This window comes from Beta vulgaris, chromosome 2 (genome assembly GCF_026745355.1).
Source record: "Beta vulgaris subsp. vulgaris cultivar EL10 chromosome 2, EL10.2, whole genome shotgun sequence".
NCBI classification, from domain to species: Eukaryota; Viridiplantae; Streptophyta; class Magnoliopsida; order Caryophyllales; family Amaranthaceae; genus Beta; species Beta vulgaris.
In genome coordinates, this window is record NC_079203.1 from 48,661,372 (window position 1) to 48,730,877 (window position 69,506).

The following is a 69,506-nucleotide window of genomic DNA, read 5'->3' on the forward strand; positions in this document are numbered from 1 at the left end:
GGAATATTATCTTCTGATGTAATTGTATTTTTTAGGAATTGTTCGATGTTGTTTGGTGTTTTAAGGGAAATGAAAATTTTCACTTACCTAGGTCGTTCTAGGTAAATAACTTCCTCCATTTTGTGGAAAGTGGAATTTCTTAACAATTACTTCTTCTATTGATTTGTCAACCAAACAACACCAAAAAATTTCAATTCCTATAAATTCTAACTTCCTATATTAAATAATGTTAACTAAACAAAGAGTTTATCTCAAATTTACACTTCTTGTATTTTTTATGGATAGTGATTGACTCGTTGCGTTATTATGTGATGTAATCTCTACTACTAATTCCTTCCAACTTATAACTCTACTAATATTACAGACTCTTGTAATTATTTTTTTGAGGGGATGGACTCTTGTAAATCGCGTTTCGTTTTTCATACAATGTGAATTGTGAAACCATTAATAATTCTCTTTTGATCAAATTTTGTTATAATTATTTCTATACCCTTTGTCAAAATGCTTACACTCCCCTATTAAAAAGTTCTAAAAATATATGTCTAAATATAACAAGAATTTTTATTTGAGTATGGATCTGGGTAATGTGGGTATTTGTATAGAAACAGTCCAGTAGTGTCATTGTTCACTACTAGAAGGAAGTTGCTGGAGTAACAAACAACATAACGAAAAGCTACCAAGGATTATGATGAAACAAAGGAAATAATTCAATTGCATCAATCTCAAGTTTCTCCTTCAATTTTGTAGAATGGTAACGACTAACGAGAGTAATCATAATAATTCTTGATTTACAATTTATTTCGGTGACCTATAAATTGGATTGGTCATTGATGAGCAACTTTCACCTATCTTGGTCAATCAATTAAGTACAAACTAACAAGTCACATTGACTTTTATCTTTGTCGTTAGGAATGTTATTTAAATGCCAAATTGTATTTGCATTCTACATGGCACTATCTTTTAATCATGTAAACTAGTATTTGGGCTCGGGTGTTGCTTCGGGTTGGTACCGTTTTTCAAACTTGGTATGCATTTTTTCCATTCCCGTTAAATATTAAGAAAAACTCAACATTTAAAATGTATAAATATAATAATATGGACACTCAAAGAATGGTTAAAAATTGGTTGAGATGGTAATTGTGTCATGTATATCAAAAGCCCATGAGTTCAAATCTTGTTGCAAGCTAATTTTACTTTTGTTAATTGACATGACAATTCTAATGGAGTAACAGAGGTGTCACGTGACGTGTATACATTGTCACGCACGCCTTTTAATATATTTGTATAGATTTTATATAAATTGATTTTATTTCATGCAAAAATTTCGAACACTATAAGTTATAATAAAGCAATTTACACCAAAAACCCGCCTATTCTCCTCATGTTTGTCCAAAACACCTTGTTATAACTTGTAATAGTTATAAATATGCAACACCTCGTAGTTCGTGCACGTTTGTCAAAATGCATGTTTTTTACGCAAAGAGCATTGTTACAATCACAATTATACGTTATAACCCTTTTTACTTTTATCTAAAGACACTTTCGCATCCTAAGCATACTTCCTGACATAGTCTCTCTCTTTGATATTCTGTTATTTTTAAAAAAAAAAAATAGTAACACTTTTATATTCATAAATCCATGATAGGAGAAAAATTGGTGGGGAACATTAGATTAAGAAAAAGAAACAATTATAAAGAAAAAGACGTGAGTAAATGAGTTATAGCAGGTTTCATATTCTAAAATAAAAAAAAAGATACAAGTAAATTTTAGCTTATATGTGCATCGTTTTGAAAAATCAATCAACTCTTTAAGGCATAACTTGCTTCTACTCATTTCAATCTTGAATCAAACCCTAATTCTACTGAAAAGGACTCCTTTGAAACCTAATCCTTCTTGCTTTATGAAGGCTATCTGTTGGTCTTTTCCTAGTCAATTTGAAATAAATTTTGATGGCTTCAAACTCCAAAATAGTAACCTTGCATTTAGATTCATAATCAGATTTCACCTTGTGAAGTTTTACCCTCGGGTGTTAATTCAGTTAATTCTTCCTCAATTCTAGTTAAGGATTGGGGCCTTAGAGAAAGTATTAAGGCAACCTTCTTCCTTAACTTGGATAGTTGGATAATATCATTGTTAAAGAAGATAATATCACAACAATATAAGCCATGAATAAAATTTGGAAACCCCTTGGATCATTAATTCTTTGATTTGTGATGCAGGTCTGAACGCGGTTAAATATCAACGAATTCACTTGTTGCATTGTTTCAGGAGATCAAATCAAGTGGTTGATCTCATGACATATCAACGTAGCGACACTACTTCTCTTTAGCTACCGTTTTCCTCTTTATTATGTTTTTATCTACAAAAATATTTTAGGGACCTCCTGATTACCGCTAATCTAAGTTTTCTCCCTTTTTTTTTTTTTTTTTTGAAAAAAGTAGAAAAAAGAAAGAAGATTTACTAATTACTATATTGGGGATATTCTCGCCAATTAATCACACTTTACAAACACAAACACAAACACAAAACCCTAAAAACAAAATCACAATCAACAAAACCCCAAAAAACCAAACACAACACCATGGAAACCGACGAATCCTCCCAAACTGAAAACCCCCAAATCATAATCTGGAGAAAACCCATCATCAATGGCCGCTTACCACCAGACTCCTACCTCCAAATCTGGGCACATCTCCCAATAAAATCCCTCTACAAATTCAGATCCGTTTGCAAACTCTGGAACACTTTAATTTCATCCGACCCACTTCTCTCAGATCTCCGCCACAATCTCTCTCATCAAAACCCCCCAAATCTCCTCCTTTGTCTCCGCCACCTCTCCTCCGAACCCATCAAAGTTCCGGACCGTCCAGTTCTCCTCTCAACCCGACCCATCGAAGATCTTATAAAGTTCGAAAAAGACCCGAATACCCACTCCATCAAAAACGGGTTCACACCTTACGTTGATTTCTCTATCAATTTTCTCCCTTCAAAAGGTCCGTTAATTTGTGTTGCTTCTGATCGTTTTTTTTACCTTTGTAACCCTAGTACTCAGGAATTCCTCCGTTTATCTCCGGGGCAAAATGGTAATTGTGTTACCTCTAATGGTGGGTTTGGGTTTTTGTGTGAGGAGAATAAGTATGTTCTTGTTGGGTTAAATAATGAAAAAAAGTGTGAGTTTTTGGAGTTTAAACCGGGTCAAGCCGGGTTGACTTTTTGGCGGGAAATTAAACAAATTTGCCCGGTTAGTGTTAAAGAGTTCGGGTTGATGGTTAATAGGAAATTTTACTGGACCGTGTCGAACGGGCCGGGTTTTGTTGTGTGTTTGGATGTTAGAACAGAGGAGTTTAGGTTGATATCAGCACCTCAAGGGAATGAAAATGAGGTTATATTATATGATATGTTATATTTGGTTGAATTTAAAGGGTGTTTGTGTGCTGTTGATAATTTTTCAAGGCCACCTAGGATGGAAATTTGGGTGTTGAATGAGAATGAGGGTGATTTTAGTTGGGTTAGGAAGTATAATATATTTATTTCTGGGATGGATAGGGATATGGTGTACCCATTTTGTGATTATGAGGGTGAAAATGGGGAAGATATGGTGTTGTGTAATGAGACAAGAAGCAGGCTTTATTGTTATAATGTGAAGAATAGAAGAATTAAGCAGGTTTATAGGCCTAAACATCGGACGAGTGATCGCCTTATGTTGTATACTCCTGGCCTTTTTCCTCTTTCCATTGCTAGTTAAGATTTCTATGTTGAATTTTTAGTTCAGGATTCATGTTTTTCAGTTGAATACTGTGTTAGCATGAAACTGATATTCAATGAACTTGTATTATAAGTAGTTATTTAGTTATACACAGAAATGTTTGGTATTTTGTTCAACTATTTCAATTGCTAGAGATATCTTATTTGTTATGAATGTTGCTTTGGTTGTTGTATAAGTTATATGATAATGCCTTTGAGGTTTGAGCAATGTTACTCGAACTGTTGAGGTATATTGTGAGATATGTTGCTTTAATGGTGGTTGCTCTGGTTTTTGCACAAGTTATGATATTGCCTTTGAGGTTTGAGGAATTAGGCGTGTCAGATCCCCGGCCATTGGTCACTTGTATGACACTTGACATTTCAACATGGACCGAAGAACCTGAAAACTCATAAAACAGCCGAGTCTAAGGGGTCGTTTGGTTTAAGAAGTAGACTTCTTCATTCGGATGATTGCATAATCAATACATTCTGAGGGGATGTTTTGCTGTATGTTTTGTGAATGGCGATCTTCTTGTTGGGTTATTATGGTGAAGTTGTGTTCTTCGGCTCATTTTAATTTGCTTACAGACTAACCTCAACTTTGCACATCTGTGTTCTGATGTTATCAATTATGGCTATGATTGCCGAGTCATATCTTTCAGGTTCAGTTAGAGATAAATTATATTCTGCAAAAGCTTTTGCAAACATAATGCGTTCCCTTCATAGAGACATGAAGATTGTGTTCTTGATGTTAATATCAGGACAGCACTAGAAACTTGTAGAGTGTTTAAAACCACTAAAACTCTTTGTCTTTTGCTCTATTCACATGGAAACCCTTCGCCTTTATCTGCATTCATGCATAAGATCATTGTAGCATGTTCCTTGAAATGCTTTGGCTACAGAAGCTGCGTTATCTTAGAAGTTTAGAACTAAGTGTTTTTATGGTTGGAAACTTAACGAAGTCAGCTTCAGTGATCCTGCTGCTGTGAATTAATATGCTAGACATGATCAGTTGGGTGAAATTTTCGAATTAGACTATGTGAGTCTGGAATATGATGGTACTTGTAGTAGTAGTTCAAGGGGTAAATTGCTCTTTGAGTAATTAACAGTTACCCTGTTGTTCAGCTCAAAACTGGTTATTTTCTCACAGGGTAATTCACATCACTCATTCATTATATCTTCTCAGCCCAGGTACATATATTCCTTTTCATTCTTTATCACCAACGAGAATATGTTTACAAATTTCGGCATTGCTAATTTTTAAAATTGCATCAAACTATAGCCAAGTTGAAAGTGATGTATGGAGAACTAGCAGACTTTTCTTTGCCTGCTCGACAGATCATAGTGACGACATTTTTACAAAAGATGTTGTTTAGTTCAATTGTTAAATCCTTCTCCTACTTCCTCTATGATTCACCAGTTTCAGAGAAACATGCCTAACAACAGTATTCCAACAATGACAACATTCTTAGAGCGTCCGGGATTAGCTTCATCAGGGGCTGAATCAATCGCTGGACATGCGCACCTCTCGATAGAAATCCTTATCCGACTGCCTGCAAAATCCCTGGTGAAATTCAAATTCGTCTCAAAACCCCGGAGTATCCTCATATGCTCCCCAAATTTCTCACTTCACTCAGCTCCATAATCCATCCGATTCCATTCCCATATCTAGCATTTTCTTTAGCAAGAGATGTGTTCCCTCACCCCTGGCATATCAGTTCCTTTCTGTCAGTCTTCCAACAATGTCCTCAATATCAACTTTCAGAATCCCTGGCTCTGTTGTTTTGATCTTGCAGTCTAGCAATGGACTACTGCTCTATTACAGCATCAACTCGAGTGATCTTAAGGTTCTTAACCTCCATGTTTACAATCCCACAACTGGTAATCTGAGAACAATCCCAAGTATTCAGAGATCATTTATATCGGCTGCTTTGGCTTTCGACCCTCACATCTCAAGTAAAGGTTATAAGGTAATTTCTATACACACGATGGTGTCAGCTGATCACTACACCCTGAAAATTTATTCATCTGAGACAGTGTTGGAAAGATCTGGACTTCCCCTTGATATGGAAGTTAGGAACAGCGTGTTTTGGAGAGGGGCGATCCTTTGGGTTTGTGAGAGCGAATACTCGTTCTGCTTAGAAGTTGATAAAGAGCGGGTTATGAAATGCCTTCTCCGCCTGTTTCCAGTTGGGAAGAGGGCACATGAAGTGTTAAGTGTTTGGAGTGCAAGGGGAAGTTGTGGTGTCTGTGGCTTGGATATAGTGACCTGATCTTGAAAGTTTAAATGATGGGAAGTTATGAGGAAGGTTGGTTCCTCAAGTTCACCTTGTATCTTGGAGTTATAACAAGTGAATTTGCCATACTTAGTCTAATAAATAGCAGAAGATGTAATGGAGGAGAGGTTTACATGATGGTGATTCATGTCCCTGGTAAAATCTTGGGGTATGAGACATGAGTTTGAGGGTGGCAAAAGCAAGGAGATCTGTTAGGTTCCATTGATTGAAGGAGAAGCTTTTGGGAAACAACAATCTTAGGGTCCATTCGCTATCGTTTTTTGTTTTCAATTCTTTTGAAAACCAAAAACCATAAATAGTAAATCAGATCAAGTGGTTTTCACTTTTTAATTGTCGGTTTTTAAAATCATCATGTTCGCAAAATTTGACTGAAGGAGAAGCTCTTGGGAAATGATAATTTTAGAGTCTGTTTGTTATCGTTTTTTGTTTTCAGTTCTTTTGAAAACTAAAAACCATAAATAGTAAACCAGAAAAAGTGGTTTTCACTTTTTAGTTGTCAGTTTTCAAAATCATCATGTTCGCAAAATTTGACTATATTCATTATAGGACATATATCATATGACTTTGAAAATAAAAAACAGAAAAACAGAAACCATAGTAATACCGAACAGACCTTTACTGGTTTGATGCGCATCCATATACTTACAGTTTGGCATGTGTGCATTTTTTTGCAGTGATTTGATTATAATTCGTATTTAAGTGGGAATTTTGGTGAGAAGCTACAATGCTGATTGTTTCGTTGGTATGATCCGAAGCTAGGGTGTTTATTGGTCGAGCTGAGCCCAAACTCTTGTTAGCTTGGCTCGTGTTTATTTAATTTTATTTGAACTCAAACCGAGCTCGAAACTTGACTAACCAAGCCGTGACCAGCCGAGCTAGAACTAACGTTAACCTAGCCGTCATCGAACTGTTCACGAACAAGTTTGACTTAGTATTATCTTTAGTTTACTCGTCTTCTTTATATTTCTTTTTTGAATTTTTTTTGTGAGTTCAATCTTTGACAAAAAAAACTATTAACTTATTGTTGTGTAACATCTCGAATAAATATGTTTATGTATACATATATAATAACTTTATTTCATAGATAGAAAAAAAGTAATTAAACCTATTCATGAGCTTTTTAAGCCGAGCTTATCATCACTCAACTCGATTTGTTAAGGTCTCGAGCTGCACTCGAATTGAGCCACAAAGAGTCGAGTTTTGATCGAACTTTGATTGAGCCGAGTTTGAACTGTTGACGAATAGGTTAGGCTCGTTATTACTCCTGATCTCATCTGAAGTATTAAGCTACTACATGTTAGAGCTATATCTATTAGGATATTGCCATGGATTTATTTAAGAAATTTAAAAAATAGGATTCAATCTCAATTCTCAGGTTTCAGTATCAACAATTTTTTTCACCTTTTTTAGACGGGTTGTATGAATCTCACCATTATTTGTGAAGACTATCCTCAAATTAATACTTGGTTAAAAAAAATTCACCATAGAATGAAGACATTTTACGTTCTTTTTTCGAGTGACATTTTCTATCTCTCACACACACATATATATATATAATACTCCCTATGTTTCAAATTATAAGGTATTTTAGCTAAAAAATTTTGTTTCAAAATATAAGGCATTATATAATACCAATGTAAGATTAAATACAATTTTATACTATCAAGATAAGTTTATAAGTTATTTTGTAGTTTAATATAATATTTAATGTCAATTCTTGTTACCCATGCAAATTCAAATAAAATTATCTGAATTCTTAATCTTTATGCAAAAACCTTAAACAACTTATATTTTCAAACGGAGGGAGTACTTTCATAATATAACCTAAGCCTCATGCCATGGCCTAATTAATTAAGTTATATATCATTGTGTAATAAATTAGTTTTTAGTTGAAAATCATTCAATAATCAATCATAGCTTAACTCATTTAATTAAAAATCTTAATTGTATCAATATATAATTAAATAGTTGAAAATGTGAGCCAAAGGGATCTATAATACACCTTATACACTAATCACCCAATAAAAAGATGGGAAATGTGGATTCCGTTGGATAATCGGAGGGTACAAAAATAAAAGTGGTAAAAATAAAACTTAAAATTTAATCATACTCAATAGTCAGTAAATATAGAATGAGTGACACAAATAATAATAAATGAGTAAAACATAATATTTTTTCCCCTTACACTCAGAATTATAACACACATGTTTAGCCGAGCATTTATACGTACGATCAAGATTGATAAACATTTAGACGTACAATCGGAAGCACTATCCATGAAAAAATTCATCTTCATAATTGTTGTAACTTGTTGGCATTTCATCTTTGCAAATTTGACTTGTTTGGCATTGCATAAGGAGATATAATTATATAAAAAAAAAATTGGTGTAAAAGAGGGTAATCACCAAATATTATTATTACTTATAATATGATTACAAAGTTGACTTTCAAATAATCACATCAAAAACATTTATAAATGACCACCTCATTCTCATAATAATGTATTTTTTAGATTACCACCAATTGACATATTCCTTGAGAAAAAACTGAATATTCCACGGGAAAGTAATTTCTTCAATAAAAAAAGCTTGTTTGGTTAACCTTCATATACATGGGAAGTTAGAATTCCTAGGAAGTAGATTATGTTGTTGTTTGGTTGGCAAAAACATGGGAAGTAGAACTTCCTAGAAAGTTCTATTTCCTACAAAAGGAAGGAAATAACTTACCTAGCCCCCCCCAGGTAAGTGGAAATTCCCATAGAAAATAGAATTTCCCATGTTCAACCAAACAAGAAAAAGTTATACTTCCCAACTTCAACCAAACGACCCCAAATTCTATCAATTGATGACAATTAGAATAAAAGAAAATCATATAAGGTAGTTATTTAAAAATAAAAAGTGTATAAACTAGTTTTGAAATGTTTTTTCATTTGGAATTGTAACTAATTTCGACTATGGACACTTCATTTTCTTCATAAGTTACCAAGGGAGGATCCACCCGTTCATGGGAACACCAAATAATTGAGAACTTTTTGATGGGTTAAAAGTTAAAACCTAAACAGTAACACATTATTAAGTGTTCGTAACATCGACAAAAAATCAACAATATGTCAATTACAAGAAACCCTGGAATCCCAACCATCAAGCACAGCTAGTAGCACAAGTGACCCAAATGCTACAAGTGAAAAAAATCATAATGATTGGGTTTTTTCTTTTCCCAAAAACATGTAAGTAGTAATTTTAACTTCAACACTCACAAGATGGTCAGAAGATACCATTGCTTTCATGATTTACAATACAGCAACGTAAGTCTGAGAAAGAACAGTATATCCTTAGTGTTCAGAATTCTGTTGGTGGCTTCAACCTTACAAGTCTTTTGATTCTCTCTTTGTCGGTGTTCTCGAGAACTCCCTGGAGACAAAATGTTTGTTTTGAGAATAAATTTACTAAGAAAATGTGTCTCGATTATTCTCAAACACCCATTTGAGCAGCGTATAAGTAGTGATTAATACATGCAACAAAGAAAAAGTCCCTACATACCGTCCAAACAATTTCATCGAGGCATAAGCAAATCCTTCCATATTTGTCCAAGAACAAGCGCTCATTAGGAGGTTTTCCGCATACATCCTTCAGTGTTGAAGTGATTATGAAAATAGCTTCTGACACTTGAAAAGAAGCAATCACCAATATGAGTACTAGCATTCTCAATCAAATGACAAGGAAAATGGAAGCAAAAAGACGATTAACCAAAACAAAACGACAATTTGATACACCCTCTATTCTACAATAGTTGTCATTTTTTGTCCTTTTCTAGTATTCGTCAAACAATTGCCATATTTCAAATAGTACCTAGAAGAAACGTTTAATATGCCACTCACTATATTGGTTAAAAGATAAAAATTCGTGGAAACATCAAAATAAATGATGATTCCCTCATTATATTTCGTTTCCGAAAGACGAGATGACAACTATGGTCGGATGGAGGGAGTCCAATGCAAAATGAAAGTAATAGTTATATTCTAATTCTTTTTAAAAAATTATTTTTCACTAGTTTATTACATTTGGAACAACTTCTTGCCTTCTGCAATTTGTTAGCAGGAAGAGCAGCTCCAGCTGTTGTGATTGTTCACTGGTGCCTAATTATGACACAAACAGAGAAAAGTGCTGCATACTTACAAGCAAGTTCATCATACTCATCCTTGCCAACGAGATAGATGTGAATATCTCCAAGCACGGTATATACAACATAAACCGATCTGTTTGAAAGTGCGGAAAATATTAAAAAGTGAAATGGGTTAAATAGAATTTACAAGCATAATGAAACAACCACTATCAGACTGATAACACATAAACACGACAACACTGACTTCCTTGGTATTCGCTAGAAATCAAATCTTTAAGTACGCCATCATGATATATGAATATGGCTAAGATGGTGAAAAATGATGATGGGACTAGTAATATCACAAAAGACCTATGATATCATCACTAATGAGTATGAGTAAACCAAAATCTTACTTACCAGAAATGATGTTGCCAAATCCATAACAAAACTAAGCCTATATTGTTCAGATTAGAGTCAGAAGTTATACAGGTAAAGTCGCAGCAGGAATCCGATTTACGTTATTGACAAGGCCATTAATACTTCTTCCATAAGCTTTTAACTAATAAGCATCTCGCTGCAATTTACCACAGCCATATAAAGCGCAAATCATAATCTTTAACATCTCTTAAGTGGTAAAGAGCTGGACTACAAGAAGCTCTTAGAAAGACATGCAAGGAATCAATTACTCACCTACTAAATTTTTACATATATAACGTACTAATAGTATAAGGAAAAAAATGCTACTTTTTTATCTGTCACAACATATCCCTATATTGGAGGTTTCTCAATTAGTTGCAAACATACCTTTTTTATGGCTAGTGGTTTCTTTCTTTTACTCGCCTCATGACATAGGCCTCTTTGCCTTCTTTCTCTATCACTCTCCTCATGACATAGGTCTCCAAGAAAACCATGCTCCCCACCTCCATATTCCAACTAATAGAAAACTGAGGAAAATTTTGAATTTGAAATATCTCTAGTATGTCAAGTGGACTTTCTTTTTTTTCTTCCTAAGATAATTGTTCACGGTTTCATCACCACTAAAATTAAAGAATTCACCTTGAGGTGATTCAAAAGCACAACGACCCCCCCTACTAGTGTACTACCTTCGTTTCTTAATACTTGCACCATATTCTCTTTTGGGATGTTTATTGTTTCACACTTTCAAATAAAGCTTATTTTATCGTTAATAAAATGAGCCATGTTTCAATCTCTCTCACTCTCCTTGGTTCATGTGCCATCTCCATGTGTTGAAAGTATTAAGAAACATAGTATATACTATTGCATATGCTATTAAAGAAAACTTGGGCTTCAAAACTTTTAGAACTCATGGCAACTTCTCCATCCTTATTGTCACAATCGAGTCAGAGGCTATGCTATGAATTTACATAGCTTGACACCATTAATGTCAGAAATTAAGGAAGAAGAAGATTTGATTAATTAACTGAAAATACAGCAAAGTGTAAAGATGTTCAAGCTTACAAGAGTCTTGATTCTCTCCCAAATGAACTCTTAAAGGCTCACCCAAACACTCGTCAATTCTCAACATGCTCTTCCCTCTCTAATTTCCCTTATTTATTGTGCTTCTACTGTAACAAACTATTTTCTTCTTCAATCTACTATCAACGTAAAGCTATTTCCTAAAATGCCCCTCTCTTATATCAGTTCATAGGCTATTGTAGGCTTATTCAGATGGTCAGACCATATCATATTACATAAAGCAAAACTGAAGATGAATAAGAAACGTCCCATTCACCTGTGGCCTCAAACAACCATATGAGTGAACAGTTACTTGTTCAACACACAAGACATCTGACTTAACACTTAACAGTTAAAAAAGGAAATCCTTTCAGTCTTTAAGACTCAGGGCAAGACAGCTTCAGCTATAACATGGTGCATCCTGGAAATAGCATTTCTTTAAAGATAAAAAAGAAACTTCAGCAAGGTTCTTTCAACTTTTTACATTCTGAAGAACATTTCTGATACATAACTAATTATGAATAAAGAAAATTTTTCGAGTCTGCTTCGACACTAGAACGCCTAATAGACTAACACTTATAATAAAATGAGCAGCTATGGAGGAACAAACAACAATTGACATATAGAACAATGTTTGGAATTTGAAAGCCCCTGTATAAGGTAACAGCGGATGAATAACATGTTCCATTACCAAAGAAGTTCCTAAGACAAGCATCATAATCAAGTATATCTCACAACAAAAAAAATGGAAAATAGCTACATCCACCAACAGGGTAATTTTACCTGCTTCTAATAGATAATTGAGAAAAATGATTCTTCTGATTTAGATTCCACTACACATTAAAGTCTATTAGAGGTCGGCAATCCAACCACTTTGTAGACCAAGTTTTTTCCAATAAAATCTGATGACATGTAAACCAAAACGGGAGAGAAGCACACAGCACAGCCACAAAGTAGAGTCTAAGCAGAACTGTAAGCAATATGTAATGAAATTGGATCGCCTTTGTTACAACTATAGAAGTTCGACATACTTGTGTGATGCGACAAAGAGCTCTTCGTTCTTCGCATCCTTAAGATTCTCAGCACCCAACTTAACTAAGAAAGTTCGCCAATGCAACCGCTCCTCAGAAGGAACTCCATTGAACCTGAAATACAATGAGGAGGGCATGCTAAATATATAACAAACTTTCAAAGGAGCACTGAGCAAACTGCACAAAAAATTATTAATCCGATATTGAAGCAGAACTTCCAAAATCCTAACCGATCAAGTACCGAGACGACCCACAAATCGGAAATTCAAGTCATTCCTACACATATGGCAAACACCTAGATCCAAATATTTTTATCCAACATGTTGGGTTGTAGGGCTCAAATTCCATTAGGTCCAAAGCCTAGCTCGATGCGCGTGCGTTCACATCTCATTTCTAGATTTTCTTGTTGATGTAAAGATCATGATCAATCATGATTTCAATAGTTATAATTGTATTACTCATTACAAGCCCTCCTAGTATTACTAAAATCTCCCTATTCCATTAGAGTTAGAATTGTATTACTCACCCTCTTTCGTTCTTGAATTACTAAAATCTCCCTATTCCACTAGGTTCTTGTAATCTCATCACAAACCCTCCTTGGATTTTCGGGTGCTAGGAGTTTGTATTCTTTACAGAGGATTCTTCCCATGTTAAATTGTGTGACCTTTAATGTACCTTTCTTGCCACATCTTTTATCTCCGTTTATTCTTCTCAAGCTCTACATCTTGCTTCCACTCGCACTCATATCCCTAACACAACATAGTAATACTAAACCTCAAACAGAATTGAGGCTTAATAACTTAAAAAACATGAAACCTCAAATTCCTTTGATTATTTCACATGGAGCAACTTGCTCATAAAAATTCTATATCAGATCAAAGTTGGTGCTAATTCTATAACAAAGCAACCACAATGAAAAAGGGAAAGTTCAACAACATCAAAACTAACGCATCTAATCAATGTTCAAACTGGATCAAGCAGCATAAATCAGGCGAATATTCTATAATATGAAACAAATTTTGCAAAATTGACATAATATTATAGTGCTTAGAGCCAGATCAAAGCAACCCAGTTTCATAGTATCTAATTAACACTTACAATCAAGAACAAAAAGTAGTTCAAAATCGCTAAACAATAAAATTTTCGAGTAAAATTGAGATTGATAGAAAAATTGGAAAAAAAAGAAGGAAATTTACCATTTGGGTTTGTTGCGAATCAACCCAGAAAACTAAAGAAATGGGTAAACTTTGTTACTTAAAACAAAAGAAAAAGGAAGAAAAAGATTATACCTTTCGACTAGAATGTTGCCCTCGGCGTTGGAAATTAACACTGCCAGCAACATCTCTCTCTTCCGGTGTTTCTGACTTCAGAGAGAGTCCGTCAAAAAAAGACTTCAGAGAGAGAGAGGAGAGAGAGAAAATTCTAAAGTGGTCAACTGAAATTAAGTTTGTCTCTGAGAAATGCTCAAATGGCCCAAAGAACTTTGGGTTAAACCGCAAGAGCAAGGGTAATTCTCTTCTTATTTAACCCAAAGTTTTTTTTTTAGGAGAAATTTCATTAGTAGAAGGTCAAACCATTTACGATAGATATTAAAAAGAATAAGATACAATTAAACAAGTTAAATTCAAAGTTTGTCATATAAAATTTACCTATTTTTGTATGAAGTCTTCTTTGTTGTTATTTTCTATGAACATTTTTTTTTCATGAAAATAAGACAAAATATGGCAAAAAGAACAAATAATTGATTTAATTGAAAACTAGTATTTGAGTCCGGGCGTTGCTTCGGGTTAGTACTTTTTACAAATTTGTTATGCATTTTTTCACATTCCCATTAAAATATATTAAGGAAAACATGATATTTAAAAGGTACAAATATAATAATGTGGACACTTAAAACATGATTAAAACTTAAAAGTTGGTTGAGATGATAATTGTGTCATGTATGATTGCAAGAGGTCATGGGTTCAAAATCTTGTTCGAAGCTAATTTTACTTTTGTTAATTGACATGACTTGTCACTTGGGTACACATTGAACAATTCTAGTGGAGTAACAAAGGTGTATACATTGTCATGCACGCTTTTAATATATTTGTATATATTCGATACCTCCCCATTCTCTTGTACTCCCTCTGATTTTTAATGTCTTTTCTCATATTTCCTTACTTTTTCCCTTTTTACACACTCTCTCTCCAATCTATTTTTGCTTTTTGACCCCACTTACATTATAATAAATTATTCCTAATTTTTCCCCAAATAGTAAATGCACAAAACATTAAAAATCGGAGGGAGTACTTCATTCAAATATACTCCTCCGTCTTATTATATAGTGCTCACATTCCTTGTTTGGTGTCTCAAAATCGTATGCCCATTTTCTTTTTTGCCGATTTATTTGACTAAATTATCCTTAATTGCTACATAAAATTTTGCAAAAATACCCCTACTTTTCTTTTTTATTTGTGACCTTATTTGTTGTTTTACACCATTTCAAGGAACATTTATTGCTTTTTTTGAATTTTTTTCAAAGAAAAAATAATACTCCCTTCGTCCTATAATATACTCCTTCTATTTCAAAATATAAGGCATTCACGCTTTACGAAAATTTATTTTGACCACAAATATCTCTCAAATACGATAAATAAAAATTATAACGTTGATTCGTCTTGAAAAATACTATAATAATATTATATTTTAAAATTTTCTATCAACATTAATTAAGAGTAATTAACGGTCAAAGTTCGACCTCGAACATAGTGCGTGCCTTATATTGTGAAACGAAGGGAGTAGTGCTTACTTCTTTCTTTTCACGGGAATTAAGGAGAGTAGGGTAAGTAGTAGGATTCTAAAAAAATTGTATTTGATAAAGTACTTTTGTCTTGAAACTACTTATTTGTTTTCCTTTTCCTTTAAAATAAATTAAAAAACAATAAATTTTCCTTGGAATGGTGCAAAACAATAAATAGAAGCACACATTTTGAAAGAAAGGTAGGAATATTTAATTAAAACAAATTGATAAAAAATGAAGTAGGCACAATATTTTGGGACACCCAAAATGAAAAGTAAGCACTATATTATGGGACAGAGAGAGTATAAAGAACTAGTTCTGAAGACAAATGTACCAGGAAAGCACTTCCATAAATATAACATTTTGGAAAATCTTACTCAGTTTTTCTTAATTCCCGTGAAAAATGAGAAGTGAGCATCATATTAGGGGACGGAGGGAGTACTACATCTATTTCACAATACATGCACTATTTTCCTATTTTTGATGTTTCACAATACATGTACCATTTCTCTTCTAAATGTTTCACAATACATGCACCATTTTCTCTATTGTATGTTTCATAATATACATTCCTTCCTTCTAAAACGTAATCACATGGGGTTGTACCGTTGTAATGCAATTACAACTCTATCTCCTCACTCTTGATTTGTGCGCCGTATGGATATGATGCATATATATATATTGTGCAAATTAAAGGAGGTTATATTTAAATACTAATTCTATTACATCATCCTCAAGTAACTTTGGTAATTGCTATCAAGTCATAGAGATTATAATATTTAAAAAGGTAACATGCATAAATAATAAAAGAGGGACTTTTATTTATAGGTAATACATTATACATATGAGTACATGCACGGTTGAATCATGCAGGTAGATAGCATGTTCTTACAGCCTACATGTGCTTGGCCCTCATAATAATAAAACTAAAACATACTGAAATAACCGCACACCAACGACGAAGTAAATCATATACAATACACATATAGTTGATCCACACAAGTACTTGCATGGAGCAACTATATATAATACTATAATAGTGATCCACATCCTACGTAGTATATGCACGAAGTACTATATATGTGTGTTTAACCAGTGAAGGCTGCAGCAACAACGTCTTTGCCACTGGAGCCAGTAATAGTAGCATACACCGAAGTTCCAGTCGCCTTGTCAGAGGCTTTAGCTAGTTGTCCAGCATTAACTAGCTTCTGTTCGATTTTTGCCCAATCAATACGGTTGAATTTGCTTTTAGGGCCACACTCTGCATAAATCTGCCACGAACATTAATGTTAGAAAATACATCAAAGAACAATAAATCATATACGAAAATTGAACAAACATGTTACTACTTACTCCCTTCATTGTCTCTATTTCTTTTTTATACTTCCTCCGTTTCAAAATAGATGGGACATTGTGATTAAAACGGACTCCTAGGCAAAAATTCATAAGTATGTTTAAGGGAGGTAGATTAAATGAAGTGGTCCCATGTGAAAAGGAGGGAGAAAATAAGGATTTGGGGACCACTTGCTGTTTTGCCGCCAGCTCTTTTGGAACAAAGGGGACCACTTTTTTTTTCCCTCCATTTTTTTGGAAGTACATAACCTTTTACACATTAATACACTACAACCAAAACAGAAAATTTAAAGTTCCCTCTAAAATTTCAAACCACTTCAAATTTAAGTTAAGTACCAGATTTTTGTTTTCCCTATTTAAGGGTTACAAACATTCCACAAAAAATTAAGTGTTCCTACCAACCAAAATGTAATTAAGGAGAACATTCTCTCCTACACATTCACTGCACACACGCAGCACTAGATTAAGCAACAGAATTCTAAGGCAAAAAAAGTCAGTTTGTTAATCTCTTCATCATTTGCTGCATCTGGACAAAATGGATGCAGCACAAGAAATGTACAATGCTGTTGTTGATGAAGAGGACTTGGATGAGTACTATCTACAACTACTTGATGAGATTGTGCCCAACTTCAACAGTCAAATCTCCTCTGAACCAGAATCTGCTGCACAATACCAAAACAGAAAAATTAAACCTGAGATGAAGCAAGAAAAGAGAAGGAGAGCTGTAGATGAATTGTTAATTATGGAAGAGAACGGAGTATTACCATATGGTGCATTGAAGAAGACAGCAGATAAGTATGGTGTTCAAGACACACAATAGAGAGATTATGGAAAAGAGCATGCAATCAAAGAGTTACGGGTGATGTCATTGATGTCAGGTCAAGGAAAAAGGGAACTGTGGGGAGGAAATCAATGGAATATAGTGAGGAGTTTCTCCAATCAGTGCCACTGAATTTACGCACTTCAGTTAGATGCTTTGCTGGGGCACTCAAAGTGTCTCCTTCACAATTTATAGACTGCTCAAGAAGGGGAAGCTCAGAAGCCATACAAGTAGCAACCATCCAAGTTTGACAGAGACTCACAAATTGGAGAGGATGAAGTGGGTCTATCCCACATTCTACCTGGCACACCCACTGTACAAGCAGAGTTTATACACATGGAGAACATCATACACATTGATGAGAAATGGTTCTATTTGAACCCAGATACAAGGAGATTTTATTTATTGCCAAGAGAAGATGATCCATATAGATGTTGCCAATCAAAGAGATTCAAAATTAAAGCTATGTTTATGGGGGTAGTATCAAAACCAATGTATGATGCTCAAGGTAATCTCATTCATGATGGCAAGTTTGGCATCTTTCCTTTTGTAGAGAGGGTGGCAGCAAAATACACTACCAAAACAGAGATAAGGGCACTATTGAAACAAAGGCTGTTGAGAGGATCACTCAGAAGGTCATCAGAGACATGATTATCAGAATGTACTGCCATCTATAATGAGTAAGTGGCCTGCTGGTATGTCCAAGGATATATGCATCCAACAGGACAATGCTAGGCCTCACATACAAGGAAATGATGAGGCATTCAAGGCAGCAGCAACTCAAAATGGGTTCAACATCAGCTCATTCAACAGCCACCTCAGTCCCCAGATTTAAATGTTCTTGATTTGGTTTTTTTAGAGCCATACAAGCTTTAATGTATCAAACATTTCCTAAGAACATAGATGAGCTCATAACAAATGTGCAAGATGCATATGACAGATTTGATCCTAGTGTTATGAAATACACATGGTTACAATTACAGTGGATAATGGTTGAGATTCTACAGGTTAGAGGAGGTAATAATTACAAGAACCCTCATCATGGAAGGCAAGATTAGAAAGGTTGGGTCTTCTCCCAAAAACTGTCAAATGTGATCAACTTATTGTGGAGTGAAGCTGTGCACTATTTGAATGAGAAGTTACCAAATGAAAGTGAACAAGTTGAGTATCTTTGACAGTGAGGGGGTCATTGATGAAGACTAAAATGAATGGTATGTGACATTTTTTTGTGAAGAATATACATTTTTTGGAAGTACATTAAAAGTGGGTGAATTTGGGAAGAATATAGTTTTTTGCAAAGAACATGTTTTATTTGGTAAATACATAACAATTGCCATTAAGTAGGAACTTTTGTTAAACTGCACACCAAACCTAAATATGTACATGTAGTGGAGGAATGTAGGTTTGTAAATGCACAGTTTATATCAAGATTATGCTATTCTATTTACAGTTATGTTTCTTATTTAACATTGTTATTGTTTTTTTTAGTTATAGGGACGAGGCTATTAATTAGCAAAGAACAATCCAAATACTATGTAAAGACATCATTTGACCTTCTATAATCCATAGGGAGACTTTTAACTTATGAAGGAGTTCAAATCATTAACACTCAAGGCACAATGCCGAGCAAATCATTGACTCACTTCAAGTTTTTGGTGAGTCCTTCATCATATGGATTAGGGAGTGATTTTAAAAACAGGGGGACTCAATATACAACAAAAACCAATCCACAACAAGGCATTTCTATATTCATAACTCATCATTCATCAATTTGACATCACCTTAACTCTAGGTCAAGCTCATAAATAATAATCAGCCAACACAACAAGTCCAAGAACAAGTATCAAACAATCCAAGCTTATCCAACAGCATCACCAATCAGATTCAAGATCACCAACACAAGGCAAATATACATAACATTAAAAACAGAAAACACAAACCAACACAGAAAATATTAAATGCAATTAAAAAAGCAAGTAAATAAGGATAAAATGGGACAGTAGTCAAACCTCCCTTACTGTAATTTTTGTTCAAATCTGTACACGAATCACTATCCCTTCCTCTTTAAACCAGATTTCATGACCGATTTACTCCCATACACACTTTCTTTAAACGAACCACCTTAGCCTTTCCTTTTCGGTTGTATGAATAGTAATTCATCTCAGAACCCATAAGGAAGAGCACAAAAGACGCGTTCAGAATTAGGTTTTTTGGAGACAGAAATGGGGGTAAAGTGGGAGTTTTGAAAACCTTTTTTCTTTCACATTTCCTCGGAACTCACCAGATCTATAATTACTTCTTCAGAGGATCACTAAATGAATCATCAGGAAACCATGGTTCTTATGTCTTAATTTCCTCAAGAACAACACCAGAGCTTTGCAAGCAGTTGGACCATACACTTTGAAGCAGCCAGAATCGTATAGTCTACGGGCCAAGGAGAACCATTTTCAATTGATCGAATGACGTCAATTATGAACGTCGCCTCTCCTCATCCGTAGTTTCAAAATGCGCATCAATCAAGGTTCAAATGATATCAAAACCATTTTTTAGGAGAGAGAAATTGATTTTCAAGCAAAATTGCGAAGAACAGAAAGAAAAAGAAGATGAGTAGAGAGAGAAAGAAGATCTGAAGACGAAGTTATGAGGGAGAGAGAGTAGATCTGAAAAAGTTATAGAGAGATGAGCAGTAATGAGGAGAGAGAGTAGATCTGAAAAGTTTAGAGAGATGAGCAGTAATGAGGGTGAGGGAGATGAGCAGTAATGAGGGTGAGGGAGATGAGCAGTTATGAGGGAGATGAGAAGTTACGAGGGAGATGAAGAACCTAGGTGAGATGAACAGGTGGGGTGGAATTCAATTGGGGTAGTTGGTGGGTCACTAAAATGGTGGGAATCATTAGTTTTAGGTTAGGATTAATCAGATTATTAGATGTAGATTAAAGAACATAACACAAGTTAGTAAGGGTAAAATGGTAAAATTAGAAGGCAAAAGTTCTAAATAAGGAAAAAATAACAATGTCCCATCTATTTTGAAACACCCCAAAATGGACAATGTCCCATCTATTTTGAAACGGAGGAAGTAAGACATTAATACACAACATACGCGAGATAATGAACATATCCCAACGTGTTTGGATCCTTTAGAGTTGTAAAATAATTCTATAAGGTAGAGTTTGAGCAATATCAACCATTAAATAAAAAATCGATGACTCATATATTTTCTTTCCAAAATCCCCCCTATTTTATCTTATCAAAATCCACCTCTAAATCTTTCCCTTCCACCAATATGAGCCATTGATTTTAAAATTTATGGCTCAGATTTAACTCTACCTTGTAGAGTTTCATTACAACTCTAGAGGATCCGGACTCATAGGGAACTAGTAGTAGTACGTTATTTTTGAAGGATTTATGTCCTCGACTTAAATGCAATTACTAATATATAATGGATCGTATTATAGAGATAATAAGTTCGTTATATTGGGTCGTCTATACGTCTTGCTAGAGAAAGCTATAGAACTTCGGATTAGTAAATAAATAAACCCGAAGCCCAATGTAAGGATCCTACAAGGTCACACATTAAACTTGGATCAACAAAAAATAGAGCCCAAGAGGGCCCAGGGTGGCCGCCAAGAGATAGGAAAAGGGAGAGAGAAATCTGACCTAAATACTATTATATATTTGGGTTAGGCAGAAAAGAAACAATCAGTTTATTCTCTTATTATTTCTCTCTCCTATTCTCTCTCTTCATCAAAGTCACGTTTAACTCCAAAACAAGAAAGAAGTTTTCTTCCTTTCCAACTAGCATTGGTGGAGTGTTGATCCGGGTTGGTGGACTAAGTAGAGGAATCACATCTGAGATTCTCAATCCGAGTCATTCAAGCTTTGTGGAAATCAGCTACAAAGGTTATTTCTAAACTTGTTTGTGATCCTTAATTATATATGCATGTGATCCTGATTTAAGTGCTTATGAATATGATTCATGAAATTCCGCTTTATAGTACTTATATATTCCTACAGTGGTATCAGTTTTAGCCTCTTGCATATAGATTTTTGGTCATAAAGTTTAGTTTATGTATGATTAATTTTAATTTGATTAAGGGGAGGAATTAAATTATGGATTGAATAATTAATTGAAATTTGTTAAAAAGAGTTTTAATTACTTTCTTTCAATTTTTAATAGCCGAATTTTTAACTCCTAAACCCTAATTTTGAAATTTATAAAATTCTGATTTTAGATCTCTAAATTTCGAAAATAAATTCATATTATTAATTAAATTTTCATGCTTAAAATTGTTTATGTATGAATAAAATTCATATAAAAGGTGTTTTGTATGAATTAGTGATTAATTTATGAATAATCTGAAAATTAATTAAAATAGAGATTTTAAATCTAATTTTCTGTATTAAGCATAAAGAGTTATGTTTAATTTAATCAAGATCACCTAATTAAATTTACAAAAGGTTGTATTTTTAATATCCTTCAAGAAAGAAAAGAAAAGGATTTGAAAAACAGAAAATTGAAGGAAGAAAGAACAGGAGCAGTGGCTGCTCCGGTGTCTGTGGTCTGCGGCGAGGTCTCGGGGAAGTGCGACGCGAGGCTGGCCACCAGCAGTCGCGTCGGATAGAGGTCGTGGCGGCAGCAGACGCACGTTTGACGTGCGAAGCAGTGCTGCTCGCTGCAGTTGCTGGTGCCGGCGTCTGGGTCGGTTCGCGAAAGAACGGCGAGTCGCCGGTGAGGTGGTCCTGAAGGTCGCCAGTGAGGCTGCCTGAAGGTTGCCGGTAGTCGCTGGGTTTGCGTTGTTGGCTAATAACGTGAACTAAGTTCACGGTTCTTCAATTTAAAAAAAAAAAAAAAAAAAATTTTGATAAAGAACGTGACTTAGACGGCAGCAGCATTTTTTTTTTTTTTTATTCTTTTGGAAGTTTTATTTTGAAAACAGATTTTGAGAAAGATAAGTAAATTTCAATTATGTTATTTGACTTGGTCATAAATTTCAATCCATAATCTGATTTTTTAATCTAATTAAAATTAATTAGGCTAGTTTTAAGGGATAGAATCTTTAGGTGATTAGATATTACTTAAAATTTTATCTTCTTGCTTTAATTAAGAATATTTGATATTTTAATTGATTGGCAAGTATAATTATGATATTATTATGTGGCTTTTATATATGATATATTTGCTATGTATGACTAGTATGGCCCAAATTAAGATAGAAAATACGATCTGCGTATCGTGATGTATTCTTGTAATTTTAAATACGATCTGCGTATCGTTAAGTATTTTTGTAATTTATTTAATTTAGTTATTATGTAAATTATTTTTGATACTTATGTAATCCAAAGAAGAGTCCATCAAGAGAAGGCCCATGGAAAAGGTGGATGGAGATCCATGAAGAGTCAAGAAGGAGCCATTGATGCTTAGTTCTTAGGATTAGGGGCCATACTAGATCATTTTATTTTCGCATTTTATTATTTTTAAAATGCTTATAAGTTTATTGTATGTTGGTTTTGATGCGCTAGAGTTCACTAATTCATAACAACATAATAAACTTAGGCCCCGTAAATATTAAGGTTTGCTTTTCCAAACATAAAGTACTTATAAAACCCTTAATTAATAGTAATAGGTCATGCCTCCGCAGGGTGTTATCATTAATTTTGGGATATAGGTAAAATTGCGAATTTTACAACTTAGTTTGGTTGTCCTTAACAAAATTATCAAAAGCGTTTTGAATTTTGAAGCAAGAGATAGTTAAACATGCGATGTTTATCCATCTAAACAAGAGTTATAAATGTTATAATTAGTAAAAGAGTTTACTTACCTTGATAATGTAACGTTAGATAAGGCCTCCGTCTGCTTAGTGTTACATGTTGATAGGATCTTGTAAAACACTTATTCATAGGGGACTTTAATTTTGAATAGGTGGTCAACCTAGAAACCTTTACATGTTTTAGGTTGCTTTATAAACATAAAATTGAACTTTGCCTTATTTTTCTGTCTGTAGATATCATGTCTAATAACAACAACAACTCCGGTTTCAACATTCGTCCTTTTCTGGAAAAGGACAGACTGAATGGTGAAAATTTCCTTAATTGGGAAAGGACCTTAAGACTCGTTCTGAGGTTTGAGGGTCGAGAGGACGTCTTAGATACCCCGCTTCCTGTAATAACTGATGAATCAACTGACGCTGAAAAACGTCGTGCAAAACAGGCTAGTGATAAGTCTATACCAATCACTTGTTTGATGGTAGCAGCCATGGAGCCGAACCTCCAAAAGAGGTTCGAAACCAAGGATGCCTACACGATCATGCAAGAGCTGCGGGCCATGTTTAAAACTCAGGCCCGAGTTGAGCGGTATGAGACTAACAGGGAGATCCTTGAATGTCACTTGAAGCCGGGTCAAGCTGTTGGCCCCCTGTGTTCGAAATGATGGGTCTTTTCGAAAACATGGAAAGACTTGGGTTCCCTTATAGGCTCGAGTTGGCTACTGACATCATTCTCCACTCACTACCTGAAAGTTTTAATCAGTTCAGAATGACCTACAATATGAATGAGTCTGAAAAGACTTTGCAAGAGCTGCATGGATTGTTGGTCAATGCTGAAAGGAACATCCCTAAGGTTGAACCAAAGAAAGAGGTTTTGTTGGTTCAAAAGGGAAAGGGTTTCAAAAAGAAATGGGCAGGAAAGAAGGACAAAGGCAAGCAAGTTGCCACTATCGCTGAAAAACCTAAGCCAACCGCTAAGCCAAGGTTGCTGCGGAAAGCAAGTGCTTCCACTGTCACAAGATTGGACACTGGAAGAGGAACTGCCCGATATACTTGGAGGAAATAAAGAAGTCTGGGGCTTCTACTTCAGGTATATATGTTATAGAAATCAATTTACTTCTACTTCTTTATGGGTATTTGATACCGGTTGTGGTTCTCACATGTTAATGATGTGCAGGGACTAAAAAGAAGTAGGAAGTTGGCAAAAGGCGAGGTAGAGCTACGCGTTGGAAATGGAGCACGAGTTCTGCACTTGCCGTCGGGAGCTATAGTCTACACTTGCCATCTGGGCTTATTTTAGAATTAAATAATTGTTATTTCGTTCCTACAATAACTAAGAACATAATTTCGGTTTCAGTTTTGGATTCTGAAGGTTTTTGTTTGAAATAAAGAACAAATGTTGTTCCATTTCTTACAATAATATGTTCTATGCCAGAGCTAATTTGATAAATGGTTTATATGTGCTTGATAAATCATTACAAGTCTATAACATAGATAGCAAGAAAAGAAATCAAATGATTCTAACCTAACCTATATTTGGCATTGCCGAATGGGTCATATAAACCAAAAGCGCATTCACAAGTTACAAAAGGACGGTATAATTTCATCATTTGATTTCGAATCATTTGATGTATGTGAATCATGCTTAATGGGTAAGATGACAAAATCACCATTTACTGGAAAAGGTGAAAGGGCCAGCGATCTTTTAGGACTCATACATACAGATGTATGTGGTCCTATGAGCACAAAGGCAAGGGGAGGGTTTAATTACTTCATCACCTTCACTGATGATTTGAGTAGATATGGCTATATTACTTAATGAAACATAAGTCGGAATCTTTTGATAGATTCAAAGAGTTCCAAAATGAAGTACAGAATCAACTTGGTAAGACAATAAAAGCACTACGATCCGATCGTGGTGGTGAATATTTGAGCCAAGAGTTTGATGATCATCTAAAGGATTGTGGAATTCTTTCACAATTAACTCCACCAGGAACACCACAGTTAAATGGTGTATCTGAAAGGAGGAATCGAACATACTAGATATGGTTCGATCTATGATGAGTCTTGCTGATCTTATCCGATTTCTTTTTGGGGATACGCTCTCGAAACTGTGCACACACACTAAATAGGAGCCCGTCAAAGGCTGTAGAAAAGACTCCATATGAGTTATGGAATGGAAAACCTCCAAACTTGTCTTTTCTAAAAATCTGGGGATGCGAGGTCTATGTAAAGCGGTTACTATCAGACAAACTCGCACCCAAGTCAGATAAATGTCTCTTTGTGGGATATCCAAAAGAGACAAGGGGTTATTACTTCTATAACCGTCAAGAGAACAAAGTGTTTGTTGCTCGTGATGGTGTCTTTCTTGAAAAGGAATTTGTTTCTAGAAAGACAAGTGGGAGTAAAATAACACTCGAAGAAATTCGAGATGAGCAACAACTGGACGTGGCTCACACCATGTCAGAGACGGCCCAACAAGACGAAAGTCATGTTGAGGAGATAACGTATTCAACGCATGAACCTCCTACCGTCCCATTCGAAGTTGAATCAAGCGAAAATCTTCAAACTGTTGAAGAGAACGTTTCTCTTGATGCTCAGACCCCGCGTAGGTCTAGTAGACCAAGGATTCCAAACAAAAGGTTGGTTGATTTCCTAATGACTGAGAATTCTGAAATTATGATTTTGGAAAATTCAGAACCTACTACCTACAAACAAGCTTTGACGAGCCCAGACTCTGAGAAATGGCTTGAGGCCATGAAATCCGAGTTAGACTCCATGTCTGAGAATAAAGTTTGGACACTAGTTGACTTGCCTGCTGGGGTTAACCCTATTGGATGCAAGTGGGTGTTCAAATTGAAAACAGACAAAGATGGAAATGTCTATGTCTACAAAGCAAGACTGGTTGCAAAAGGATTCAGACAAGTTCATGGTATAGACTATGATGAGACCTTTTCTCCAGTAGCAATGCTTAAATCAATTCGGATACTTTTAGCGATTGCTGCATTTTTCGATTACGAAATTTGGCAGATGGATGTCAAAACGCATTCTTGAATGGGTTCTTGAATGAGGATGTGTACATGACACAACCTGAAGGTTTTGAAGATCCAGAAAATCCTAAAAGGGTTTGCAAGCTTCAGAGATCCATTTATGGATTGAAGCAAGCATCTCGGAGCTGGAATCTTCGGTTTGATGAGGCAATCAAACAATTTGGTTTCATCAAAAGCGAAGAAGAGTCTTGTGTTTACAAGAAGTTTAGTGGGAGCAGCTTAGTCTTCTTGGTTCTGTATGTAGATGACATACTAATCATGGGAAACGACATACAATGCTTGAGTCAGTCAAGGAATGGTTAAAGATTGTTTCTCTATGAAGGACCTTGGAGAAGCTGAGTACATACTGGGAATTAAAATCCATAGAGATAGGTCTCGAAGGATGATTGGGCTAGTCAAGAAACTTATATTGATAAGGTTCTTACAAGGTTCAACATGGAAAACTCGAAGAGAGGTTTCGTTCCCATGTCACATGGCATATCGCTTAGCAAGAGTCAGTGCCCGACTGAGCCTGATGAGTTAAAGCGAATGAGTAGCATTCCTTATGCTTGGCTATAGGGTCTATATGTATGCCATGATAAGTACTCGACCTGATGTTGCATATGCCTTGAGCATGTGTAGCAGGTTCCAAGCAAATCCAGGAGAAGCACACTGGACTGCAGCTAAGAGCATCCTTAAGTACTTAAGGAGGACTAAAGGCATGTTCTTAGTATATGGGGGACAAAGTGAGTTGGTTGTTGAAGGTTACACGGATGCAAGCTTCCAAACCGACAGAGATGACTACCGCTCTCAGTCAGGGTATGTCTTTCGTCTGAATGGAGGAGCAGTGAGCTGGAAGAGCTCAAAGCAAAGCACTGTAGCAGACTCTACGACAGAATCAGAATATTTAGCAGCAGTTGAAGCAGCTAAGGAAGCAGTTTGGATAAAGAAATTCTTGACAGAGCTGGATATCGTACCTAGTGTTCTGGAAGGAATTGAGTTGTTTTGTGACAACAATGGTGCTATTGCGCAAGCAAAAGAGCCAAGGTCACATAACAAGTCCAAGCATGTGATGAGGAAGTATCACCTCATTCGAGAGATAGTTGACAGGAAGGATGTCAGAATCTGCAAAGTTCATACGGATGAGAACGTGGCTGATCCGCTAACTAAACCGCTACCTCAACCCAAGCATGAGTGTCACGCTAGGGCTATAGGCTTGAAGCAAATGTTAGAGTGGCTTTAGATTGTACAGGTTTAGAGAAACTTATTACAATGTAAAGACATGGTTTTGCTATTTATGTTTATGATAATAAATTTTGTCTTATTTAATTTTGGTTTGGTATTAAATAAAATGTCCAAAATATATCTTTGAATTCTATGGTTTTGTCAAATATGTGATTTGATGAATGAAACACCATAAGTGAACAGAATTCCTAATCTAAGTCATTAAACTGGACATAAATGACTTATTAAAGGGATTAGCATATAAGATTGATTGATAGCGCCGTTTCATGGGCTATGGAAACATAGAGATGTTTAATCAATCATATGGACATGTATAGTTGATACATAGTCGAACTTGACCTACTTAGAAGTTTTTACAACTTCGAAATTATATTAGTAGATTCCTGAGACATGAGTAGAACATTACTCAGCCCAATGATTAGTATAGCTTTGATACTGTCAAACGTCATGCCGTAAAAGGGGACTATAAAGGCAGCATTCAGGTTGTGCTAAAAGTTGAGTGGGAGTATTGGTTACTACAAGATTGGAAAGTCCTCCTATATGAGATAGGATAGGTGTCTTGGCCCCTTGAAGAGTGAAAAATTGAAAATGCATGGCCGTGCTCAAATGGATCATTCGATGATCATTTGTTGGACAATTTGAACTCGGATTTCAAGGAATAATTTGAAAGCTAGTATGGATGATATAGAAATATGATCATACTATCAAATTAAGACATTAAGAGACTTGAGGAATAAAAACATTGCACACTCGTCTCGGACAAGTGGGAGATTGAAGGATTTATGTCCTCGACTTAAATGCAATTACTATATATAATGGATCGTATTATAGAGATAATAAGTTCGTTATATTGGGTCGTCTATACGTCTTGCTAGAGAAAGCTATAGAACTTCGGATTAGTAAATAAATAAACCCGAAGCCCAATGTAACGGATCCTACAAGGTCACACATTAAACTTGGATCAACAAAAGAAACCTAGAGCCAAGAGGGCCCTAGGGTGGCCGGCCAAGAGATAGGAAAAGGGAGAGAAATCTGACCTAAATACTATTATATATTTGGGTTAGGCAGAAAAGAAAACAATCAGTTTATTCTCTTATTATTTTCTCTCTCCTATTCTCTCTCTTCATCAAAGTCACGTTTAAACTCCAAAACAAGAAAGAAGTTTTCTTCCTTTCCAACTAGCATTGGTGGAGTGTTGATCCGGGTTGGTGGACTAAGTAGAGGAATCACATCTGAGATTCTCAATCCGAGTCATTCAAGCTTTGTGGAAATCACGCTACAAAGGTTATTTCTAAACTTGTTTGTGATCCTTAATTATATATGCATGTGATCCTGATTTAAGTGCTTATGAATATGATTCATGAAATTCCGCTTTATAGTACTTATATATTCCTACAATTTTATCTATCACGCATGTAAGTAAATTAGTCATAAGCTTACCCTACGTTTAGTAGCCGTAGTGTCCGCAAAAGCAAGGAGCCATGCACATTCAACACCAGCACGATTCTTGCCAGCATAAGCCACCCCGGCCTTAACACCCGTTGCCGACATGGCCGAAAAAGAGAAAGCACCCATATTACTGAGAGGATTAGGGAAGTTTTTGACAACATGTCCCGCCCATTTCTTGCTGTCTGAAATTTTCAAAGATCCCTTTGTCTGATTCTTCAAGCCTCCTGCTATCGCGACTATACGGAAGCCTAGGTTTATACCCCCGACCATGCGATCTTCCGCGGATAGGCCATGATCATGACCACCAGCTGTGCACAGACCATGGCCACCATGTTTCGCAACGACATCTTCAGAGACATAAGAGTCCTCTGCGTGCTTGATTATCTCATCCAAACTTGCTTTCTCCTCTGAGCTGATATGCGCAGCACCTACGACTTCTTCCTCCTTCCTCTCGCATTGAAGTGATGCCATTATTTCCTTTGCTTAATGCTTATGTATAATACAAATTACAATATGCATTTCAGTTACAGTCCAAATTAGTCACAGAAAACTAAAGTAATGAAAAAACAGAAACAAAGAAAATAAAATAGAGAATTGATTTAGGAAGAAAATTACCTCAGCTAACACCCAAAGATCACTAGTGTATTACTTTTACTCAAGAAGCTATTAGCTATATATAGAAGATTGTGTACGTAGTAATGTGGTGCGTGAGTTCAAGACGAGATATCCTCTTGGCTATTTATAGACTTGATGAAATCCGTAGAGCACCTACTGACCTACGTTTCTGGAGTACAAAAAAAGAATCATCGGACCAAATATAAGATAATGCTAAAAGTTCACTGTCACAACTCACAGGTACTCCCTCTGTTTTTTTTTTTATCATTCTCACTTTCCTGTGTCTTCTAATGCACGTTTTAAAACTTAAATATCTTTCATTGTATATTAGTAAAAATTATGACGATTGAATATTAATAATGTACTAATTGAGACGAATCAAACAAGATCCCACATGACTATGTTTTTTCTTATAAATTGAGAGCATTTGAGAAGATTCTCTCTAAGCATAAATAGTATCATGATTCCAAGTGAGAAAGATAAAAAAAAAACAGAGGGAGTAGTTGTGAGGTTTCATGTACAAACTGTTAGACTATATTTGATATGCTATGATTTAGAATTATATTGATATGTGATTCATGTATATTTTATCGTCTATTCCAAGTACAATATTCTAGGATAAAATACTCTTAACACAAACAACGTTGCCATTCTTATCTTCAGAGCATCAGATGTTTCATGCCTTCCCATTGTGGAGAATAATATTTATTTGTACTTAATTATAGGGCTTCCTATAGACAAATTTCGAGTAAAAAGTAAATAAGACAGGAAACAAACTAATAAAGAAATTTTATTTCAATAAATGTATTGAATACCATCTCTGTAGACAGTTTATAATGAAAATAAACTAAATTTTCTGATTCCATTCCGTAGCTGGAAAGTGATATGTGTTGATATCTGTTAGGATAATCAAGGAGAGATAATATCCTAATATCTCTCTTAATATCCTAACAATATCGACGTGGAGTTGAGGGTATGGTGACGTTTTGTCAATGCCCATCTGAGTTTGAGTGTAGGATGATGTTTTGTCAAGGTCAACTTGAATTTGAGTTTTGTTTGAATGTGTCTTCGAATAAGGGCTGACAAAAGTCGAATATGTTTGAGTGTATCTGAAGTTTTGAACAGTGGAACGAACTTGTTGTGCTTGTTGACTATTTGCAAAGAGAATTCTAAGAGAATTTTATGAGCTGATCTAGTGAATAATGAATTCATGATCCTCTCAACTAAAGGAGGTGTAATCTATTTATAGGGAATGTAGATCCCTTCATGAACTTGGTAGTTTATGGGCTTGGGCTTGTTTATGGCTTGGAAGTCTTTTTTACCTTTATTATTTAACCATTTTATTTGGACTAGTGATATGGAATGTTCCAAATACATTACAATCGAAATTATACCTGTTTGATTTAATATGAATATTTTATTTAGGTGGGCTAAATGAATTAAGCAGGGCTAATTATACTTATTTTAGCTTAATAATAATTAATTCATTTTCCTTAAAAAGAAATTCATTTTAATGTAAAACACTAATAAATTTTTAGTGTCTACAAATTAATAAATGTATTGGGTTCAATTTTTGTGGAAAATTCATAATAAAAATAAAACTAAATCCTCTGATTCTTGACACATTTTGATGTCAGTGTGGAGTTGACTATAAAATGACGATGTTTTGTCAACTTCAACCTAAGTTTGAGTGTAGAATGATGTTTTGTCAATGTTACCTGAATGTGAGTTTTGTTTGAGTGTATTCGAATGATGTCTGACAAAACTTAGCTTGAATCTCAATCGAATATTTTGAGTTTATGAGAATAGCCAGCACGAATTTGTTGTGCTCATTGAGTATTTGCAGAAGAATTCTAAGAGAATTTTATGAGTTCTTCCGAATAATGATTTTATGATCCCTTCAACTAAAGGAGGTGAGATCTATTTATACGGTATGGAGATTCCTTCACACAGTTGGTAGTTTTTGGGCTTGGACCCCTTTAGGACCTGAATGTTCTTTTTTTGGCTTTTCCCTTTGACCATTTTATTTGGACTAGTGATATAGAGTAACCCAAATATTTCACAATTCAAATTATATTTGTTTGATTTAATATGGATATTGTATTTAGGTGGGCTAAATGAATTAAACAGGGCTAATTCTACCTACTTTAGCAGTTTAGCTCAATATAATTATTTCATTTTAATATAAAACACTAATAAATTTTTTGTGTCGACAGGCTTCTATTAGGGATTTATACTCAAATAATTAAAACTGTCAACAATTACTCATGGTTTCATTTCTCATGTTTTGTTGAAGTGGTATATATGTATATATATTTAATATATTTAATCTTATTTCAGGGATGACAATGATCACTCTTTTAGTGTCACTTCCCATTACCTTATTGCTAGCTACAATATATAAAAATATATTATAATATTATAACAATTGGATTTTGTGTGCTCTTTTTTCCAAAGTGACGAGGAAGAGAAAAGTATATAATCAATGCGTAGTATTTCTTTGTAAACAATAACTAAATAAATATATTGGTTTTTTCACCAAATACTTTCGATTTTACAGAAAATTCACGAGGTATCTCCAACTTTTCAAAATACACGGGGTATCCCTAAGTTTTATAATAATACACCCAAATTCCCTTAATAACTAACGACGACTGTTAACTCCGTTAGTCTTTACTCTAATAAACTCCTAATTAAATAAAATCTAACTCCTAACTAACCCTAACTTTTAACTTCTAAACATAACCCTAACCATCTCCCCCACCTCCCACCAACCCAGCAACCCCCACCACCCCCGCAGTCCCCCTCCCCGACCACCCCGTCAAATTCCCCCTCCCCCATCACCCCGTCGAATTCCCACTTCCCCTAACCCCAGTCGAAACCCCCTTCCCCTTACCTCTTGACCTTTTTCAATTCTTCGTCTTCAGTCGTTCACTAGTGGAAAAATGAAGAAGGGTTGCGCTTTTTGACAGCAGCCCTTTCAATAGCATCCCTTCACTTTTTAAGTAGGGCTGCGCTTTAAAAGCGCAGCCCTTCCTACCAAAAAAAAATAATTTTTTTTTTTTTGACATTTTTTTACTCATAATCTCACATTTTCTGAAATTATACAGAAGAGAAGAGAAACGAAAAAGAAAATAAACCAAAACAAAAAAAGAACGAAACGAAAATGAAAAAAAGGAACAAAAACTAATATACATAAGAGAAGAAATTATAGATCTGAAAATACAAGAACATTAATTAAAACAAAGATGAAAATACAAGAACATTAAACAAAACGAAGATGAAAATACAAGAACATTAATCAAAACAAAGAGAAGTATACAAGAACATTAATCAAAACAAAGAGAAGTATACAAGACCTATAGATCTGAAAATACAAGAACTACCTCCAAACATTAAACTAATAATGTTTAAATACATAAAACAAAACCCTAATACATAATTAAGGGAAAAAAAATTCGGAAAAACTTAAAATGGCTATTTGGAGCCTTAAACGAACTCGGATGGCTTAAAAAGCCTAAACGTCATGGCGTAGCGGTGAGTTTGACTCGTTGGCCCGTTCCGCTTCCGAAAAGGTATCACAATAGGCAATCGGACTCCGTCAGCATGATTAGTGCAAATCATTTCAGGCTTTTTGTCGCAACTTTTCTGGGAGTTTTTGAGAGAGAAGAGAGGATGAGAGAGGAGGAGGAAAGAAAGGAGGGATGTGAGAGAAGGAGGAAAAGTGAGGAGGGACGTGAGAGAGGAGAGAGAATGAGGGATAATATATTTTGACGAATCCCGCTTAATATTTGAAGCCCGCGAATTTTTTTATTTCAAATTTTTTTAAGAAGCTACAAAGCAGAAGCGCTGCGCTTTTTTAAAAAGCGCATGCGCTTTTTAAAAAAGCGCAGCCCTTCTGCTATGTAGGGCCGCACTTTTTTAAAAAAGCGCAGCCCTTCACTAGTAGGGTTGCGCATTTTTAAAAGCACAGCCCTTCCTGCGCAGCCCTTTCTTTTTTTTCCCCTAGTGGTTACCGGTCAACTCTTCGTCTTTAGATCTCCAGTTCTTCTTCGTCGGCATTCCAACAACGACGCATTTACATTGGGATCTGGCAATCTTCAGGTGGGGAGGGGGCCGGGGAGGGGGAGAAGTCGACGGGGATTTGGGGAGGGGGGAAAATTCGATAGAGGTTAGGGGAGGGGGCAGAATTCGACATAGGTTAGGGGTAGGGATGGCAACGGGTCGGATCTGGACCGGGTCCAGATCCGTTTTCAGACCCTGGATCCAGATCCGACCCGGATCCGCAGGGTCTAAGAAAGTTGGACCCGGATCCATACCCGACGGATCCTGCGGATCCGGGTCCAAAACGGATTCTTCAAATTCGAAATTCAATGGCAAAGAAAACATTCACTGTACTTCAATTCTTCAAATTCAACCCTAAAGAAATCAAATTCACTTAAAGTCAATTCTAACAAACCAAAAACCACAACAAACAATACAAACGAAACAATACAACTACAACAAACAGTAAAACAACAAACAATAACACATTAAATATAAAAACGAAACAATAACCACAAACAATACAATTTATAGTATTATACAAACAACAAACAAAAACCGGCCGGAATTGGTGCAGAGAGAGAACAAATGAAACATTAGGGATTAAAATAAAAGAGAAAGAAAGACCTAAGAAGCGTTGGAGAAACGCGCCAGAATTGGTGCATAAAACCGGCCGCCGGAATAGTGGAGAAGCGCGCAGTAACCAGTCGCCGGAACTGGTGCAGAAACCCGCCGGAAGTTGGTGGAGAATTCACGCAAGGACCGTAGCAGCCAGCAGCAGAGACTAGGGTTTTAGACTTTTAGTGTTTTACGTGTTTAGGAGAGGCAGAACCGCAGAAGAAGTAAATTAGGAGAGTTAGACTTAGGAATTTAGGATACTAAAATGGACCAGCCAGCCGGCCCAGCCCAATGTCGGTAATTTTTTTTTAAAAAAACGGATCTGCGGATCCGGATCCGGGTCTGTTATGCATATCCGGACCCGGATCTGTGATATGACAAATGGACCCGAATCCGACCGGGATCCAACGGGTCCATAATTTTAGGGTCCAGACCCCGAAAAACGGATCCGGGTCCACAGATCCGGGCCGGGTCCAGGATCCGCTGCCATCTCTAGTTAGGGGAGGGGGAGGTTTCGATGGGGTGGTGGAGGAGGGGGGAATTCGACGGGATAGTGGGAAAGGGGGGGGGGCTGCTAGGTCGGTAAGAGGGAGGAGGAGGGAGGTTAGGGTTAGATTAATGGTTTAGAGTTAAGGGTAAGGGTTGGGGTTAGAATTAGTAGTTAATTAGGATTTAAAAAAGAAAATTAGGATTAATGACTAACGGTGGTTAACACCGTTCGTCATTAAGGATATTTGGGTGTTTACTATGAAATTTAGGGATACTCCGTTTATTTTAAAAAATTGAAGAATACCTCGTAGATTTTCTAAAAACTCAAACGCACTTTGTGAAAAAATCGTTTTGATTCCATATTGCTTCACCTATAATCTCTTTTCCTATAACTCACTTTTAGCACCCAATAATGTTATGCCATTTTTAAAAGATATGTCCTATCTTATTTACACAAGTGATTTTCAGTTTATCAAGAATCCTTATCATCCCATCCCAAATAAAGGCCCCGGAGATTAAAGAATAAGTATATGAGTTCTTTTCAAGTTTTTCTCTGGCAATTAATATCAATTTGAATATTAGTCACCTTTTTTTCTCATCAATCAATCACGTACTTATAGTACAAGGTTAGGAAATCTTACTAAACACCAACTCTTAAACTATATTCAACCACATTTTTAATTAGGTGTATAATAGATAAATTATATCTCCTAATTCTATCCTATTAACTTAAATCACATTACCTACTATTAGACTTCTATTATACCAATAACATCAAATATAATAGTATACCGGATAATTATGTTATCCTCGCTCAACACCCTCCCGCAATCGTAATTAACGATAGTTTTACGACGACACGATTGGAAAAGTACAAAAAATCTTCTATTTTAGCACCAAATTCCGGATGATTTGAGATGCACAAAACTGGTGATGTCGGCATCAACATTTTTTTTTTATTTCTTGATGATGAAAACGTTAATATTTTCGAACCCACCAATCATCAGTCAAACAGGGACGCCATTCTTTTCGAACCTGCAAATTTTTCTTTTTCTTCTTGATTAGTACGCCGTTATTTTCTAACTCAACAAATATTTCAACAAACGGGAATGCCATTCTTCTCGAACCCGTACTTTTTTTTATGAGAATGCCTTTTTTTTTCCGATCTCACTAAATATTCCAACGGAATACCATTCTTCTCGAACCGGCAGGAGAGAATACATGAGAGAATAATATTTTAGAGTTTTGATCCAAGATCTCAACTAGCTCTTGATACCATGTTAAGTTTCTCTCTTGCAATCAATACCAATCTGAATACTGGTCACCCCTTTTCTCGTCAATCAATCACGTATTTATAGTAAAAGGTTAGGAAAACTTACTAAACACTAACTTCTAATATATCCCGTTAGACTACTAGTTGTATAATAGATAAATTATATCTTCTAATTCTATCCTATTAACTTAAATCATATTACCTACTACTAAACTTCGATTATAACAATAACAACATATATGATATTCTACCCGATAACTATGTTATCCTCAACAGTTCTTTTACAATTTGCTGGATCTTACACATGTATATAATTTTATACCTTATCATCTCCTCCCTCTTTCATGTCCTTGTGCATGTATATGGGGAAAATCATGAGAAATGTTGCAAAGTTGCATTACCCTCCTGTCTAGGATATTTTCTAGTGAACTACTTCTACGGTTGGCATATGGACGGATTATGTGATTGACAAATAAATCAGACAATGCTAGCTAGTAAAGCTCCGAAATATGGTTGTATTGCTTACATAATGGAGCAAGAATGTGGAATTGACATGAAACAAGGTATCTTGCCATAGAAGATGATGTGAAAAAAAAAACCCTAGCCTCCTCTCTTTTTCTCTCTCTCAAACCCTAGCCTCCCCTACTCCTTCTTCATCAATTAGGGGCTGCCATGGATGTTTTCATCCATGGTAAGCCCCTTTTTCCCTTTTATTTTCAGATTTTAATTCATTTTCTTGTTTTGTTCAATAAATTAGTCTCTTTTTATGAGATTTTTTCAAACCTTGTTATGGGGTTTTTAGTTTCTGTTTTGGAAATCTTCTTCTCCCCTATGGGAGTTGTGAGTATGGTTCTTTTGTTTTTAGGTATGAGAAATTATTCTCATTGGTTGAAGTTTGAGACTCAACATGAAGGTATTGGAATCTCGAATGCGGTCAACCTGACTCGATCAAAAATGTTCTTCCCAAACTATATCAGAATGATAGACTTCCTCATCAATAGCTGCTTGGTTCAGCAAATACAAGAGGGTTGTGCTGTATTGTTCGATCTGGTTCATTGTAGTTTCTTCGAAGACGAATTTGATTTATTAGTCTTGTTTAATTGTATCTTATTTTACTTTAATACCTATTGTAGATGCCGTTTGACCTTCAATTAATGAAATTTCTCCTTAAAAAAAAATATCTTGCCATAGAAAAAATCACTCTCAAATAAGCATATATGTTATGGCATCTTATCCTTATCTACATACACGTGCCTTTCATTTTATGAGGAATTCTTATTCCCTTCAAATAAAGATCCATCAAGCTTGAATTGAAACCTTTAAAAAAATATCACTTTGGTATCCACATGACCACATAGAAGATGGCTTCTTGCGATTGGCAACAAGAATACATCACTCCCAAAGTTATATCGTCGCCACAACTGGTTTATAAACACGCTTTTCATTTTATTGAAGAATTATTATCTTGTTATAGATAAACATGATGATCAACATTGATAAATAATCAATAACTGGGAAAGTCCCCTCTTTTTTCCATGTTCTTTTTCTGTTGTCATTCATTTTTGTGATTTTGAATAGTTTTTTTGTTTCTCAAGTTTTATATGCGCATGTTCTTTTATAATCAGTATGATGTTCTTTTTTTTGGTTTTATTCATTTTTGTAATTTATAATAGTTTTTTATATGGATTTCAGTAATTTCTCTATGATCCCAAAATTGTAACCGAAAAGTATAATACAATTTTAGTTTCTTTTCCTTGTCTAACTTCTAAATTCTGATTTCACAGGATATTTAAGAATTTTCATCATTTTAATTTTTTCTCCTTTTCTAAATGTTCACACTTTGAGTTTCAATTACTTCCTCCGTTTAGAAATAGTTGCACCGTTTCTACTTTTCACGCATGCCGATGCATGATTTCAACCATTAATATCTTTAATTATCAATAAGTAAAAATTATAAAAAGTTATTAAAAAAATTTACATCGAGACAAATCTAACAAGATCCCACATGACTATGTTTTTTCTAAAATATAAATCACCAAAGACAATATAAGTGTAAGATGTGAATAGTGCACAAAATAGAAATGGTGCAACTATTTCTAAACGGAGGAAGTATATTTGAAAGGAAATTTAAGTTTTTCATACACAATCTGATTTTGCATGAAATGGCCGTTTTTAATTTTTCTCCTTTTCTAAATTTGAACACTTTGATTTTCAATTATAGGTGAAATGAAATTTCAAATTTTTCATACACAATCTGATTTCGCATGAAATGATTTTTGCAAAGCATTTTATAGAAATAAAATACCGTTATTTGTTCATTATTTATACTTATTTATTAAAGTGTTTTTAAATAATATTTGATTGTAGTTCAAAGAATCTTATTTCTACAAAATGGAGGTGAACTTATAATACTAACTTGCATTTTCTTTTTGTTTACTACTTAGAAATAATTAGGCCTAAAAATGTCATCGCACGCATCGCGTGCATAAAAAGCTATGTATGTGTAGTCGTCAATGATAATAACATGAAACATATTTGGTGATCAGTGAAAGTAGAAGCTAATTAAGCAGGTATTTTATTTCTATAAAGTTATAATAAGAGGAAACTTTAATTTTCCTCATATAAGCTAATCAAGTAGAAGCTAATCAAGCAAGTATTTTGTAATTTAGAAAGGAAAGGGGGCAAAATAGTCAGTTCAAAAAAGGACACCGTTGCTCCCCCCTTCCCTTATGTAATAGAGATAATTGGGCTTCAACAATGGAGATCGCTTTAATAAATAATAATAACAGTAGTTCGGTGAGTACTCAATTGTTTAAATTTCAAATTTATTGTTATATTATTCAAAGTTGGTAGGTCATATTTTATATTTTCCGGGTCACGATTATATGTACTACAATGGGGAATGAGGTCATTTATCATAGATGACCCCCCAATAAGGGGGTCATTTGTCATAGATGACCCCCTCCAAAAGGGATCATTTGTTATAGATGACCCCCCAAAGGGTAGGTTAGTCTTTTAATATATTTTGCTGTATTTAGTTTTTTTTTTGTTGTATATAGCACACCTCATTTATTATGTTCCCAACTATATATAGCAATTGAAATCAATGGAGTTTCCCACTCTCCTCACCAAAATTCCGAAATACCACGCAACACCGCAACAGTTTCCACTTAGGTATTTTTACACAGTTTCTATCTGATTTTGTTTTCGATTTTCTTTGTTTTTTTCGTGTTTTTTTGTAATTAGGTTTTTTCGTGCAATGTCTAATGTTAGGGTTTCAGGTTTATGTAATTTCAATTTGTCGATCTGTGTTTTAAGTTTTATGTTCTTTATGTTTTTTTTACGGAAATCTAAATGTCCTAAAACATAAAACTTGGGAGGTAACTACAAACAATTAGTCCCTCCGTCCCAAAATATAGTTCTCATTTCTATTTTAGGAGTCAAATTTTAAAAACTTTGACCAAATATTTTTACTAATGTATACAAAAAAATATATTCATGAGGGGTCTTGTTAGATTCGTCTCAATATATAAATTCGTAATATCAACTTTTTATTTTTTTTGCTAATAAGAAATACTACATCCGTTTCTTAATAAGTGCAACACTTTCCTTATTTGGAATAGTCACAATAAGTGCAACCAAGCTCAAAATGGTAAAAAAAGCTCAATATTATTACAAATATGCCACCAAAAGCAAGGGGAGGACCACAACTTTTATGTTTCATCACTTGAATTACTCTACTTTATTGTGGACCCAACTTTCTCTCTCTACATTCCTTGGTATTCCCTCACTTTCTCTATGTTGCACTTATTAAAAAACGGAGGAAGTAGAAAATATCGGTAGGTCAAAGGTATATCTTGGAGACTGTGCAAAATGAAATGAGAACTATATTTTGGGACGGAGGGAGTACAACACAAAATCAGAAAGGACTAAACTTGGCAGAAGTAGTGACATCGAGAAAGTGAAGAAGACGATTTAATGTATATGTGTATGTGTATGAGGGTGTGTGTGTGTTTCAGTTTACTATTAAACAACGAGATGGCGCATTCAAAAGAATAATAAAAAAAAGCTCAATCCCAAAACAGGTTGTGTGGCTGAGTGATTTTTTATTTTTTGGAATGAAATGAATAATTGGAAAAAATGCGTTAAAATTAGGAATCTCATGATATTTTTAAGACACTGATGAAGAATTATAGTTAGTATTGATAAGAATTTTCACAATTGGTGTGTTGAGTTTACTCACGAAATGTTTGTTTGTAGAAAAAAAGTTGAGCATTTAGCCTTTTTAAAGAGGAAGGTTATTTTTGCCTTTAACTTAATGAGACAATTTGAATCAGGGTTTGTTCTCCGATCCCCAGCTTATTTTCAGTTCAATTCAGTTCAGTTGAGATCAGTTTAGTTCAGCTCTTGACAATACTTTTACTCTCACATAACACTATTCATTTCAGTTCAGTTCAATTCAGTTCAGTTCAAATCAGTTCAGTTCAGCTGTTTTATGCCGAAGAGAACAGACCCTGCAGTTTTGCAAAGTTATTTTTGCCTTTTATTTTCATATGAGTTTTTATAGATACCGATTTATTCAGAGGATATTGTGAAAAAAACAAATCTCTAGTTTGAAATCACAAAAAGGGCCTATTTTTTAACATTGACACAATACCTCTACATCGTTCGCGCACGGGCTGTACATGTATATAGATTCATAAGCTGATTGGCCGGGTATTGCTTAGGAAACTATCGTGAAGTACTCTTTATTGCTTTTGTAACAAACTCTTACATTCTGTAAGTTTCTCTCTCTAAATACATTTCCTCTCTCTCTTTTCTTCTGTAATCAGTAACAATGGTGTTACTTTGATTAGTTTCTTCATGGTATCAGAGCTGATCTCATTCAAGAGATTGGTTAGAATTAAACACAAGATCATTACAATTGAAATAGTGTGTTGAGATTGTGATTGTCAAATTGCGAAAATTTTTCTGTGAATTTTCTTGCAATTCTTGAAGATCAATCTGATTAATTCAGAATGGCGAATTCAACCTCGGAATCTGGTAACAATAATCAATTCAAGAACTCAGAAATTGGAGGTAACACTGATCCTTTGTTTATATCCAATTCCGATAATCCTACCTCAGCATTAGTTGCTGCTCAATTTTCTGGTGTGAACTTCATGCGTTGGAGTAAGAATGTGAGACGAGCTTTAATTGCTAAAAATAAAGAAGGTTTCATCAATGGAGTATTGATGATGCCTGCTGAAAATGACAACAATTATCAGCAGTGGAAACGTGCGGACTACATGGTAATGAGTTGGATATTAAGTTCCATGACTGCAGATCTTGCTGATGATTTTGGTTTTGTAGAAACATCTGCTGAATTATGGAGAGAATTACATGAAAGATTCGGACAATCCAATGGTCCATTAATCTTTCAATTGAAGAAGGAGATTGATTCTCTTAAACAAGAGAATATGACTATTATAGCCTATTATGGCAAAATTAAAAGACTATGGGATGAATTACAGAGCTTGAAGATGATGCCTATATGCACTTGTGGTGCTGTAAACAAGTGCTCTTGTTCATTTCTTAAGAGACTAAGTGATTTGGAAGCAGAAGACAAATTGATTCAGTTTTTGCTTGGATTGAACAGTGGATTTGAGACCACTATTTCTAATATACTGTCCATGGATCCTTTGCCTTCCTTGAACAAAACTTTTTCTATTGTGCAACAAATAGAAAAACAGAAGGAAATTACTGGTGTTTCTGATCATCTTGCTGAGAGCAGTGCAATGGCTGCACAAAGAACATTCAGAGGTGTTCAACAAAATAATTTTCAGAAATATACTGGAAATGGAAGAAGAGATTGGAAGAAAGAAAAGTCAGAAAAGAAATGTGATCACTGTAAAGGCAAGGGACACACTATAGACCAATGTTTTCAAATCATTGGCTATCCAGAATGGTATAATGCCATCAAATCATCTAAAAATGGTTCAAGAATTGTTGCAAATGTGCATACAAGCAATGCTGGTGGTTCAAATGAATCTCCTCTTGATGATCATGGGAGTGATGATGCTTTAAGTGCAGACATGTTATCAGTTATATGTCAAGAAGTGATGAAGAATATGAAATTGAAGCAGAATACAGAACATTCTGGAGCTTTTGCTAGTTTTTCAGGTAAAACTCCTATCACTTTAACATGTTCTGTATTCAAGAAGAATGATAAGCATAGCTGGATTATTGATTCTGGTGCATGTGATCATATGGTGTTTGATGAATCTTTATTACTCTCTAAAACACATCTGTCTAGACCTATTAAAGTGGGATTACCTGATGGAACACATAGGCTAGTAGAAGTGATTGGTAATGTGTTGGTGAATAACAAGATCATGTTGACTGGAGTTCTTTTGGTAAAAGATTTTGAACATAATCTTTTATCAATTGGAAAGCTGATTGAACATACTGGTGTTAGAGTATTCTTTACAAAAGAAAATTGTTATTTTCAGGACCATTTTAGTAATGAGGTGATTGGAGTTGGTCATAAACAACATGGATTATATTACCTTGCTGCTGAAGGAGTGGGTGGTTTACAGAAGATTGTGAAGCAGAACAATGATGCTGTAAGTACTGGTACTGTATGTAATACAGTAGAGAGTGTGGTTGATATGTCTTTACCTAAGAAGAGTTCTACTAGTACAATAAATAAAGGCAGAGATAATGTGTCTTTGGCCACAATTCATGCTAGATTAGGCCATGCTTCCTTGTCAAAAATGAAACATATAGCAGATTGTAATTGTGATGGAATTACTGAATATAATTGTAGAGTTTGTTTACCTGCAAAATTTCACAAGTTGCCATTCTCTGTTAGCACAAATAGAGCTTCAGAAAGCTTTGAATTGATCCATATTGATTTATGGGGGCCATATAGAGTCATGGCTTTAAATGGAGCTTCCTATTTTCTTACAATACTTGATGATTTTAGTAGAGTGACTTGGACTTTTCTACTACACAACAAGCTTCAAGTTCAGAAGAAAATAAGTGATTTTCTTGCTATGGTAGATACTCAGTATAAGAAGAAGGTTAAAATGATAAGATCGGATAATGGCACAGAATTGATCAAAGAACAATGTATTAATATGTTTGCTAGCAAAGGCATTATCCAGCAGAAAAGTGTCCCTCATGTGCCACAACAAAATGCTCGAGTAGAAAGAAAACACAGACATTTGTTAGAAGTTGCCAGAGCCCTTAGGTTTCATGCTCAACTGCCTAAGAAGTTCTGGGGTGATTGTATTCTTGCTGCCACTCACATTATAAATAAACTTCCTGTGAAATTGTTGAAATGGAAGACACCCTATGAAACTCTATTAGGCAGAAGTCCTTCTTACAAAGAACTTAGAGTGTTTGGTTCATTATGCTTTGCCTACAATCATGCTGTAAAAAGGGACAAATTTGATGCAAGAGCAAGAAGGTGTATATTCATTGGGTATCCTTTTGGTCAAAAAGCTTTTAAGCTATATGATCTGGACAATCATATAAGCTTTGTTTCTAGAGATGTTATTTTCTTTGAAAATACATTTCCATATGCTATATCTAATCCTTCTCTTCACAATCATAAAGTGCAGTTAGTAGATTTTGCTACTGATTCTCTACATACACAATCTCCTCCTAATAATCAAGATCTTGATGTTCATACATCTGATCTAGTTCAACATGATATGTCTCATACTGATGCTACAAATCTTCATAGTAATCAGTTTCATTCTACTGATCATGACATACTACAAAATCTTCCATCTTCTTCTTCTGATTCTCTTTCTCTTAATTCTTCTAATTCTATTTCTTCCTCTCAAAATGAACCTCATACTTCTGTTACTCAAAATTCACCTCCTATTATTCGAAAATCTACAAGAACTGTTGTTCCTAATGTCAAATTACAGGGCTTTGTTAACACATACACCCCTCATAAAACAGTTACACCTGATTCTCTTTCTCAATCTCTGTCTTTTGCTGTCAACTCTTGTAAAGTTACTGAACCTAAGTATTATAACCAAGCCAAAAATGATCCCAATTGGATTGATGCAATGCACAAGGAATTGAAAGCTTTAGAAGACAATGAGACATGGGATTTGACTGTTTTGCCTAAAGATAAACAAGCTATTGGTTCTAAGTGGGTGTACAAAACAAAGCTTAAGCCAGATGGCACCATTGAGAGACACAAAGCAAGATTAGTTGCTATTGGGTATCAACAGGTGGCTGGTCAAGATTTTAATCAAACATTTTCACCAGTGGCAAAACTTGCAACAGTTAGAGTGGTTATATCTCTTGCAGCTGTAAAGAATTGGCCTTTATGCCAATTAGATGTGAATAATGCATTCCTTCATGGCTTTCTGGATGAGGAGGTCTATATGATTCCTCCTGCTGGTTATACAAAAGCTAAAGTTGGGGAAGTTTGCAAGCTTAAGAAGTCCCTATATGGCCTTAAGCAGGCATCTAGGCAGTGGAACAAGGAGCTCAGTAAGTTTCTGAAATCTATTGGCTTTAATCAATCTATGCAAGACTACTCTTTGTTTACAAGGGAAGCTCATGGAGAATTTCTGGTTATTCTGGTTTATGTTGATGATATGATGCTCACAGGCACATCTATATCTCAAATAGAAGAAGTGAAAGTAGCTCTTGACAAAGCTTTCACTATAAAAGATTTGGGGCAATTAAACTACTTCCTAGGCATTGAAGTAACTAGAAATGAGAAGGGTATCTTCCTTTCTCAGAAGAAGTATATAAATGACATCCTCACTGACTGCAATATGCTTGATTGTATAGCTGCTCCTGCACCTTTGTCAGTTGGATTAAAGCTATCAATAGATGATGGTGATCTAATTGAAGATGCTGATGTTTACAGAAGGTTAGTGGGCAGACTTCTCTATCTGGGAATAACAAGGCCAGATCTTTCTTATGCTGTACAACACCTTAGTCAGTTTATGCATACTCCTAGGTCCACATTTAAGAGCTGCTATGCATGTGGTAAGATATTTGAAGGGCACTGTTGATCAAGGGTTGTTTTATTCTGCTGCATCAGAATTAAAGATTAGTGCTTATAGTGATTCTGATTGGAGTGGTTGCCAATTCAGTAGTAGATCCTTAAGTGCCTATGCTGTGTTTCTTGGTTCAAATTTGGTGTCTTGGAAAACCAAGAAACAGACAACAGTTAGTAAATCCTCAACTGAAGCCGAGTACAGAAGTATGTCTTCTGCAGCCTCTGAACTAGTTTGGCTTTTTGGTCTTCTTGAAGATCTGAAAATTGTTGTTGATCTTCCTATTTCTCTATACTGTGATAACAAATCTGCAGAGCACCTAGCTCAGAATCCCATGTTTCATGAAAAGACCAAGCATCTCAAGAGAGATATGCACTATATTAGAGAACAAGTGGAGAGTGGCTTCATTCAAACATTTCATGTTTCTAGTGCTGATCAGCTAGCTGATATTCTGACAAAAGCTTTGAATTCACAACAGCATCATCTTCTTGGAGTCAAGCTTGGCCTTACTACTTTGGTCCAGCTTGAAGGGAGGCTATAAGTTATATTACATATAATTATTCTTTTACATTATGTAAATAGTAGTCAGATATAAATAGGCTGTTAGTTACAACTTTATTGCTTTTGTAACAAACTCTTACATTCTGTAAGTTTCTCTCTCTAAATACATTTCCTCTCTCTCTTTTCTTCTGTAATCAGTAACAATGGTGTTACTTTGATTAGTTTCTTCAAGTACAGAAACCAAGTCCCTTTTGATTCAATACTAGGTATTCGATCAATGATGATCCTGTTACCTGTATTAGCTCATGTAATAGGAATAATCCAATTTTAATATGTTAAAGTCCTCGACATATTGCCACAAAAAAGTAATAAAAAACAATACATAAAGTATACTCATATTGCCGCAAAATTACTAATAGGATATTCAACATAACAACCTAAGTGGCTTTTTTTATTTATTATAACTTAAAAATAGTAAGTAAGTAACTAGGAACATTATATAACATCCCAGCATGAGTACATATCATGTTACATGAGTGCAAAGTTTATTTATATTGCCTCTCGTGATATCCTTATTAGCAGTACATAATCATATCTTATCCACTAATCACTATACTCTCTAGCTTAATTTTAATTTATGCTTAGTGCAGAGTGGACCATAGTATTCCATTTACATGAAATCTGCATACACCATGTTTGCCACAATTTCGGCCTTCACTGAAGTTCGAGTTAATGCGTCAACGTAGAAAACGGATGAGGAAGATGCGTCCAAATCCTTTTCGACCTTGTTCCAATCTATGTTATGGAATTTCTCCAGAAGGCCGCAGTATCCGTAAACCTGCGTATTAAAAGCAATCTAGATTAACACTTTTTTTTTATTTATATGAATCACGGAAGTAGTATAAATTATTTACAAAGAAGGAGAAGGATTCGAACCTCTGATCTATTATTCAGAGCACCTTAATCTTAATCATTGTGTCAAGATATTCTTGATATATTAACACTTTTACCATCATAGCAAAAAACAAGCACATACATTGCATGCAGAAGGGGGCAGAAATTCAAAATTATTAATTATCGATGTTACAATATATTTTTTCCATTCTAAAATAAGTGTATATCACATTTTTATTGTTATGACGTATTATTCATTATAGAAGTTCATTCGTGAATGGTGGAAAAATCAACCTGTTGCAATTAAAGAATAACGAAGGAAATATATGGTAAAAGGAGTGACCAATTTACCAAATTTATGCAAAATAATCTCTACGTATATGTCATCTACTCGTGGTAGTGTACTGTCATACCTTTCGAGTGTTTTTCCCTTCCTCGTATGAGTCAGACCAAGCAAGGAGAAAACCATAGTGATTCATTGGCAATTCACTAGTTTTGAGGGAATACACCACTGCAGTTTTGATGCCGTTCTCATTAGTCTCGGTTTCTACGAAACTTGCTTTGTCGCTAAGAACATCTGGATATTTGGTAGCGAAATTCCCAGACCATATCTTCTCAGAATGAAGGTGCATGGGTTTCTGGGTACTGCTCTTGTTGTTTAGCCATCCTCCAAAGATCATCTCATCTTGTGGATTCGCTTCCTTGGCTTGCTTGATCAATGCATGGATAGCCGCTTCCTCCTTCCTCGCTGGAGCTTGAGACGAAGCCATTTCTAGCTAGTATTGATAGTCTATGCGTATGTGAGTTGTCACACGTTGGAAAAATAATGATCATATAAAAAATACACTATCTCTATTATAGTTATTATTGAGAGATGATATAATCTAGCTTATATCTATAAATAAAGAAAAATTCAAACAATTTGTTTAGCAGATCGACAATATTAAATGACAGGTATTGACAACGATTTTAATTATTCAATTTGTAATAACTTCGTATGATTAGTCATATGTCAATGTCCATGGTAATATATTATGTAATTATGAGTTTTTTCTTACTAAATTTTCATTGCTACTCAATATCACCTTTAAAGTAGTAATGGATGATGATAGAAACTTGTTACGATCTATACATATAATCATTTCTATTATTAAGATGCATATAATTATATATTGATAGAAACTTTTGGGTTGAAGGCTTCACCGCTTGAAGCATTATTATCAACACCAACATATTTTATTTTCTTACAAACATGCATAAAAAATTCATTACGAGACATATCGCTAATGAAAGGTATTCAACAAATTATATATGAGAGTATTTCGAATTAATTTCTTGGAAGTAGGAAAGTATTAGGTAACTCACAAATAAGCTAAGAAAAGCATTACCTAATCGAAGAGAAGTGAGAAGAGAACTTGACTTGAAGAGAAGTGCACGAATGTCAGAGAAGTTACCAATTATTTCATCGGTAGGAATATTTATGGAAAAAAAATCCGACCAACCGTATCATTATATTGTCCTATAGGCTATGTGCTTTTCTGAAAAAATATTCTCTTTTTTGGCTTTTCAATTATGATTTTTTTTTAAAGGAATCCGACAAATGGAGTTACATTATATCTTTCAAAGCAATAAACAAAACATCACACGGGATATTATCCACCTATAAATGCTTATACACTTCTTAAGGTTGGAAATGAGCTAACATATGCACAACATTGTTTCTCGAATGTACAAATGAAGTGAAAGCTACGAACAAGAGCTAAAATATTCTCATTGATCAAACCAAACTCACTAAAACTCCCTAAATTATTTCTTAGAACTTGAGTAATAATAAGGCTATCGCTTTCCACCACAACGTTAGTTGTTGAACTCCAACTCCTTCGCCATTTCAAGCCATGATAAATGGCCTTAGCTTTAGCGATCTTGGTGTCCCACGCCATCTGAAATTAGAAGGTACCTTCACCATTCGCATCTCTACACACCACGCCCAAACCACTGCCCAGTTCGCCCACCTTTCCCGCGTCCACATTCACCTTAACTGCATCGACACTCGCATTAGTGGAAAAAAACGCAAGGGTTGCGGTGCAAAGGCTGCATTTTTTGAAAAACGCAATAGTGAAGGGTACGGTTGCAGTAAGCCCAAAAACCGCAACCCTTCGCACATGAAAACCGCAACCCTTTGTGTTGAAAACCCTTAATAGTGAAGGGTTGTTCTGGAATCATTTAGGACAAAAAATAACAAAAATAAAATTTGTTTTTTAGGGGGTGACAAGGGATACGATTTTGGTCAAAACTGCAGGCCTTTATGTGATGCCCTTGAGAGTAAAAGGATGCGGTCACAAACCGCAACCCTTCCTTTATGCCCACAGGCTGCTACGCCAACGCGTGCAGGCCAAAAACGCAACCCTCAGGGCTATTTTGACCGCAACCCTTGATATTTTTTCCTGTAGTGTCGGTTTAACCCACACACCATGGTGAGCTGCAGCTTCACCTCCACCGCACACTGCAGCTCGTTGTACTTCCCAAGCTTCCTTTCTTATCTTGAAGGTGTATGCTAACATTTCCCCAGGCACACTATCTTTATTATCCATTAGCAACCTACAACGAGCCCCCCAAATAGCCCAAGCCGTGGTAAAAAACTCACCCAATTCTACCTTCTCCGGATTTTCGAAGCATCATCTAGCCCTCCAATCCCCAATTGATTCTCCCCCTTAAGATCACCAAATCCCATGCCTACTTAAACTACACACATCTCTAGCTAGTCTACAGTCCAGAATAGCGTGCAAGCTCGATTCAACATCAAAACCACACACCTTCACACGAATGCCGAGAGATAAATTCACTTAATTGTCCCTCCACAACATAAAGATTACATTTCAAGTTTCCAAATACAATCTCATTCAAATTATAGTTTATAGTTTATTTATCAATTAACAAATTATAGTTTATTTAAAATTTCATTCAAATATAGTTTAAATTCTAATTAAAATTACATCATAAATGGTTGGAAAAAAATCAAATTTCGTTAAAAATATCTTAAAATTTGTGCCCATATTAACAAAATTGAGATAAAATACTTCAACACGAATTGTTTTTGTGCCCAGATATTAAAAAGAATTTGAGAAAAAAATATTTCAACTCATATATTAAAATGAAAAATTTGTGCCCATAATCGAATTTCAGCCCATCAACTCGATATTTAAAAATACCTTATCGACGACATGAAGAGCATCGCCATGACAGCCAAAGCCATCTCTAATGATGACGATATCATAATCGAAGGTCTCGACCGGGAGAGTGAACTCGGTGACTCGGAAGCCGAACTCGGTGAGAACTCACTGAGAAACTCAATGCTTCTCTTCGAAGTCCACAGAAGAGGAGATTGATTGAGATTAATTTAGAGGTTTAGCTAAAAGTGAGAATCGAATGTGTGGTTTTATTTGGAAAAAATTGAGGAAGATGATGAAAAGGAGAGAAAAAGTGACGACTTCATTCTTTCAATTAAATAGAGAAGGAAGAAGCGTTGCGTGAAATTGAGAGTGTTTGGGAATTGGGAAAGTAGCTAAGAATTGAAGAGAGAGAAAAAGGAATGCATTATTTCTATCTCTTTTTGTCATGGTTCATGAGTTCGTTTAGAGCTTTGACAAAAAAATTAGTTAGAGATGCAATTTCAACACATATTCTTATTTATTAATGTGTTTTTAAATACTATTTGTAAGTATTTCAATCTTTCTTATTCACAAAATGGAGGTAAACCTAAATACGAACTTTCATTTTTTTGGTTTGTTTGACTACTCAATAATAGTTATTCCCAACATGTTGTTGCATGCATAGCGTGCATAATTAGCTAGTAGCACATAAGCTATAAGTTGTGTTCCGGTCTTCGAAATTAAACTGGGGTATGATATTTGGGATGTCGTCTCGAACTCAGGCCCCGTTTAATCCGATTGAGCAGGTATTGTTTGGATCAACTCGAATCCTGCAAAATAAGAAAACCTATCCCGAAGGGTGATCCAAAAACGCCCCTCTAACGCTCAAGTCAATAAGGAGTAGAAATCAAATACTTGAGTTATGGGGACACGTTTCCTATTCATAGGAAACGGTTCAAGATATGCTCTTTGCAATTCGTACTGTCAACATAAGTATTCTTGTGACTTTAGAGATTATGGGTCTAGCAATGCTACAGGCCAACATGTGAGTCTTAGTTCCCGGTAAAGGTATTTTTGACGTATCACATGTTATTAGACCGTCATATTTTAGGCCCAAACAAGTTGTATGGTTAAATATCATGTGGTTTCTAATGCATTTAGCTTTCCACTATCTAATATTCTACATTCCACCTTCTATGATCTAAAAAGTAGGATTCTTCCTTTCAAAAAGAAAAAAGTAGGATTCTTCCTTTTTTTTTAGAAAAAAGTAGGATTCTTCAATATTCTTGAAAGTTTTTTTTTAAAAGAGAAATATCATTAATTGAATGCCAAACGACATCTACAATAGGTATTACAGTAAAACAAGATACAATTAAACAAGACTAAATCAAATTCGTCTTTGAAGAAACTACAATGAACCAGATCGAACAATACAGCACAACCCCCTTGTATTTGCTGAATCAAGCAGCTATTGATGAGTTAGGTACAAGGTTTTTTTTTCTAAACCTATGCATGTAGTGCATGGTTTTAACTATTTAGTTTTTTGTTGTATTCAACAAAATTGATAAATAGTATAACATATTTAATTAAAAATATTATTCTCATAACTGGAATTAGAATATCAATTATATATCAGTTTATGAGAATAATAAAATTAACTATGCCATATATATCAAATTTTTTAAATAAAGTTAAAAAGAAAAATTGATAGGAACAGTCCCAATTATGACATTTCACCATTTTCAGTCCCAACTAAGGATTATTTCTAAGCAGTCTCAACTATGCATCATTTTTGCCCAAATTGGTCCCAACAAGTTAATGACTTGCTACAACTGGGGGTGTTCATGAGTGGTTAATCGTCCCGAAATAAAATTTTGAGATGGTAACCGGAAGTATAGGTTCGCCATATTTGCAAACTGTAATCGTAAATGTTCAAACCGATAACCGCATAAACGGTTAACCGGTTTTTCGGTACGTTTTTTTCGGTTGACCATTAACCGTTACTCAAGTTTTATCAAATCATTTGCTAATTTTATATATTAGATTTCAATTTTTTCTCAAAATAAATAATATACCATTAATACCAAGATATTCTATAAAAGACAATCATCTCTAAAAATATTCCAAACCATACAATACATATCTCAAAATTATAAGAAAAAACAAGCACAAAAATCTAAACTATTACAAGTTGGTAGTTTACAGTGAGAGTAGTTCACAATCATCTCTAAACTATGACAGAGAGCAGTGCCGTCTTAAACAATTCAGGGGCCCTGTGCTAATTTTAAATTTAGGCCCCAAAATTTTTAGAATATATATCTATGACATATGTGAAAATACATACGAGGCATATAATGTCATATTTGTTATTTCAAACGACAAAATTCATAGTTGAGAATAAACTAATACTACCTAAGAACGAGAAATCTTTATCATTATTTAATGTAAAAAATGAAAAATATCAAGAGTTAATTTGGTATAAAAAAAAAAGATAAATTTCTAGAGTTGGTAATTTTCCACGAAAATGATACTTGATTTTTTTTTTGAGAAAAGCATACGGGGCTCAAAAGCTACCTTGTAGGATTTGAACCCTTGACTAAATACAAAGACAAGGAATCAATATAAGGTAGTACCAATGTCTACAACATAAACCTTTGCTATTCTATCACAACAACATAATTATAAACTGATTTGGGGGCCCTATTGACTTGGGGACCCTGTGCAATGGGTCTGTTTGCACAGCCCATTCACCGACCCTAACAGAGAGTAGTTCACTATCGACCTTTCAATCATCTTCAAAACAGAAAAGCAGCTGCAAATGCACAAACTTACACAGTTGACCAAAACTACTACTATTCAGATTTGAAAACAATTAATATTAGTGACAACTACAATTTCAACTTGAAACGTCTTAGTGATATATGATCCTATTCACACTTCAAATCCCTACTTCATGGAACAAACCAAATCCCATCGACTCCTAATAGTTAGAGCTGAATCTGATGAAGATATATCTAGTAATGAGAAACTTATGGATGGCTGATGAAATCAATGGAAAAATGTACTCTAGACTAGTCGCGGTTATTGGCCAAAAGTAAAGTGAATGGTTGGGTGACGACCCCCACTATCAGCGTGTAAGTTTTGTCTCCTTCGCTGCATGTTCTTTCCCCATGGTTAAAAGAAACTAATGAAGTGATGAGAGTCAAGTACTTTATCTTGGACTTTTGGGTTTTCTCATATTTTGGACTTTTCGTCTTTACATTTTGTTACTTAATACTTAATGACTTACGTTTTCTAACATAAATCAGTCTACAAACTCTACAATCTACACTACTTACTTACTAAATTATTACATTTAATAAAAATAATAATTAATTAATATAATTATTAAAAAAAATAAAATAATAATAAAATGAAATAAATTAAATTTATCCAGTTTTTCGGTTAACCGCTTTATAAAAAATCATAACCGTAATCGTACCGTTTAACCGTAATTTTTATCAGTTCGTTGTTTAATCCCGTAATTTCTATCGATTCGTTGTTTAATCCCAAAATTTCCGGTTCGATAACCTCCCATTTTGACCGGTTTTTCGGTACGATATATGGGTTTCGCTTTTTGTGAGCATCTATCCCTAGCTAACAGGTAAAACACATTTTTTTCTTTTATTTTGAACCTATTCAACACCACCTCACCACCCAGCACCCGACCCCACCATCCAGCACCTGTTAACTTTTTTTCTCCTCCGATTCCAACTATTTCCTCCTCTCCCCCCCCCCCCCAAACATCATACAACCTACCCAAAGCACACCCCGTCGCTGAAATATACCGAAGCCCAGACCAAAAGCCCCTCCTCCATACCACCGCGCCACAACGGCTCACCAAACTCGGCCATTAATTCTCTGTCGGCGCACCACTGACGACACCCTTTTCCCAGCAAAACGCAAATCCCAACTTACGGTCATGTAGCAACTAAATTGGGATGGAGGGAGTAACTTGTTACTCTTGCTTTCTCTGAAACAATCAAAAAATTTAGCTTTCTTCTCTCTCCACTTTATGTCTCTTGAATTGGGTACACAAAAAGATACCATTTTGATGCAGAATACAGTGGCAAATTTGGTAGCTCAGTTTTCTATAGAACACACGACAATGGACCCGCAAAGTTCTTCTCGTAATTGTGATTAATCTTTCGTTATTCACATCAATTTAAACAGGGCTAGCTTTCCTTTAGTTTTTCTGGATTTGTATCATATTGTTGAATTTTGATACTTGCAATGCGTCGTGGATGATGATAGTTCAGCCCAAATGATGAGTATGTGTAATGTTACTATTTTGTTAAATGTTTGCAGAAAATTATAATCTTTTTTATTCTAACCTTCTTGAATTTTGTATCAAATTTTTGGGTGGGGGAGGGCTTTTTTAGGGTGCTAAGCTAGCTGGAAGAGGAGGGGTGGCAAGGAGGACAGATGGAGAAGAGAGAAAGAGGAGGGAGTTAGGAGAGAGAAAAAGGAAGAAAGCAATCGATTTAAGTTAATTTTTTAACAAAAAATTAGCCGGCTAAATCCGTTGGAGTCAAGTTTGGCAAGATGCAAGAATGAATGAATGATGCATAGTTAAGACTATTGGAGTACGTTCATCCCAAAATTTCCGCATTTGCAGATCGTATGTCGAATCAGAACGAACTCACAGATTGCATTGCTTCAGATGAAGATTTTTATTAAGGCAAAATTAAGTCAAATCTGCGATGTTTACATTTCTAGGGTGATATGTATTTCCATTAGAATTTTATGGTTTTCAGAAATGACTTGTAAGTGCCGTTTGGCGAAATATTAATGAAATCCCTTTTCTTTCTTTCAAAAAAAAAAAAAGACTGCTAAAAAAAACGCTAGTTGGGATTGAAGATGATGAAACATTCATAATTAGGATTTGTTCATATCAATTTTTCCAAGTTTAATAGCTAAACTTGTGCAATAGACGCATATGTTAGAAAAACAGATTCTACAATGAGATATGTAATAACTTTGAAAAAGCTCCACTAGTGGAAAAATGAAGAAGGGCTGCGCTAAAAAAGGCATGTAGGCTGCGCTTTTTGACAGCAGCCCTTTCAGTAGCAGTCCTTCACTTTTTAAGTAGGGCTGCGCTAGAAAAGCGCAGCCCTTAAGCTAGAAGGGCTGCGCTAGTTAGGAAAAAGCGCAGCCCTTCTAGCCCAGAAGGGCTGCGCTAGTTAGGAAAAAGCGCAGCCCTTCTGGGCTAGAAGGGCTGCGCTTTTTCCTAACTAGCGCAGCCCTTCCTACCAAAAAAAAAAATAATTTTTTTTTTTGTCATTTTTTTACTCATAATCTCACATTTTCTGAAATTAAACAGAAGAGAAGAGAAACGAAACGAAAATACTAAACCAAAACAATAAAAAGAATGAAACGAAAACGAAAAAAAGGAACAAAAACTAATATACAAAGAGAAGTATACAATAAGTATACAAGAACATTAATCAAAATAAACAAAGAGAAGTATACAAGAATAACTTAATCAAAATAAACAAAGAGAAGTATACAAGAATAACATTCAAAACAAGAGAAGTATACAAGAACATTAATCAAAACAAAGAGAAGTATAGCAAAACATTAATCAAAACAAAGAGAAGTATAACAAGAACATTAATCAAAATATATAAACAAAGAGAAGTATACAAGAACATTATAGATCTGAAAAATACAAGAACTACAACCTAATAATGTTTAAATACATAAAACAAAACCCAAATACATAATTTAAAGGAAAAAAAAATTTCGGAAAAACTTAAAATGGCTATTTGGAGGCTTAAACGAACTCGGATGGCTTAAAAAGCCTAAACATCACGCAAAGCAGTGATTTGACTTGTTGGCTCGTTCCGCTTCCGAAAAGGTATCACAATAGGCAATCGGACTCCGTCGTCATGTTTAGTGCAAATCGAAAAAACTTAAAATGGGTTTTTGAGACAAATGTTTATGGGAGTTTTTGAGAGAGAAGAGAAGATGAGAGAGAAGAGAGGGTGAGATAAGGAGGAAAGGAATAATGAGGGACGTGAGAGAGGAGAGAAATGAGGGATATATATTTGACGAATCCCCGCTCAATATTTCAAAGCGCGCGATTCCGAAATTTCAAAATTTTTCAGGAAGGGCTGCGCTTTTTTGAAAAAGCGCAGCCCTACTAAGCAGAAGGGCTGCGCTTTTTAAAAAAGCGCAGCCCTTCACTAAGTAGGGCTGCGCTTTTCAAAAAGGCGCAGCCCTTCTTACCTACAGAAGGGCTGCGCTTTTTTGAAAAAGCGCAGCCCTACTAGTGAAGGGCTGCGCCTTTTTTAAAAAGCGCAGCCCTTCTTCTTAGTAGGGCTGCGCTTTTTTAAAAAAGCGCAGCCCTTCACTAGTAGGGCTGCGCTTTTACGAAAAGCGCAGCCCTTCCTGCGCAGCCTTTATGTTTTTTCCCCTAGTGCTCATTGGGCTATAGATAAAAAAAAACTCATCTACATACAAATCTAACATGTATTTTTGCATCCTAAAATCAATAAATTATGTGAGTAGCTTACTATTTCTTTAATGTCGGACAACTAGTCCCTGTTCTCTCCAGCTTATTTTCAGTTCAGTTCAATTTAGTTCAGTTTAATTTAGTTCAGCTCAGTTCAGTTAAGCTCTGGAAAATACTTTTACTCTCACATATCACTCTTTATTTCAGTTCAATTCAATTCAATTTAATTCAGTTCAATTCAGTTCAGTTCAGTTCACTTCAGTTGTTTAATGACGAAGAGAACCGGCCACAACTCACGTACATCATGAATTCATGATACATATGAGTATTGTCTAAAATACCTAAACTTGATGCAAATTTCATAACGAAGATCTATGTATATGTGGCAATTGGCATCATATGTGGAAATTAAACAAAGTCATCAATCTACTACAACTTTCGTATTGTTGAAGAATCATAATTTTTTTTAAAATTAGTAAGAAGAATTCTTCTGGGCTGTCCTCGCACATAGCTCCCACTTAGAGGCTCATTACAAGTCAGACACCTTCCAACCCCCCTCTCTCCTTGAATCCCAAGCAAATGCGTGGGTTTAGAAATTGAACCCTAAACAATGCTAGGGAGGATGAAAAGGCTCACCACTTAAGTCAACCCTAATTTTTAAAAAAGAATTATAATTTAGGAACATGTAGGTAGAGAGTATTTTCCGATTAACAAATTACCTAAAATTAGGCATCAATCAAAAAGGATGCAGCTTGCTCTTGCTAGGGTCAGCGTCGTGTATGTCAGCTCATATCCAAAGGTATTAAAAAAGAGTTAGTCCCATACGTGCTTATATATAGAAAAAATTGATTCTAATAATCCAACTTTTGTCTGGTTCGCTGAATTCAATCTTATATTTTGGTTATTTAGAATAATTCCAACTTTTGGAGGATAGCTTCCCAAAATATTCCGAACTCTTATTTTTCTTGCATAGAATAGACCCAAAACAACTTGGTGATGGCAAGAAAATTGAAAGTCTAGATAATTTTGGGAAGCTATTCAAAAATATTGGAGGACGCCATAACTCTCATCTTTCCTCTATATATATATATATATATATATATATATATATATATATACTATCTTGAAGTTGAGAGTTATACTGATCAATAATTCATATTATACTTTACTAGGTAGAAATTTAAAAGGAACTTGAAGATCATTTCACGCACATAATTCAATGTTTATAACTTTTTTTCATTTCTATTAAGTGTTTGATTTAACCCTTTAAATTCACATTGGTAGATAATTTGGGGCATTGCTAGAGTCAATAACTTGTTATCTTTCCATAAACAAAATATCTCAATTATATGCTACTCCCAAATGTTAATATGTATGGCATCGGCATCCGCATCCGCATTGACAATCGCATCGGCATCGGCATTTTTATGTTACTATCTACGCGTGCTTTTCATAAACAACAATCAAAAAGCGAAAAAACAATATCCCATTGAAATATCAAATATTGTCTCTAGCCTCTTCTTGTAATTTTTCAATATAACATATATGAGCTTTCAAGTTCGTAAATGCATAATTTTAACCACATTAATATCTTTAATTAACTACTCAAAAAGTAAATGTTTGTTACGACGTGACAAAGGGGTATGTATTGTGAAGTAGCGACGTGACAAGGGGTATGTAGAAGCTTTCGATCTTAGTTTTGGTCAGATAATGTTTTGCTTTACTATTTTCCTATTTAACAAACTTTCGCATGACTTTCAAATTTCAATTAACGAACTCTTATTTATTAATTAATCCTTTCATCCCAGAATATAGTTCTCATTTCATTTTTCATGGTCAAACTTTAAAATTTGTAATTTGACCAAATATATATATTGATATATAAAAAAAATCACGTGGACTCTTGTTATATTAGTCTCAATGTATAGTCTTATAATATCAACTTTTTATAATTTTTATTAATAAGTTCTAATTATATTGATCAAAGATGCATGTTGCAAGTCGTACAAAAAAGACACATAAACTATATTCTAAGATAGAGAGAGTTTTTAAATTAAAATTTTCCTAGTAAAAACTTTGTTTTTTTGTTTGTTACCTTTTGAAAAGACATATCTATCCTTTCAACATGTTGCAACTAACGCCTCCTTTGCTGCTGAAGGTTGGTTTGGAGTGGTCGCGCAAAATTCTGATGGGGACGTTCTTTTCTCAACCATTCGCAGAGTAAAGGCGTATTGGACTCCTGAAGTAACTAAAGCTAAGAGCCTAAGACCATTGCATTTGCAGTTAGACTCGGCCAACGCCACAATTTTGAGGAGATCATCGTCGAATTAGATTGCCAAGTTGCCATTACTTGCCTGTCAAATCCTCTCATATTTAGATTTTATCCTTTATGATATTCATTGATCTGTTAGCGTTTATTTTAATTTTGTTGTTTGCAGGTCTCATGTGAAAAGAGATGACAATTATGTTGCACATCACCTAGCAAAGCTAATCACTTTTGGGCCGGAGTTGAACAAGTTTGGAAGAGACACTATCCGATGGAGGTGGCTCCCTATGTACTCACAGATTTTCAGTCTTTGAATGAGTAATATATTTAACTTGACTTTTCCCTTCAAAAAAAAAATGTTGCAACCAGCATGAACATGATATCATACGGGCCGGTCATACAAACCTCTAATTAAATGAGCTGGTTCTTTCGTCTCCTATACTCTCATCAGACCTCATATATGTTGGCGATAAATGGGTTGATTCCTTTATTTTAGAGGTAAAGCATCATACATGATACGGGGCTGTCCAAGTACCATGCTCGTCCATATGAGGATTTACCATATGAGTATCTGAATCCTAAACCACCGTGGATGATCTGTCAAGATATCATGCGTAGATCTTGGAAGTGAACCTTCATAGTTCATGTTACTGGTATTATGTTATATACCGGTCCCTTCCATGCATATTACCAGTGTTGTCTACAAAAGGTACGTCATTTGGGCATGGACGTAATCTATTTACGCTACACATGCACCACAGGCCTAGAGATAAGTACTAAACAAGGAATACATATTGATTAAGCTAATAGGAGTAGTGTCTTATCAATATTAGATTACTCCGGTAACTATACATACCCCATGATATGAATCATTCAGGTACGTTTTCCATTATAATTAAGCAAGCAATATTTGAGAGCTATCGATTTTTCCTTTATTTCATACGGAAACAATGTATTTTTGCTTAGTAGCTAGATTATTATTTTTTATATAAGGTAAGATGAAATTCCTTACAATTAGGGGAAGATTGGAAATCCCTTTTTGCATGAAATGAGACTCGATCCTAGGATTTCTGGGATCGTAGGTGATGTCCCAATACTACTAATTTATCACCAATTGTTCTCTTTTTTAATAAGGTAAGATAAGTTCCCTTAGCCTAGTAGATTATGAGTTATGATTTCATGGTGTATTTACGTATTTGAAAGGATGCGTGTAGTTGATCTGTGATCTGTACAAAGTATAAAATCTCACATTGTTGTGTATATACATGTTATGTTTTGATGATGAAAAATAATATAATATGTTACAGTGCGTTTTTTGTACAACACGCCACACGGAACCCAAACCGTGTGGCCACATTATGTAGCTCCTCCTGCTTCCCTGCGCCACTTCCTTCACTCCTCATTTCTGCCATTTTCTCTCTCCTCCTGCCCCAATTCCTCATTTCTGCAGAATTCCCTGAAGAAAATCCAAAAGAATTCCACAAATCCTTCAAAAACACGCGAATTTTCCTTCTCTTTTCCCCAATTCCTCATTATGTTGCTCTTTTCTTTTCCTTCTCTCCTCATTTCTGCAAAGCATTAATGTATTTGCAAGCCACAAAATTTCCACCTTCATTTATCTTTCTAAAAAAACCCCAGAAATTGTTTTTCTCTCTCCTCCTTCATCATTCTGCTATGATGCGAGAATTCTCGTCGACAGTTTCGAGCCATATACGCTTTCTTAATTCTTCAGAGCTTCAATGGATGTTTTTGAATTTTTGATTGTGGAATTGATTTCGTTGTGATACTGTTATTTGATGAGGAAACCCTAGCTTTTTTCTGATTGACTTTTATTTTGCTCGGTGAATTTTGTGGTTTTAAGGATTTGATTTGTGTTTGTTATCGCTGTGAAATTGAGCCCAACAACAAGCTTCACCTGGCGCTCAATCATGTCAGCTAGACATTTTATGCGAAATTTGATTAATTTTATGATCAAATTAACAAAAAAATTGAGAAGCTCACAGTGAAAGAATTTCTTGGTGATAGATTAATGGCGAGAATTGAACCAGTCCATGAAGAAGAAGGACAGTTGCTGAGTTTTGAGGTGGAGGAGAGAGAAGGAAATTGGCAGGAAAATGGATATATCGCTGTGAAATGAAGTGTAGCTTCCATGGAAGTGGATGTTTAACTTTTTTTTTTGTTGTTGTTGATGATTTTCTCTCTCCTCTGAAAAAGGTTAGTTTTAGATAGTAATGGAGTAAAGGAGAGAGAAGTCTTATCCAACTGAAGAAGATGAAGCAAATAGGATTATCTAATGCTCTGTAAAAATCTGATGAGACTCACGAGTAACTCTTTATAATTATAAAAAGTAACCTCTAATTCAGTAAAAGTAACCTCTTACAATGACACTTACAAGTAAAAGTAACCTCTTATAATTATAAAAAGTAACCACTATTCACTGTAGAAGTAACCCTTCATAATTACAAAAGTAACCCCTCATAATTACTAAAAGTAACTTCTATTTACGTTAGAAGTAACCCCTTATAATTAAAAAGTAACTCCTAATTTCAATAAAAGTAACCCCTTATAATTACAAAAGTAACACCTACTTTTAGTAGAAGTAACTCCTTAACATTACAAAAAGTAACCCCTAGTTATAGTAAAAGTAATCCCCTTACCGTTACAAAAAGTAACTTACACTTTCAATAAAAGTAACCCCTATTTATAATAAAAGTAATCCCTATTTACAAAAAAAGTAACCCCCTTATAGATACAAAAAGTAACCTATACTTTCAGTAAAAGTAACTCATTAGCATTATAAAAAGTAATCCTTAGTGTCAGTAAAATAACCCCTTAGTATTCGATAAAGTAATCTCTAATTCACTAAAAGTAACACTTTAGCATTGAAAAGCAACGCGTTTTACTTTTTATGAATAAATGAGATTACTTTATATATATAACGGGGATACTTTTTATGAACTAATTAATGGGTTACTTGTACCTTTCTTATGATTACTTTCTATAAACATTTCAAGCTATTATATAATAATTAGAGTTACTTTTGCGAACATATGAGGTTACTCGAACAAATAAATAAGGTTACTCAAACATGTAATTAGGGTTACTTTTATTAACTAATGAGGTTACTTTTATAATATAATGAGTCATTTGAAAATATATATGAGGGTTACTTGTAAAATAAATGGGTTACTCGTATGATAAAATAAGTGTACAAATAATAATAGTTACTTATTATGAAGTAATGGGTTCTTCGTATCATAAAATAAGGTTACAAATAATAAGCGTTACACGTACATTCAGATATGGTTATCCGAAAACGGATTCACGCTTTGGCTTTTTTTAAAAGGGACACGAGCATCATTATAAGGCATAGCTTGGACTTATTATTAGATGACCACATCCTTATTTATCAATGTCTTTTTTTTTTTGAAAGAGAAATTTCATTAATTGAAGGCCAAACGGCATCTACAATAGATATTAAAGAAAAACAAGATACAATTAAACAAGGTTAAATCAAATTCGTTTCGAAGAAACTATAATGAACCAGATCGAACAATACAGCGCAGCCCCCTTGTATTTGCTGAATCAAACAGCTATTGATGAGGAAGTCTATCATTCTGACATAGTTTGGGAAGAGTCTTCTTGATCGAGCCATGTTAACCGCATCCGAGATTCCAATACCTTCATGTTGAGTTTTGAACTTCAACCAACAAGAACAATTTCTCATACCTAAAAACAAAACAACCACACTCACAACTCCCATAGAGGAGAAGGAGATCTCCACAACAAAGACTAAAAACCCCATAACAGGGTTTGAAGAAATCTCATAAAGAGATACTGATTTATTCAACAAAACAAGAAAATAAACTAAAAACTGAAAATAAAAGGAAAAAGGGGGCTTACCATGGATGAAATCATCCATGGCAGCCCCTAACTGATTATTTATCAATGTCTTAATGGTAAAATTCTAGAGGAAATAAGAGGAGAGAGAAAATAGGAAAAAAAGGGGAAATAAGAGGAGAGAGAAAATGAGGCAAAAAATAGGAAAAATGAGAGACATTAAAGAGAAAAAAAAAGAGAAAAAGAAAGAGTTTAAAAAAATGAGAGAAATGAGAGGAGAGAGAAAATGAGGCAAAAAATAGGAAAAATGAGAGACATTAAAGAGAAAAAAAAAGAGAAAAAGAAAGAGTTTAAAAAAATGAGAGAAAGGGGGGCGTGCGTGAGAGAAGGGGAATTAATGGTAAAATTCTAGAGGAAATAAGAGGAGAGATAAAATAGGGAAAAAAAATAAGGGAAATGAGAGGAGAGAGAAAATGAGGCAAAAAAAAATAAAATATGAAAGACATATCAAAGAGAAAAAAAAAATAAAAAAAAATACTGTAGTTAAAAAAAAAAATGAGAGAAAAGGGGGGAGGGGGTGTGCATGAGAAAGGAAAGAGAGTAGTGAGAGGAAAGGGGTGGCCACACCATTAGTTGAAGGTGTGGCCCGCCTCATATAAAAGTTTGTGAATATGTTATAATATGAAAGTGTGTAACAGTTACAACAGATGCATGAAGAAAGGAATTAATAAATGATGACTTTGAGCAAAACAAGAATCAAGAATGAAGTCTAAGTTTATATGTTCCTTAGAATAGTTACTTTATATACAAATGTAATATGCTTGAACTAGGCGACATGCTATGTGCTAAATATAGAAATATAAAATTAGTATAATTATTATTTTCTTAGAGTTAAGGAAATAAATAATTGTATTAATATTATATGTCTATATAAAAAGGAAATTAGTTTTTGAAATAAGATAAAAGATTTTCATAAAAAATGTTTTAGAAAAGAATTTTATAAAAAACGTGTTTTTAGAATAGAATTTTATACAAACGTGTTTTATGATCGAAAAGAAGTTTATAAAAACGTGTTTTAGAAAAGAATTTCAGAAAAACGTGTTTTAAGAAAACAAGTAAAATAGTTTTCTAAAAAGATTTGGAAAATACTTTTTGATAAAAACAGAATTTGAGTTGAAAAGAAAATCTAATATGGAAAACTTATCTTTTTGAGATTAAAGATAAAGATGGAAAAAGATAAGTTTGTTTTTCTAAAAAGAGAATTATATCCCTTAAATTAAGGATTAAAAGATACTCCCTCTGTTTTTTTTTTATCATTCTCACTTTCTCTGTGCACGTCTCCCAATGCACTTCTTTGAACTTAAATATCTTTTATGATATATTAGTAAAAATTATAATGATTGAATATTAATAATGTATTAATTGAGACGATTCAAACAAGACCCCACATGACTATATTTTTTCTTATAGATTGAAAACAATTGAGAAGATTCTCTCTAAGTATGAATAGTGCCAAGATTCTAAGTGAGAAAGATAAAAAAAAACAGAGGGAATATCTTTGAAGGATGGTCGTCCAAACCATGTCCTATAAAAGGGTTTTATAATTCACTTTTAGATCTCACATTTTCAGAGAGAAAAACCGGAAATATTAAGAGTTGAAAACAGTTTCCTAAGGCACAGAGCATAGCACTGTTCGAGTCAGTTTAAGTAACTATTCAACGATTGTAATTGTTCTCGAAATTGCTTGACTAAGAAGCACACAATTGAGGATCGTTTTCTTTCTGTAATTTCACCATTATAGAGAGTATCAACACTTAGAGTTAAGTGTTGGGGTCACTACTAGAGTTAGTAGTGAGGGAAATCTTATTGTATCAAGAGGTTGATATTTTAGGATTTAAAGAAATAAAAGAGTTTTTATTTCTTGTGGATGTAGATCTCAAAGGTGAGATTGAACCACATTATATCTTGAGTTTGAGTATTGATTTAATATAGTTTTAGTTTTAATTTTCGCAAAAACTCAAAACAGAAATTTACGAGCGTTTCACACAGTGTCTGGCACTATGCAATAACAGAGATTTTGCGAAAATCGATCAAATTTCGTCACTCAATTCAACCCCCCTCTTGAGTGTCACCTTGTGTTCCAACACACACAAAATTAAAAGTTTCAAATAAATGCTCGTCAAACTCTTTTTGTATCAATGTCGTCAATTGACACATAAATCATTGATAAACTTTATGTTTCAATGACTTTTGAATATCTTACTAGCTAATATCTGCTTAAGTCAAGCTTACTTCGATCATCTGATTTTTACTTTTCTAAATGAATTACTATGCGTTAGATATATATATTTTTTTTTATCGATTAAACTTGATTTTTTTAAGGAGGATTAAAATTGATTTTTACTTCTCAAAACTCACTTTTTCTAATAGAAAGTAAAATTTGTTGATTTACGATGTTGGCTCATATGCAAGTATTCCCTCTTACCAATCAAAACTAGCTTTTATTGATAGAACTACGTTTTTACAGATTAAAAACAAGATTTTTTTAGGAATATATCAAGGTAATAGAGCATTTATTTTATGGGAATATACCTCACTAAAGTTTTTTGTGGGGATACACCAACCTAAATTTAAGTTTTGTTAAATAGGTAACAAAAACACTATTTTCGCGCGAGAAAGCCAAATTTACAGCCTTTGACTTGTTAGGAACTCGTGAGTGAGCCACGAGGAAGTTGGAGGAAAATGAATGTACGTAATAGAAGCAATTGAATATCACGCACAATACAAAGTGTAATTAAGCAAGTCAAAGGTCGAAAATTTGACTTTCTCGTCAGAAATAGTGTTTTTGGAACCTTTTAACAACACTTAAATTTAGGTTCTTTTAGCCCCACAAAAAAATGTAGTGAGGTATATCCTACAAAATGCTATAATACCCTAGTTTATCCTAAAAAAAAAATTCTAAAAACAATGATTTTTGGTAAATTAAAAAAGTATTTGTTGGAATTGACCTGCATGGCCTCATTATTAAGGGTGAGCACAACCGGATACCCGGTACAATTTCATAGACCTGGACCCAGACCCGGACCCAGTGGGTATTAAAAATCTGGAATTGGTCAAACCGGGTCCTAAATTTTTGGACACAAACCCGAACCCGGTGGGTACCAGGTCCAGAACTGGGTACCCAATTGTAAGTTTAACAACATAATAAAGATGGGCCAATTGAGCTATAAAAATTTTTTAAAAAAATTAAATGGGCCTAAAGGCCTACTAAGTACTAACTTTTTACTTAAAAACTATTATCGTATTACCAATTCTATATGGGTATGTGAAAAAAACCAATTCTAAGTACCGGGTACCCGAACCTAGACCCGCTCCAACCGGGTACCTAGACCTGGAACCGGTCAAACTGGGTACCCACCAGGTACCGGGTCAGACAAAATTCTACCCAGAATTGGAACCAGATGCAACTGGGTCCAATTTTTTGGACCCAGACCCGGACCCGACTGGACCGAGACTGGGTCCGGACCCGACGGGTCCATACCGGGTCTGGGTACCCGGAATTTCTGCTCACCCCTACTCATTATATTGTATAATCTATAAAAAGAACACTATTTCCTTCAAAATTATATAGTTATTGGCACTTGAGACTAATTTGAGATGACCCATAACTAACATGGATGAGATTATTACGAGTTAATTGAAAATTTGAATCGCCTAATTAGATCAGTGAAATTAAATATGAGATTGGACTGTTTTCTTATTGTTAATTAAATGGTGAGAATATCTTACTTTGGAGCACCAATGAGATATTTTTAATATGGACATTCATAATTATTCTATACTAGTGATGGATAGTCCTACTATTAGAAGATATTTATGATGAATTATAAATGGTAAAATAGAAGTTTTCCATATGACATTGATCTTAATTAAGCTAGCTTTACTACATATGTCATTTTATGAATTATGATAATGACTTCTATACTTAAATTCCATTGATCATTTGATGAAAAGATGTATCATGGAAATCACTCAAGAATTTAAGCTACTTAGGCTATGTTTAGTTCACCTGAAATTTTCTGATCTGAACTTATCTGATCTGATCTGAACTTATTTTTTCTGATCTGATCTGATCTAAACTTATTTTTTCTGAACTGATCTGATTACAAGATCTTATCTTTTAGATTTCTCTCAATATATAAGAAAAAATATAGTCATGTGGGATCTTGTTTGATTCGTCTCAATGAGTACTTTATTAATATTCAATTATTATAATTTTTACTAATATGTAATGAAAGATATTTAATAGTAAAAATAAGTTTTAAAACTGACAGATCTGATCTGATCTGAATTTATTTTTTCTGATCTGATCTGGTCTGATCTGATTAGATCTGAAATAAGCAAAAATAAGGTGAACTGAACATAGCCTTAGACTTTAGTAAGCTACGTTATACTAGAATTAGATATATATAGGAGACTTTGGTGGCACATACAAGAGTTTCTAGTGATTACAAAACCTATAATTATTGGCATATGCTTTTACTAAACTTGAATTAATGTATGTCATATTTGCTAACGAGTAGTATATTATATGTGCTTTTACTGTCTATGCAAGGAGAAGTTTAATCACTGCCTAATTAAAGCAAAAGGGGACCAACTCCTATCGTTCTCAAATTTTTGTTTGGAGTCCCAATTCCCACGGCAAGTCGGCAACTATTGCAAGCAAGTTCTTTGGCTTGTTTTCCTTTTTTTTCCCTAGCTAACACTGAGGCTTCTTTTAGTTGGACAAAAGATGTTTCCAATAAAACATATTTTTTCTGAAAAAAATATTTCAAAAGGAAAATAAACACAATGGTAGTATAGTTTTCATTAGTTTTGTTCACATGAAATCTTAATGAGAAGAGGGAAGATGAAGAACAGAGATAGAAGAAAAAGGTAATTAGGTAAGGAATGAGGGGAAATGTGACATTTATTCTTTGAAATTATTTTCATATATAGATTTTTGGGAGAACTAAATTTCATCCATAAGAAATCAAATAAAGAAAATGGAAATACCAATTTTCCTATTAAATAGTCAAACATTAATCTCTAAATTACTCCTAATACTTAACAATTGTTATACATATCATTCGGACGAAATTCATAGATATTACTCCATTCGTCTCAAAATATAGTTTCCGATTCTATTTTCTCAGGGAATTAAGGTAAGTAGAATCTAGGAGGGATAACAATGATTTTAGGAGAGAGAATAGAGAATAATTGGTGAAAGAGCATTAATTGTAACACTTGCGTTGAATAAACAAAGCAAAAAAAAAATTCAAGAAGCAAATAAATGATGGGGACACGATTTTTTCTAGACAAATTACGGAAAATGTGGAACTAAATATAGAAACAATAACTATATTTTGGGACACTCAAAATGGAAATGGGAACTATATTTTGGAACGGATCGGAGGGAGTAATTGTTAATTTTATGATGTTTTATCTGGAAAAGAGATTGTCCCTCTGTCCCAAAATAGTTTTCGTATTCCATTTTGGGTGTCCCAAAATGTTTTTCCCGTTTTCCTTGTTTCCATTTTGAATATAACTTTTTACTTTCTCTCCACCTTTTCACATAAGTTTTTGATACCCTCATTTATTTTTCCTTCAATCTCATTGGTTGGCTATAAGAAAAAAAAAATTAATATCTCTTTCCTCTTTTCACATGCTCACCCATTTAATGTTCTAATTCTCTTTCACTTTTTTATGGCAATAATTCTAAAAAATACAACAACTCTCAATGCAAATACATAATAATCATGATTTTCTTAATTCCCGTACCCAAAGTGAAACGGGAATTATAAAATGAAATAGAGGAAGTAATGATTTATGAATGAATTTTCTAACATGCTCTTGCTACGTTAAGTGATGATGATATAAACGTATCAAATTAAGAATGTGGCAAATTTCAAACATTGGGATTATAAGGACAACAAATACAAGTGATCATAATAAATACCTAATTATTTTTGCCTATAGTAAGTTCTTCAACATGGTAGGAAAAGGATTTCATAATAAATATAGTTGATTAGGAGAACAAAATATTCTACTTTAGAGAAAATAAATTATTAAAAGAGACGGTCTAATTTTAATATAAAAGTAGACCTAGTAACTAAATGGATTAAACTAGTCACCAAAAGAAATTAACCTAATTGCTAATTCTCTTTTTAATATTGGGATTACCATTGCTAATTTAAATTTAAAAGTAGTCAGTTTCTTACAAGACAAACTCTTCATAAAATATCCATAAAATAAAACAAATTAAATTTATCGAATCAAAACTGTCTATAGATCTATCCGATTCAATAATCAATCCCTTGAAATGGAGAGTGATAATCAATTTGTTAACATTAGAGTTTGTTAGTCATGAGGAGAAAAGAACAAACAATCTTTACCCTATTTTTATAAAACAGGATTAATTACTTCATTATGTTAATTGTTTAATTACAATAACGCGGATATTATTTTTTATCTTTAAAAGAGAGGGGCAAACCCCTAAACAAAAACAAGAACAAGAAAACAAGAAAGAGAAAATAAAGATACCTAGACAAAGATAACGCCCATATTATGATATTATGCATATGTATAATTACTGATGCAACTTGCAAGGCCTATTATTGGATTAAGGGAAAAGTCTCCAACTACTCATGCACTGAGGGCCTTATTTTCCCTGTGTTTGGAGGCTGCGTATTTGGTATCCTTGCAAGTTGACTCTTCTAACCTCCGACCACCCCATAATTTGTCTCGACTTTCCTCTCTTGCGAGTCACACCAAGTTGACTCTTCTATACCTCAATTAGGGATGGCCAAATGCACATAAACATTTGTATGTGCTCCCTATAAATCAATAATTGGGCCACTCTTGACAACACCTTGGGACCCACTGATTTATCAAGGCAAAGTAACAATAAATAGGAAAAACATAATTTTAAGAAAAAAAAAGTTAGGAAATTTATTTTAAATAAGTCAATTTTTGCTCGGTCTTCCTAAAATAAGTTATAATTTTGGATTATTTGTAACTAAGTTAAGCTTATATGATTGTTATCTTCTATGGAGTTTAAATTGTTTGTGATCTGTTTAGTAGGTTACATGTGACGTGTTTTACAATGTGATTGGTTCGCTTTTTTGCCTTTCATATCCTTAATTTTTTATTATGTTTTTTTGGCATAAATAT

General features: G+C 34.5%; 3 protein-coding genes across 5 annotated transcripts; all 3 read right to left on the bottom strand.

The window, feature by feature from the left end:
- Positions 1-9,087: 9,087 nt before the first annotated feature.
- Positions 9,088-14,122, bottom strand: LOC104908879 (hypothetical protein). Its single transcript, XM_010698047.4, has 5 exons — positions 13,942-14,122; positions 12,653-12,766; positions 10,217-10,296; positions 9,581-9,705; positions 9,088-9,451 (listed from the first exon to the last, which is right to left on the bottom strand). The coding sequence occupies exons 1-5, from the start codon at positions 13,992-13,994 to the stop codon at positions 9,380-9,382; spliced, it is 444 nt and encodes a 147-aa protein (XP_010696349.1). The 5' UTR covers positions 13,995-14,122; the 3' UTR covers positions 9,088-9,379.
- A 2,113-nt stretch (positions 14,123-16,235) lies between these two features.
- On the bottom strand, positions 16,236-29,867 carry LOC104908871 (jasmonate-induced protein homolog). The gene is made up of 3 exons (XM_010698042.4): positions 29,708-29,867; positions 29,084-29,581; positions 16,236-16,705 (listed from the first exon to the last, which is right to left on the bottom strand). Exons 2-3 carry the CDS (start codon positions 29,561-29,563, stop codon positions 16,523-16,525), a joined length of 663 nt encoding a protein of 220 aa, XP_010696344.1. The 5' UTR covers positions 29,564-29,581; positions 29,708-29,867; the 3' UTR covers positions 16,236-16,522.
- A 16,205-nt stretch (positions 29,868-46,072) lies between these two features.
- LOC104908856 (hypothetical protein) lies at positions 46,073-48,080 on the bottom strand. Of its 3 annotated transcripts, none has more exons than XM_010698028.4 (3): positions 47,932-48,080; positions 46,957-47,319; positions 46,073-46,487 (listed from the first exon to the last, which is right to left on the bottom strand). In XM_010698028.4, the coding sequence occupies exons 2-3, from the start codon at positions 47,311-47,313 to the stop codon at positions 46,320-46,322; spliced, it is 525 nt and encodes a 174-aa protein (XP_010696330.1). In that variant the 5' UTR covers positions 47,314-47,319; positions 47,932-48,080; the 3' UTR covers positions 46,073-46,319. The 3 variants fall into 3 exon arrangements, with proteins under 3 accessions (XP_010696330.1, XP_010696327.1, XP_019108212.1); XM_010698025.3 differs by having other exon boundaries at positions 46,957-47,333; positions 47,932-48,073; XM_019252667.3 differs by having other exon boundaries at positions 46,957-47,315; positions 47,932-48,061.
- Between the last annotated feature and the right edge of the window lie 21,426 nt (positions 48,081-69,506).

Coding starts and splice junctions, on each gene's coding strand:
- LOC104908879 (XM_010698047.4), bottom strand. CDS start 13,994: ATGTTGCTGGCAGTGTTAATTTCCAACGCCGAGGGCAACATTCTAGTC. Junction 12,767..13,941: donor GGCAACATTCTAGTCGAAAG/GTATAATCTTTT, acceptor ATTGTATTTCAG/GTTCAATGGAGTTCCTTCTG. Junction 9,706..10,216: donor TGAGTATGATGAACTTGCTT/GTAAGTATGCAG, acceptor CTTCTTTTCAAG/TGTCAGAAGCTATTTTCATA.
- LOC104908871 (XM_010698042.4), bottom strand. CDS start 29,563: ATGGCATCACTTCAATGCGAGAGGAAGGAGGAAGAAGTCGTAGGTGCT. Junction 16,706..29,083: donor CTACGGCTACTAAACGTAGG/GTAAGCTTATGA, acceptor TGTTCGTGGCAG/ATTTATGCAGAGTGTGGCCC.
- LOC104908856 (XM_010698028.4), bottom strand. CDS start 47,313: ATGGCTTCGTCTCAAGCTCCAGCGAGGAAGGAGGAAGCGGCTATCCAT. Junction 46,488..46,956: donor AAGGGAAAAACACTCGAAAG/GTATGACAGTAC, acceptor TTTAATACGCAG/GTTTACGGATACTGCGGCCT.